Consider the following 72,089-nt stretch of genomic DNA (forward strand, 5'->3'; position numbering starts at 1 on the left):
GGTCATAGAGAGTTCAGAGTGGTTGTCACCTATTGTGGTAATCAACAAAGCAGGAGGAGGAGGGATATATTTATGTGTAGACCTCAGAAACTTCAATACTAGTATTTGGGTGGATCCCTTTCTTCTCCCCAGAATAAATTAAATGCTGAGTATGATTGGTAGTGCGTTTTGTTTCAGTGTGATCGACCTTTCCTCAGAATACCATCAGGTTCAGCTCCCCCAAGAATCGAGGTCATCCATGTCTTTTATTACATTAATCGCTGCCTTCAGGTACTGCAGAATGCCTTTTGGGCTGGCTACCACTGCTGTGGTTTTTCAGAGAATAATGCAGCAAGTTTTGAATGGTTTAGGTAGAGTTTTGTGTTACCAAGATGTACTTATTTATGGTAAATCAGAGGCAAAACACAGTGAAACCCTGAAGACAGTTTTATCAGCATTAAGGAAAGCAGGTTCAAACGTAAAGTTGGAAAAATTCCAGATAGGAGTAGGGTCTGTGGAGTACTTGGGGCACACTATTTTGAAAGATGGCATTAAACCCAAAGTAGATCTCGTAGAGGCAGTCCAGAAGCACCTCCACCATCCAAGAAAGACAAACTCAGATCATTCCTAGGGTTGATTAAATATATGTCCACGTTCATCAAAAACTTTGAAGATAATGTAGCACCCTCAAGAGAAATTATTAATAAGGGCTGTCAGTTTGGGTGAAACACTGAGGGCCTATTTATGACTTTGGCAGTCTTCCGATGAGACCGCCCCCGTGGCGGCCCCAGGAAGACTACCAAGGCCGTGGTGAGCCCCCGCCAGATTATGAGTGTAATCCAGGGCGAGTGGGTGGTGTTGCGGCGTTTTCACAGCAGTGGCTGTGTTAGGCTCATAGGAAAGCCTAACCAGCATACAGCTGCAGTAAGAGTGCCTTCCAGAAGTTTGACTCGTCGCTCCTGATTTACTCTTACCCGCAGTCCAATCTACCGACTGCCACGTCATTTCTTGGCACACAGCACTTCGTTATCCACTACAAACCGCTGCCGCTTGTTCCTCAGCAATTGCTAACGTCCAGGTCCAACGCGTCTCCTTCTCGGCACCCAACGCTTCGTTATTCACTAAGGAACTGCCGCTGCTTGTTCCTCTGCAATTGCTAATGCCCAGGTCCAATGCGCCCTGAAGTCGGAATTCGTTTATTTTTCCAGTACAATGCACAGCGACTGCTAATTTGATTTCTACTTGTCGCATCCCCGAACAGCGATTACTTCACTTTGCGTTATCAACACTACTTAAGAAATTTGTAACCAAAGTCCTGATGATGACCACATCTTAGACTGGTCGAAACGCCGTCGACTTAACAGCGTTCACCGTGGCCTCTACAGGGTCATTTGCAACTAATATTGAAATTGTATTTACATTTATCCCAACTGTATATATCTTTTGACCCCTATAATTATTTGTGTTTCATTGTTAATCGCCTTCCCACGCTGTCCATATCACTTGTGTCACTGCGCCGTTCACTGTCACTATCACGACCAGTGCACATTTGGTTATTTTCGGTTACCTCAATCCATTTATAATGTAGTGCAGTTTAACCTCCTGCAAATAACAAACCGCTTTTTCTAAATCTTTTAGTCTCCCTCCTTTTGTTCCCCCCTCCCCTGATAAGACTGAAGCACTTTCTTTAACGGTCTTTTTAAATGATTACCGGTTGAGGCATTGTTGTTTTGATATACTACTTACCCGGTCTCAACTTGGTTAATGGGTCCACTCCTGTATTTTGTTTCGTGACAGTGCCTGCAGCACATTCCTGCATGGTGTGGCATGCACCATGTCATGCACCATGTCATGCATGCCACACCCTGCCAGAACAAGGGTGCAATCCCTGCATGCACTCCCAGGCACATAATTGGCTAGGGACACTGTTAGGGCTCCCTTACTTGCATGTCCACCACCCTTTTTATGGCATCCGGTGCAGAATGCGTACCCGGCTTGGAATGAGACCAAGCGTACTCGCTTAAGATTTCTCATTGAACACGAACCACTATACTCTGTGGATTTTGCCTACTGGCCACTTAAACTTGGAATAACTACTGCTAGAGGATCTAAGATTCCTAACACTATTATGAAGAGCGACACTATTAATAGTCATTGACGTTTTTACCATTGACCAGCTGGGTTGGAATTATCACCGGCAGAGAGGCTTACAATTTTTACACAGAAAATCAAGCAGCCCTGAAGAAGTTGCGGGGTATTCCCCAATGATGAAACACATGTTGGCTTGCTGGACGTTCCTTTTGTCCAAATAAAAGACAAAGAAAGGACTTTCGGGAGACATTATTCATTGTGTGCATTTGGTTCTTTAGAGATAATATGATGTACATTTCATTGAATACCTAAGCTTGTGCATAGGATCTAGTTTAACTTACTGACAGGATCGTCCTGGTACCTTGATGGTCCAGGGTGTTTTCCCTCACCTTTGCATCGCGAGTTAACTTGAATCAGGAAACATTATGCTTATCAGACAGGCACCAATTCTCCTGTGTTAATAACACCCTGTCCTTCAATTACCTGGGCCTAATTATGACTTTGGCAGTCTTACGATGAGACCGCCCACGTGGCGGTCCCAAGAAGTCTACCAAGGCCGTCTGGATCTGGAGGCCTTCTTTCATTTTCTATTTATCTTGGGCTTTTTCACACACACTCTTATCCTTATGCTCATTAAGAATTTGTAGCCAACTACTTATTGATCTATACCTAGCTGTTTCTAAGAGGGCCTCCCTAAGTTCTAACTTTGCCCAGAGTTTAATCGGGTCTATATTCATTAAAAAACAACTTCTAATTGCAATAACTGGGTGGTTACCACTGATACAAATGTTGATTTCACCATTATTCAACTTTTTATTCTCAGCAATACCTTACCCATTACAAATGTCCTTTTTTAAAGAAATAGATGAGCTATTTTCATCTTTCACTTGGGCCAACAAATCACCAAGATTAGCACTAGTCACTTTAAGTAATCCAACTCAAGTCAAGTCAGAGGAATTTATTAAGCACACATATCACCAAAAGGTCTCATGGCGCTATCGAAGACTTCTGTGAGGACTGATGATCGGATCTAAAAACGTTATGGATGGCCAAATAACCAAGTTTTTAGTTCCTTATGGAAGAGCTTATGATCAGAGGTGGAAAGAAGATGAGGGGGAAGCTTGTTCCAGAAAGGTGGTGCAAGAAAGGAGAAGGATCGTCCGCTATTCCTTGTGGTGCAGATTCTTCGAGGGGTGAGGACACATTTAGTACTTGATCTGAGCGACCTACTCGGCTGCAACCAGCTAACTTTCTTGGCAAAATAGGTTGGCCCATACATGCTCTTGTGAGCAAGACAGAGGATTTTGAAGTGGCATCACTTTTTAACAGGAAGCCAGTGAAGAGTCCTCAAACTGAGTACTGATGGAGCTCTTGACGAAAGGTTTAATATCAGTCCAGCAGCGGTGTTCTGCAAAACCTGAAGCTTGGAGTAGAGCTCCTCATCTATGGAGGCCAATAGGACATTGCCATAGTCCATACGACTTATCATAAGCCCCTTAGGAAGGGGGATTGGCCATTCCCAATCTGAGGGAATATATCTATGCACATTTTGCACATAAAACACACAGATTTTTCAACTATCTTGACCCACTTTGCACAGAAAATGTCTTTACAATAAAAATCCCCCAAAAAGTGCGTTATAAGGTCCTCCAGTGATTTTTTTAAACAGAAAACTCAATTGTTTAAATATTATGATATACCTTTCATAAACGGATCTACACGCCCGACAGACCTATATATCGGGGAACAGGGGTTTATTCAACCAAGTATTTTAGGGAAATGGGAAGAAAATGGATATATACCCTTGAGAGATTTTATTAATACTGATACTTGGAAAAAATGGAGAGAGATCAAGTGAGGTCTAACTTGCTTTAAAAATATACTTAAGTGGTTTTTCCTTCAAATCAAACAAGTCTCAATCCATCTTTGAAGATATTAACAATGCTATTATCACTGCACCCACTTATGATGGGCAACATAGAATCATTTTGACCACTGAATCCAGCACCAGAGATATTGGAGCCAACTTAATTCAAATAGTTGATAATAAAGAGCACTTTGGGGCTTATGCTACACAGGCTTTTAAAAGTGCTGGATCTAATTAATCTACTGTGGAGAGGGAAGCACTAGCTTACTATTAGGCTACATTACATTTTAAATACTTTGTTTGGTGCCTACCATTTACACTACATACCGATCACAAATCTCTGACATTCATTTTTTCATCAATGGGTATTGATCGTACTACCTCACGTATTTCCAAATGGGTCTCGGCCCTGAAAAGATACAATTTCAAGATGGAATATGTTCCTGGAAATAAGAATTTAGAAGTGGACTGCCTTTCTGGGCTACCCATTGAAACAAGTAGTACTACACAGTGCCACAAATAAGAGCCTGTTCTATCAGTTGATATACCAGGTATCTCCAAAGAGGAATAGGAGGCAGGTCTGAGGATCTCCAAAGTTTTGGGGGCATTAGGCAAGAAGTGAATATTGATGGCAATCTTGTGGAAAAAGGGGATAAGTTAATTCCACCTTGAGATTTGTGGGACAGAGTTGCAGATTTAGCCCATGAGGGTTATCTGGGTAGGAATTTCACAAAGAGGAAAGCCAGAGCTCACTAATGGTGCCCAAGCATGGACACATTGTTAGAAAACAAAGTGAAGGACTGTATAAATTGTGCACTTAGTGACAAAAGCAAATCTACTAGGAAGACCCTATGATCGCCTTTAGAATTTCCCTGCAGACCCTGGGACAAACTGGCACTGGACATTGTGAGACCTTTGAAACACATGCCATTGGAAGGATGATATATGTTATTCCCTCATCACAAAAGTATTTTTAGATTTCCTTACCGATATGTTTTGTATTGAGGGTATTCCCAGCACGCTGGTTATTGACCACAATGTCCATTTTACATTGGAATAGATAAAAGATTGTTTGAATAAGTTATCCATCCAACATCCCAAGACAGTATTATATTTCCCAAGGGCTAATGGGTTAGTGGAGCATGTTAGCAGAATGATCAAAGAAAGTATGCAATTGACTGCAGTTATCTAAGGAACCTTTACAAACATCTCCATGCAATAAGCTATGTTTTATCACACTTCACCCCATGCAGTCACAGTAGTATCTCCCTTTATTTCACATAAAGCAAGGGTACCAGGAACCAAGTTATCACCCAATTGGCTGGGAAGATGTCAACCAGTATGGGTGTAGAGAAAAGATGTAAGTAATTGTATCACGCTACCCCAAGAGGATTCCAGTTAGATGTGGGTGATACTGTGACAATAAAACCTCCTATCCACCGTTGAGCTAAAACTAGTTGTTATTCCAATCCAAAGAGAATTAAATATGCGCTTACAAATGTGGTGGTGTTAATGATGGTAAGACATGGAGTATAAAGAGATTGTCTAAGTGTTTTGCAGCAGAAGGAGAAGCCTTTGAGTCTTTTGAGCTGCTTGAAACTAAAAAGGGCACATGTGGTAATAGAATTCTGGCTAGAGAAAGGAAAGTACCTCAATGGCACAATGATTATATTATTAAACAACTTAGAGAAACAATTCCACTTCAGTTTTTATCTAAGTGTTATGTTCTTTCCACATCAGACTCATGTATCCCTTAGAGTAGAATCTCTTCATCTATATTATGCATATATATATAATGCATTCACCAGTATATTGTGTTACCCCATAAGGGAGACGTGTTAAAATGTATTCACCCGCACATGCGCATTTCTCACAAGAATTGAGTGAGCGCGGGCACCCGCGCACGTGCAGTTGCAATCAAGAAGTCAAGATGGAGGAAGAGGGCAGCCCGGGGACGCCGCAGCTCAGGTAAGACGTTTTATTACTTTCTATTGTGTTTTTTAGGCTTGTAAATAGTTGTTAATAGGGCAGGTGGAAGGCGGGTGGGTGGCGGTTGGCACGTAGCGGAGCTACACGGAGTGTGAGTAGTTTGTTTTAAACTCCGTGTCGCTCCGCGTTGCCCCACTACACCCACTACGTGCAGGGTTAGTTGATATCATATTTGCTTGTTCAGAAGCTGGCTCCATTGCGTGGCACGATTCGGCTGTGAACGAGTCGCACTGACAGGATCGGGTTCAGAAATGACTCGGTTGATGCGGGCGAGATCTTCCCATCATACTTGGTTGTTTGGCATGGGGAACAATTCGGTAGGAAACATAGGCAACAAATCAGATTTGTTTGTTCGTTCCCGAACCCGTTTGGAGCCTTCCTAGTGAGATCGTACTCAGGCCCTTAATGTTTACTAAATATATATATACACACATACATACATATACTGACACAATTTTGGTCTCTGACTGTTGTTGTTTGGAAACGCGGTTCACCACCGCGATAGGAGACACCCAGGGTGTGTGGCCCTGCAAAAAGTCCTGCCTGGGATAAAATGTATTCCCCCTCAGCCCTTTGTTAAAGTGTCGACTGCGACACAATTATGTCTACAGTCACGGAGCGAGAGGAGGCTGCCTTAGACGTTTTCAAACAGGGAACAGTACGTGTTAACCCCTTGTGTGCCACGCCCTTTCCCCGCCCTGTGCCGGCCGTTGCATTAGCGGGCGGGGTTTATGACGAGCTGGACTCGTCATGGGCACAGCACAACCGCGGCCCATGACGAGTCCAGCTCGTCATGGGCACAGAAGGGGTTAAAGGCATTCTTAAAGAATCAAGCAATCCTACTAATCCCTCAAGTAACTTGAAAATTCTCTATCAGACCCTGAAAAATACGATAGAGAAAGCAATAGGAAAATGGTGGGAAGGAACATCCCTAGAAAGATATTTGGAGGTGGGACGTATCCCACGGGGTGTGCGTATTTTTACTGTGCCCTCCTATGAGAATCCCGACCCCCAGCTGCTGCAGGACTGGTATGAATTCACAACAGAGTCAGCAAGGGGGATGATGAGAATTCTTTTAAAATACGCATGGAGTGATCAGAAAAAACTATTGGAGGAAATAAAGAACTTGGAGGAATTGATAAGCAAAGACAAAGACACCAAACAAAGCGAGGAACTTAGACTGGCCATGAGGAGCAGCCTGAAGGAGTATGAAAACGGAATAAGACTTCGCAAATAGAATAAATTCCAGCGTGACGAACAAGACTACTTGTCAGCCCCACTACCCGACGCTTGCCTCCCGCCCGCCCTCCTTTTAAAATATTATAAAGTATGAAATGCATGCGCATTTGTGAAAAGAAGTTGTGAACGAGGAAGAGGGAGCCCCGGAGACGCCGCGCTGCAGGTAAGTCATTCTATTTAATTTGTTTATCATACTTTATATTATTTTAAAAGGAGGGCGGGCGGGAGGCGGGTGGCAGGCGGCAGGCAGCTCTGCTTCGCCCTGGCATGTGCGTAGCGGTGCCTGCTATGCCTACTTCGAAAACTCCGAAGCAGGCAGCGCTACGTACACTTCGTGGGCGAAGCGGAGTGCTACGCCCGAGGTTAATTTTAACCTTCGCCCATAAATATGATCTGCCAAGAAAGGAGATGCATAAAAAGAAAGCAGGTGGTTCCTTCAGCAAAGAGACTTCTGAATCTGAAGTGGAAACCTCTGGCAGCGAACAGACAACAGGTGAGGAGGTGAAAGATACTGATGTGGAACCTACATTGTTTCAAGAGTTCAAGCTAATCCGTGAGAATCGCCAAAGACCGGCACAAAGGACACATCCTCCGAATCAAAAAAGAAATGCAAAACAAGAGCTGGCAAGAGAGGGCGAAGACACTTCCACATCCAGGGTGACTCGCAGCAAGGACAACAGGGGCAAAAGATGATAGAAAAAAGTATTATCAATTTCTCGGACCGAATTTTGAATGAGGAGGAACTGAAAGTACTGCAATTGGGATTAACGTTCTGTCCAACCACAGATTTTAACTATGCCGAAACAAGGGTAGATCTGTTTAAATTTATTTGAAAGTTAAAACTTCAGAAGGCACACCTCATGCATCCCAGAAAAGCCGGAAACACTGAGACATGTAAAGCGATCTGTGACACTGACACCCTTGTTGGTAGGGAGCTGGACACTTTAATATTGCTACAAAATTTGGAGACATCTAAACACACGGACGATCCCTATGATCCAGGAGGGACAGAATCCGGTCTGCCATATGTGGGAATTAAACAAGCAAGCGGAAATAGTGGATTCAAAAGAAAATCAAGAACTTGTCCCCAGATGCCATATGATGCCATAGACATCTTTAAGGATGCCCTGATTCAGGATCGAAAGAATCTTCAACAGCAAACGAATCTTGAAAAGCATTTTAACATCTCTCAGAAACAATGGCAGGTGTTGGACCTGGCCCTTTTGGCCGGATGGTCCCTAGACTTTTCGCCTTCCACCTGTACTTTTTCTGACCTGTTGTTGGCTATTCTATGACTCTGGGCACTTTACCACTGCTGTTCAGTGCTAAAGTGCATATGCTCTCCCTACTTAAAATGTATATGTTGGTTGGATTCCATGATTGGCTTATTTGGTTTACTGTCAGACCCCAGTAAAGTGCACCAGGAGTGCCCAGGGCTTGTAAATACAAATGCTGCTGGTGGGCTTGCAGCACTGGTTGTGCCACCCACAGAAGCGGCCTGGTAAAATGTATCAAAGGTCTGCCATTGCAGAACCTGCGTGCAGTCTGGTACTGTCATGCTGACTAGGTAAGTGCACACACTTACCAGTCCCTAAACCTTCCCTTAACTTCATATTAGTCACCCCTATGGTAGGCCCAAGGGCAGGGTGCATTGTAAGCATAAGGTAGGACAAGCCCTGATGTGTGTGGCATGTCCTAATAGTGAATTACAGCCATTTTCGTTTTTCACTATTGTAAGGCTACCTGTTCTCCATAGACCAGAATGGGCTGCTAGAATTGTTACATTCTATGATCCTAACAGACCCAGGGAACATGGTAGAAATTTGAGTTTAGTATGCCTGAACTCAGAATATTAAAATACATCTTTTAGTAAAGTTTATTTTAATATTCTGTGTTTGCAAATACCAGTTTTAGAAAGTTGGTATTTGCTTGCCTGACCATTTCAGCCCGCCTCTGCTATGATGTGTATCTGCCTGTCTGGTTGTGTGAGTGACAGGGCTGGGGAAACCCAGAGGGGCAGGGCTAGGTAACCTGGTGGTGAATAGGAAGATTGGCAGTCAGATGGGTGGGAGGAGAACACCTGGGCTCGGAATAGGATTGTGCTCTGCTACCACAATGCTGGCTCCACCTCCTGCGGAGTGGCTGATGTCTCTGCCCTGCACCCTGAATAGAAAGGCAGAGTCATGTCAACAGAGTGCTCAAGAACAGTATTGGGACCCTGCTCCCAAGAAATTAGATCCTGCTGAAACAAGAAGAACCTCTGTCAAAGGAGAAGGAACTGGGAAAGCTGTAGGAGGAGAAACTGTCCCTGACCTGGGGGATTGGCCTGCAGTGGTTGCCTTGCTGCTGAAGGAGAGGAGAAAGACTGCTAAAGACTTTGCTTCAACTTGTGCTTTGAAAAGATCTCCAAGGGCTTGATCTGAGCTTGCCCCCTGAACGAAGTCCCAGGACCAGTGGATTTCACCCCCAGCTCCCCAGAGTCTTTTGGAAGTGCCTGCTGCTGTTGTTGGGCCTTCTGAGGGACTGCGTGTCGCAAAGAGCTGGAAGCGCGACGCAAGGAAGAAAAGCATGCCGCCATCGGAGCCGCTGTCGTCGCATCTCGCAAAGGGTGTCGCCACTGCAGCATCGCATCGAGCGGAAGCGTTTCGCATCATTCCGGAAGTGTCTCGCAACGCCGAAGAAGCGTGTCCCCATCGCAGCCATCGTAGCTGTCGCATTGCACCGCATCGAGAGAAGAGTCTCGCATCGAGGAGGAAGCGTGTCGCCATCGCAGCCATCGTAGTTGTCGCATTGCACCGCAACCAGAAAAGCGCCTCGCATCCACGGAGAAGCGTGCTGCTGTCGGAGCCGCTGTCGTCGCATCTCGCGGAAGGGGTGTCACCGCTGCAGCATCGCATCGAGTGGAAGCATCTCGCAACATCGGAGAAGAATGCCGCTGCCAAGGCCGCTGTCGTCGCATCTCGTCAAGGGTGATGCCGCTGTAGCTGACGCATCGAGTCGAGTCTTCTCGCAACATCGGAGAAGCGTAATGCATCTGGAAGATCCCGGCTTTATTTCTTTTGCACCAAGAACTTCAACGCATTTGCATCGCTGCAACACTTTCGTTGCCCTGCGTGTCGCATCTAAGGTACATTGACTTAAAGTGTCGCATTTAAGAACTTAAGAGAAACTAACCAATCTTCTACCAACTAAGCAACCGTATTGTGTATTTTTAATCGTTTAATGGTCTTGTGATAATCCTATATATAGAATCCTTATTTTTAATATAAATACCTGTGTGGTGTCCAATTGTAGTGTTGTCACTTGGTTACTGTATGTGTTTACAAATGCTTGACCTACAACGCTCTGAGATAAGCATTGTCTGCTCGCGCCAAGCTACTTAGAGGGTGAGCAAGGGGTTGTTTTAGTAGTGTAAACCCTTACCCTGACTAGAGGAAAGGTTCCCTGCTTGTCACAAGTACCTACCTGTGCCAACCAGAGAACCCGGATTCTAACAGCAGGCTATCCAAAGTCTCAAACAGGATGACTCAATAGAAGTAACACCTTCTGATAAAGGGAGCAACATTGTGTTTTTTCCAAAACAGCAATACATTAGAGAAGCCCTAAATCAACTAGAAGATCGAGAATGTTATTTGCCCACAACCAGAAGAGAATACTCTAACTGCATTGAGACTTTCCTTCAAAAGTTACGAGAATGGAGGGATGAGTGAATGTTGGACACTAATGAATTTAATTTTTTGTTATGTGAATATCCCATGTTGCCTACTTTCTTTCACCTTCTTAAGGTCCATAAAGATATACATTGGCCCCCTGGAAGACCGATAGTTGCCTGCATAAACAGCCTTCTTGAGAATTGTTCTATTTATTTGGATTTGTTTTTGGCACCGTGGGTTAAGAATCTTAGCTCCTATATTGGAGATACGCAAGACTTTTTTAGGTTAATTGAAGGTGTTGAGTGGGAACCTGATATTAGGCCTGGGCGAAGCACTACGCTACGCTCGCGTAGTTTGCGAAGTTCGCGCTACTTCGCACTACGCGAACTGCACGTAGCACAGTGCGAACACGCGTAGCGTAGTGTTGCGTAGTGCTGCGGTCATTTTTTGCTTGCTCGCGGTCCTCAACGTCAAGTTGGCGACCGCGAGCAAGCAAAATGACATCCTGGCGAGACTTTTTCCTTGTTCGCGATCGCGAGCATGGAAAATAAACCTCCCGGCGAGATTCCCAACGCGAGAAGGTCAGGTTTCTCATTGCGAGGGGTCGCGTATGCTCGCGACCGCTCGCGATGAGAAACTACCAGTTCGCGTTGAGAAAGCTGCAGCTCGAGTAAAAATCTACTCGAGCAGCAGAAAACTACAGCTCGCACTGTGCAAGATGCCATTTTCAATGATTGCACAGTGCCGGTTGCTTGTCCGCACTGTGCAATCATTGAAAACAACATCTTGCACAGTGCGAACATGTTACTTCGCAGTTCGCGAAGTGCTACGCGTAGCTCGCGTAGTGCGAACTTCACTTTGCGTAGCTTCGCGAAGTGCTACTTCGCGAACTACGCCCACCCTTACCTGATATGCTACTCATTACACTGGATATTACCAGCTTATACACCTGTATAAACCATGACCAAGGGATTGCTACGGTTAAGTGGTTCTTAGACAAGAGCCCTGTTAAGTTAAAAAAAAACATAAGGAGATGCTTTTAAAGATGATAGCATTTTGTCTAGAAAACAACATATTCATTTTTTGCAGGGCAGCTATACAGGCAACAACGCGGTACCGCGATGGACACGTGCTTCGCCCCTAGTTATGTGAATCTTTTTGTTGGCTTCTGTGAGGAGCACGTGGCCTGGAGGGAAGTACCAGAAAAATGGATGGACAAGGTCATATTTTGGACACGCGACATAGATGATCTTTTCATCGTATGCAGGGGTTCGCAGTCCTCGGCTGAGGAGTTCATAACATTTCTGAATTCCAGTGACCAAAACCTGGTATTTAGCAGACACATAAGTGACACACAGGTCTTCTATTTAGATCCAGAAGTCTATATTAACAACGCAGCGATCCTAACCCGATTGTACAGGAAACCTACGGCTGGTAACGCTTTGCTTCACATCAAAAGCTTCCATCCACCCAAAAAATATGATCATTAATATTCCTTATGGGGAGCTTTTGCGCATGAAGTGAAACTGTTCCACCGAAGAGGATTACATCATAGCAAAAAATTAAACATGCAGCCGTTTCAAAGCTAGGGGTTATTCAAACAATTCCCTCTGTACAGCGGCTAAAAAAGTTGAAATGATATCTAGAGAAGAGCTTTTAATTCCTAAAACTGCCAGCGAAAGCAACACCCACCAATCTACTGAACCTACATGCACGATCACGCATTTTAATACGCAGTCTCCTAAAATAGTCCACATGTTCCAAAAAAATTGGCATGTTATCAAAACTGACAATATTCTTAAGAACCAACTCCCCACTCAGCCTCTGATAAAATACAGAAGATTGAAATCCATCAAGGACCTCCTAGTTTCAAGCCATTTTAAATCCATCACTAGACTGAAGGAACCCATAACTGGGTTCTTTCCATGTATGAAATGCAAGACTTGCAAATATACCCACAAAAAGAACACCTATGAGACTCTAGGAAAAATCTCAAAGACTATCTAGTGTCTGTTGCTATCCTGTTTATACTGTTCTTACACATTATTTACATTATATTTTATTTTGGATGTCTTGTGTCTTTGACAATTTTGCATGCAGAATTGCTACATAATGTACAATCTTATTCATGATGAGGAAACACTTATATAACGTCCTTCCCTGTTCAAACAAGTTATGTGACCATTAGGTAGAATTGAATGCTTAACCATGAACTGAGGGTTACATAGCCTCCTCTCGCTTTTCCGTTTTCTTGCACTGGGGATTCTCTAGTTTTGGATCATAAATGCCAATTCAGGGCTTGATTGTCTGGTGTAATAGGTATAATTCCCATAAAAATCTCTAAAGCGTGAAAAGTATTTTTAAGTGGCTTTATATATAATATTGACATTCTTCTAAAAATTGAAATAAGAAACGTATTTGCCTTTTCTTTAAAAATTCAAAATTGTATTATATACAATGTTTTCTTTATACTCCACGCTCTCCTTATTTATGAAGGATACGAGTATTGCTAAATCTTTTTGGGATTATGACACCATGCTCCATAATCATTGAGACTGTGTAATTTGATTATTTCTGTTTAAAATAATGCCACATTGAATGTTAAGATGACCGACACAAAAACAAAGCATTATGTATGTACTGAGCTGTCTTTTATGTTTACCATTTTCTTTACACTTTTTTTCACTTTCAAATGGTGGTACTTTGTGAAACAAACTTACATTGACAAAGCCAGAGTGGCGAAACGCGTCTGTTAGCACGGAGGGGGGCTCTACACAAGTAAAAAGATAATTACTCACAGACTCGAGTGTGCTCCTGCTTTGTGTCGGCTGACACAATTCTGGTCTCTGACTGTTGTTGTTTGGAAACTTGGCTCACCACCGCGATAGGAGGCACCCAGGGCGTGTGGCTGCGATGATGGTGAACTCCAGTATAAACATATATATATATATATATATATATTATCTACTGGCGGTCGCCAGTAAATAGTTATAGTTAGGACCTATTATCCATAGGAAATCCGCAACATTCTATTCCCAATAAGTCTGGTTCCTCACGAAATTTTCCAAACTTTTGGCCAGCTCCGCTCCGCTCCTACCCTGAAAGTTTTGTGGTGATTCGTCAAGCGGGGGCCGAGAAAAAAGGGGGGTCCCAAAACGTGTTTTCCCCATGCAATTTCCCATAGGATCTGTTGTCGCAGCTACAGCCCGAACCGCTGAACGGAATGACACCAAATTTGGCAAAGAGGTAGTCCTCACTTCAGACTCGTGCCTTTTGCATAAATGGTGTCAATCCGTTGAGTAGTTCCTGAGAAAATTAGAGTTAAAAGAACATAAATATCTATGGCCGGGGAGGATCCGCGGACCCTACCCGCACCGTAAGCGCACCCTCCCCGAACCGAGCGCGCACCATCCCGATCGCGCGCTGATTGCTAATTGGCTGTCGAGTGTCTGTCTACATTCCAAACCAGGAACTGTTGGCGGCCATTTTCTGCGTCGGTAGAAGCGAGGCTGAAGAAGCAAGGGGAAAAAGTGTGTCAAACATGTAAAGGGGGCAGAGTAGAAATACTCTGATCCTCTAGAGGTGCTTAGGGGTCCCAGAAGGACCCCCTGGGGCCCCCTTTTTTTTAAGAAAAAAAAACATCAAAAAGCGCACACGGTGCACGCATCCTACCGCGTTGGGTGCACGGATCCACTGATTTTTTTTTTTTAAAAGACAAGAAATCATTGGTTGTATGACTACTTTGTACACTGAAAGGTAGGGTGTATTTTTCAGTTTTTTAACCCCTTCCCTGCTCATGACGGAACCACTCCGTCATGAGCCACGGGCGCCGTGTGCTCATGACGGAGTGGTTCCGTCATGCTGCGGCCGTTGGCGGCTGCTCCGCCCACGCGGCACTGATTCCCCGCCTGTGCGGGCGAACAATGCAAGTGGGCGGAGTCGTGATGGAACCACTCCGTCATGAGCACAGCTCGCCCGTGACTCATGACGGAGTGGTCCCGTCACGAGCATGGCGGCGCCGCGCTGACCCCAAACCCCCCCAGTGCCGCGGCGGAATTTGTGCCGCAGCGAAGGGGTTAAAGGTATGATTCTTATTGGTTAACAAAAACAGATTGTAGGGAACATTATATATGATAAGCTGATATGTTGAAAAGTGAAGCACACTTCCTCTCTTGTTTAGCAACATTGTGTGCTGAACTTCTGACCTGGGTGCTCAGTGAAGTGTTCCATGACCTGTTTCTATGGTAACAGGCAGAAAGCAGATTGGGGGAAGGGTTGAAATGTATTTCAGTTGGAAAGGGTTGAAATGTTTAACCAATAGAAATGTGTGTTTGCTTTTGAGTTTATGTGTGAAGGATTGTGATTTGATGTTTACATGTATATGTGTGGAAAATGAAAGGTACACTTTTCCATTCTTTGTTTTTGCTGAGAGGTGCACAGTGCAGAGATTCTGTAAAAGAAAATATGGTGAGTGACTGATATACTTTTTAATCTAGAAAACAACTTGAAAGATGAGTTATTTAATTGTGAGGGGATGTATGTAGACTATTTTGATTTTAATCAGACTAATGTTTTTCTCCTGCTAAAGTGTAGGGAGTACTTTTTTTTCTCTACAATTTTATTGACAGTGTGTGTGCATGTAGAAACCATTCTGTGATAAGCATTTGTGTTTTTCATGTGTTTGCAGACTGATAACTGTGCAGTTTTTATATTTTGGTAGAATTAGAAACTAGTCATTGTTTATGAATTTGTGAAATGAGTTATGTTATGTTTCTATACTAAAATGTAGTACTTCTTCTAGATGAAGAAATGTGTTTTGGTATAGTGCAAGGGATAGTGTTGTTTGTCTAGAATCACACAGTGAGTATGTGTGCATTTGGGAACCACTGTGAGAAAAGCATTTGGTAACATCGTGTATTTGCTGACAGATAACTGTTTTAACCTGTCATGTTGTGAAGTTTTAGTAGCATTAGAAAACAGTTATGGCTTATGCTTTGATTAAATGAGTCAGGCTTTGACAGAAAAGTGCAGTCCTAAAATATGTACATTGTGTGAAGTTCCCTTACCACTTCCATAGTAGTGAATGAGTTTTGGTAAACTGCTAGGGATAGTGGTGCTGGTCTAGAATCACACGTTGAGTTAGTGTGTATTTGGGATCACTGTGAGAGAAGCATTAGGTAACATCATGTATTTGCTAACAGATAACTGTTTTAAAACCTGTCATGTTGTCAAGTTTTAGTAGGATTAGAAGCCAGTCTTTGCTTATGCGTTGATTAAATGAGTTAGGCTTTGACACAAAAGTGCAGTCCTGAAATATGTAGATTGTGTGCAGTACCATTAACTCTTCTAGACTAGTGAATGAGTTTTGGTAAACTGCTAGGGATAGTGTTGCTTGTCTAAAATCACACTGTGAGTCTGTGTACATTTGGGTAAGGATTGTGAGAGAAGCATTTGGTAACATAGTGTATTTGATGACAGATAACTGTTTTAAAATCGGTCATGTTGTCAAGTTTTAGTAGCTTTAGAAGCTATTCTTTGCTTATGCATTGATAAAATGAGTCAGGGTTTGACACTAAAGTGCAGTACCATGTACTATTCTATTCACTGTGCCAGAAAAGTTTTACCCAGGCACTAACCTAGTAGTAGTCTGATGATGTAGTCAGTTTCCAAGTCCTCATGTTGTGAACCATACATTATCACATAGATTGTTTCAAATGTCTATGCAGTATGCATGCAGTCTTCTAACATACTATACACTTGTCTCTCACATTTTCAATTCGCTAGTCAGTATCCATAGACTTCCAGGAAACACCCTGTAACTCCCTTTGCAGTCCTCTAGTGACCCATTCAGCATCATGTACTAATCCATTCACTGTGCGAAAACTCAAACACTTATAAATTCACCAAGATACTATCTTTGCAGTACTCTAATCATTTAGTCAGTGCCTAAGTATTCATGCACTGAGCCAGGTGTTAGCACATGGACTGCTTCAAACCCCTATCCACTATGTATGCAGTCTTCTAACCACCTAGACACTTGTCTTTCACACTTTCAATTCCCTAGTCAGTATCTGTACAGTCCAGCAAACATCCTGTCACTGCCTTTGCACTCCTCTAGTGACCCATTCAGTACCAAGTACTAATCCATTCCCTGTGCGAAAAGCCTACCACTTATAAATTCACCTAGGCACTCTCCTTGCTGTACTCTAATTATTCAGTCAGTACCCAAGTAGTCATGCAGTGAGCCAGGCCTTACCACATGGACTGCTTTAAATGCCTATTCACTATGCATGCAGGCCTCTAGTCACCTACCCAGTTGTGTTTCACACCTTCAATTCCCTAGTTAGTATTCATACACTTCTAGCAAAAACCCTGTCACTCACCCAGTGTGTCTCCTTATAGTACTGTAATCATTTAGTCAGTTAGCATGTAGTGCTTCAGTGAGGTAGGCTTTAGGGCATGAACTGCTTCACACTTGTGGTTCAGGGCTATAGTTTCTTAGTCAGTATTTATATAAAATGTGTTGGTACAGTAATGAAATAGTATAAATTTGAAAGTTATTAATATACATCTATTTGTGATTCTTTTTTACGGGTACAGAACAGGAGTGTTTCTCATCTGTTTGCACTCTTCTTGTGCAAGATTGTTTGGATGAAGGGTCCTTAGGTGTTTCATCATACTTGCCGTGCCGCACGAGTATTTTGTTAGGATCCCCTCGTAACAGAACTCTTTTGCAAATCTTGTGCGCGACAAAGGTGGCATGGGTCTTTGTTTGCCCCTCGAGAAAAGTAGAAAATTTCCACATCACTGAAGGAAAACGTTGTGGGCGTGGTGCGTCCTCCAAAAATTCATCCTTAGATTCGGTGAATATTTTAAAGCAACAACATTTATAGTTTTTGTAAGTTAAACTTATAAAATGTTGTTAGCTGTAAGCATTTTATATATCTGTGATTTGTATCTTGTGGTATTTTGTTGAGAATAGCATGTTGGTTTTTTTTTAACAATCTTTGTGATTGTTTTTTTTTTGCCCGCTGTTAAGTGATGAGTACGATTGAAATAACTATTTTTAGTGAAATATAATATATTCTGAGAACAGCAAAAAAGGCAAAAAAATGCTGTGTTGTAAAAAAATTATTATTACATGTTATAAGTTTTTTTTCCTTTTCTTTCACAGATCCAAATTTTAAAATAAGCAATTTTTAAGAATTTAGATTGGAATGAAAATGTGAAAAAAATGTGTACCATTTTTTTTATTTCTATTACTGTGAAGGTAAGTTTAACTAAGTCTCAATATGCAGAATGAGGAGGTCTGCAAGAAGCTACAAAGTGGAAACATGTTTCTAAAATCACTATGTAGTTTTGAAATCTGACCATAATCAGATATCATGTGACCTGCAAAAAAAGAGATTTGAGGGGTTCATAATATTTCCTATTTTAGCTATTGAAGGACCGCAATTATTTCAATCATTCTTCTTTGAACATCTTTGCAGACAAAACTCTGTGCTTACCTTTTATCATTCACAAGGAATTTTAAAAACGGAAATATGTCACTTTTTGTAACATAGTTATTATGTAAGATACTCTTTCATATTTACAAAGAGAGGAAAAGGCACTCAGTGCACTTTTTATACTCCAGGTAAATACAACCTCATCATGCAGACCACTTTGTTTTGAAAGGGTGCTCTATAAATGTTGTTGTGCATGATTGCACTGAATACTCATAGAACAAGACACATGTCTAGATTTATCATGAATCATAAATCTCTATATGTGTGTGAATGGTGCACCATTCTAAAATTGGTGTAGGAAAGCACAACAAGGAGAATTGTTTTCATTTCTCCACATTTTTATATCTTCAATGCATGCTGAAATGTTCAGCATACATTGAAGGAGAAAAATGCATTTTCTCATTGTTTTTGTGCAGGAAGGTGTGTCTTCCTGCAGAAAAACAAACAGCAGATGGCACAGATATCCTTGCACTATGGTCAAGGGTGCCTGTGTCACCACATGGCTGCAGTTTAAGCAGCCGTGCAGACAGAAGCATAGATTTGCAACATATTTATGTACATATTTTGCATCCCTGTGCTTCGGAAGTACTACAGCACACTGCAGTTAAAGAGGTTACTGTGTGATGCTGCAGCACTTCCTCATACTTCTGCACTTATACATTCACCATATGCCACTAATGCATTCATTCAGTCAGTGATGTCATCAGTGATGTCATGTGAGATGTCATCAGTGATGTCATCAGTGATGTCACTGACCATGTCATGAGTGATGTAATATGTGACGTTATCAGCAGTGCATTGCGGGGGCGCGAGTTATAGTTAGCTGAACTAACTATAACGGAGGAATTTCTAGGGTTTTGGACGAGGGAAATGTCCAGCTAACTATAACACCCCTGAAACCTATGGTTTTTTCAGTGAATTTCTAAGGTTTTTTAAATGCCAATTCCTAACTATAACGCCCTGAAACCTTTGGTTTTTTCAGTGAATTTCAAAGGTTTTTTAAATGCCAATTCCTAACTATAACGTGCATGAAACCTATGTTTTTTTCAGTGAAAATATATATATATATATATATTCACAGAAAAAACCATAGGTTTCAGGCACGTTATAGTTAGGAATTAGCATTTAAAAAACCTCAGAAATTCACTGAAAAAACCATAGGTTTCAGGGGTGTTATAGTTAGCTGGACTTTTCACTTGTACAAAACCATTGAAATTCCCCCGTTATAGTTAGTTCAGCTAACTATAACTCGCGCGCCCGCAATGCACTGCTGATGACGTCACATATTACATCACTCATGACATGGTCAGTGACATCACTCATGACATCACTCATGACATCACTCATGACATCATCCAGTGAATGTCTGTTTTTCTGAAAATTAAATATGTTTTATATATGTATATCTCAAGGTCGATGGAAGAATAAATGGGTATATAAGTGTCTAAATGGATGATTTGTTTTTGAAAAATTGATTGTGTAACTGACTGATTAAGTGTATCATAGTGAATACATGGCTTAGTGAGTAATGTTTAAATATGTAAATATCTGTATCAGTCTCTCACTTTGTGTATAAGTGGCTGCATGGGTTGGTGAGTAGCTACATGGGTGTCTAAATAGGTTATTAGTTGTTTTTTTGAGTATCAGTCTGAGTGTCTGCATGGTTCGGTGGGGGGTATTACTTAGTGCATAGGTGCATGAATGAGTGACTCACTGTTTGTATGTGTTGAAGACAGCATGTATGCAGGACTGTATGGGTGGATGAGTGTGTGTATGGGTGTGTTAGTGAGTGAATGACTGTCTCAATATTGTCTTTATGAGTAACTACATATGTTTTAAACTAGTATATGTGACTATTGGTGTATATAAGTGAGTATATGTGAGAGTGAGAGATTGAAAGAGTTCCTGTATGAATAAGTATGTGTTTCTATAAGTGATTGTTTAAAAGACTAAGTATGTGTAAGTTTCCGTAGAAGTAAGTGTGGTGGTGTGTGTATAACTGTATTGGCCCTACTTGCTTCTTTTCTGGAGGACAGAGACCATAGCCTGTTATGGGATGGTCTTCAATCGGACCCTTTCCATCTACCATGTGGAGTGCCACAGGGCTCCTCCTTATCCCCCACGTTGTTTAACATTTACGTAGCCCCTTTAGCCGAGCTTATTAGGGCTCAGGGCTTTACTGTAATCTCCTATGCTGATGACTCCCAGCTTATAGTATCGGCTAGTAAAGAAGCTAATGACACGGCGAGGAAGTTTCATAACTGCATGTCAGAAATTATGAGATGGATGCGAGAAAACTTCCTTAAGATTAATACCGAGAAAACGGAGATAATGGAATTTGGCCCAGGTAGTCCAATTTGATATAGCGCCTGGTGGCCGGCTGCGGCGGGTGAATGTCCCTGTCCTGTGCCCAAGGTCAGAAATTTGGGAGTGGTCTTTGACAACCAACTTAATTTTTCGGCTCATGTCAGCAATCTTGCCTCTTCCTGCTTTTATGTAATCAGGATACTGCGGAAGATTTTCCCCTTTATCAACCCTGATCTCCGCAGGAATGTGGTGGTAGCTCTAGTTCTGTCCAAAATGGATTATTGTAATGCAGTACTGCTAGGATTGAATAAGACCTTGCTGAAGAGACTGCAGGTTCTGCAAAATGCGGCAGCTAGACTCCTGCTGGATGTACCTAGGGAACAATCTGTCGCCGAGGGAATGAGGACATTGCACTGGCTCTCAGTTCAGCAGCGAATAGAGTTCAAGGCGTTATGCCTAGTCCATAAGGCAGTATATGGGGGGGGAGCTAAGGAAGTCCAGAAGCTCTTCAGCCCTTACCTCCCGGGTCGGACACTAAGGTCATCTACCCAAAACCTGCTGAAACTGAACCGTGTTAAAAAAGCCAGATGGGGCGGCAGAGCTTTTTCGTTCCATGCGGCTAGTCGGTGGAATGAACTCCCGAGTTCTGTTAAACTTACCGAAAGTCACCAAGTTTTCAGGAAACTGATAAAAACACGGCTTTTTGATGTTACCCGGAGGTAGATGGAGTAGTTTCTTTCTTATGGACCAGCGCCAAGACGCCTCGGCATTTGTTCGCGCTTTATAAGTGATGATCCTATCCTATCCTATCCTATGCAAGTAAATGTATGTTTGATTCTTTATTAACATGAGTGACTGTGTGTGAGTAACTCTATGGATGAGTGGCATTGTGAAACAGGATGTATAGGTGTATGAGTACATATGATGAGTGAGTACATGTATGAGTGACTGTATAGGACTGTTGGTGAATGAGTGGATGTGTATGTGGATCTTAGAATTACTGAAGAGGTTGTTGTAACTGGTATTGGTATGTCCATTGTTTTGAAAATTTTAGTCTCTATTTTTGAATGTGTGTATCAAAGTTTATATTAGGGTGAGAGGAGGTCTGCCACTCTATCACAAGGATGATGTCATCAGTGATGTCGTCAGTGATGTAATTTGAGATGTCATCAGTGATGTCATGAGCGATGTCACTGACCATGTCATGAGTGATGTAATATGTGACGTCATCAGCAGTGCATTGCGGGCGCGCGAGTTATAGTTAGCTGAACTAACTATAACAGGGGAATTTCAATGGTTTTGTACAAGTGAAAAGTCCAGCTAACTATAACACCCCTGAAACCTATGGTTTTTTCAGTGAATTTCTGAGGTTGTTTAAATGCTAATTCCTAACTATAACGTGCCTGAAACCTACGGTTTTTTCTGTGAATTTCAAAGGTTTTTTAAATGCTAATTTCTAACTATGCCTACAGAGATAGGACATGTGAAGAAAGAAGAAAAAATGCACAGAAAGAAAAAAAATAAGTGCAGAAAGAAGCAACAGAAGTCCTCAAAGACGAAGAAAAGTGCAGGAAGAAGGATAACGTGCAGAAAGAACAAAAAGAAGAGCAGAAAGAATCCTTGTTGCAAAATCATCCTGTACCCTCAACTTTTTCAGACGGATACTGGTGGTAACTGAGTCTGACTAACCAGTCCTAGAGCCAGTGCTATGTTAAAAGACACTTAGAATACAGTGAAAACACCTACATACACTAGGGAACATTATGCGTTGGGGACCCCCTGTGATTAGCATGACCTCCTCTGTAAGCCCCTAGTCTATAATAGGGCAGGGGGATTAAAACTACCTCTTAAAACAGGCAACAGGGCGTTTTTGCACACGTTAACTCAGGCCCTGTCCCCTCACTTCAACACTGTGTAAACACGCCCTGTGTCCGTTTTTGGTTGGGAGATTAAGTTCATTTGAATCCTGGGGGTCCCTAGGGTCCAACTAGCCCACTAGGTACCTCCAGTAAGTGCCACAGAGCTGCGTTGCGGAGAGGTGTAAAAAGTGGCACAGCCTTGACCACCTCTCTGCAATGCAGCTCAGTGGCGCTTACTGGAAGCACTTGGTGGGCTAGTTAGCCCCCAGGGGCCCTCAGTATTGAAGGGAAATTATATCCCCAATTTAAAATGTGCCATAGTGCGTGTTTGGACACGTCACCTCAGGCCCCCTCCCCTCCCTTCACCACTGTGTAAACGTGCCCTGTGGCTGTTCTAAATTGAGAGATTAAGTCCCCTTGAATCCTAAGGGTCCCTAGGGTCAAACTAGACCACTAGGTACCTCCAGTAAGCCCCACAGAGCTGCGTTGCAGAGAGGTGTAAAAAGGGGCTTGGCCTCAGAACACCTGTCTGCAGCGCAGCTCCCTGGCGCATACTGGAGATGCCTGTTGGGCTAGTTGGCCCTCAGGGACCCTCAGTATTGAAGAGGAATTAATTCCCCAACTTACAACTCGCCAGGGGGCACGTTTGCAGAGTGCTGCAAGCAGGGGGCGGGGCCTCCGGCACGATGCCAGTCTTTTATTTATTTTAATTTTTTAAGAAGGGGGGCTGTGTGGTTCCCCTTCTCATTCTAATTTATTGGCCCGGATGACCCCATCCCCCAGGGTCTGTCTCCTAATTATATTTTTTGACCCCAATCCCCAGGGCCGGCCACTGTTTTTTATTATTTTTAAAAAAATATATATTTATAGACACACCTAGGACATGCTGGACAAACCGTACGTACCTATCACCATGACGATTTGAGTGATATTCATGAAAAGGCGACTATGCATACAATGAATCCACGTGGAATGTGTTTACGCCACTAGTGAAGCTCTGACATGTCTGATGCCCTACTGTGCCTAATCCCGGTAGACACCCTTGTCGTTTATTTATACAAACATGGGTAGCTATTGACGGGCACATTTAATACACATGCACACCAAGCCATTCAAAGGGGATTCGACAAAAATTCGACCAAAACTATGTAAGAAACCCCCCTCACGGTTAATAAAACACACATCCACTGCCGGATGTGTAATACTTTTTATTTTACTCTCTGGAAAGGGGACGAACATCACTTGAGAGTCACAGCACGCTCCTGGCAGAGCCCAATGCTGTGTTACATCCACCATTGCCTGCCGAGTGCCACACACCTCTGTGTTGTATTCCACCAGCTAGTGCATATGCTATGACACTCTCTAGCCCATGTGCACTGTAACACCACCCCGTGAATATGTCATGCCACACTTGTCTTCGCACGGGTTATATTGCCCCATCTAACGTGCCTTCCTCGATGCCTATGTTATAACGCACAGTGCTATGCCATACATATTACAATCTGGGATCCATATCTTTTTCACAGTGCATATGCAACGTTACACTCCTCAGCACATATTTTATATTACAACTTTAGAGACTAGTTAGGTTACACAACACTGCCCTGTGCATATTACACTCCAAGGCGCACATCGCATAGCACGCGCTGGTGCCTGTGCTATCTCGCGCTCCCCAATGAATCTGTCATTGCGCACAATGTATTGCATATTATATTTCACGCCCAGTTCATCTTATATCACACTTTTTGGTGCATAGTTTATACCACACACTATATCTAGTTTTCATTTTCAATCGTGCTCTCAGGACTATGTTCTATATAACACTGTGTTCACCTACCCTTTTCACGGGCATTACATTTTGCGATAGGGGGTGGAGGGTCAGGGGGTGTTTCTGCCAAGTGATCCCGGAGTCACAGTCACAAACATCCTCTTCTTCCTGAATAAAAGTGAGATTATGCTGCATACTTGTTCATATTTTAAGTAGTTCGCACAGACACACGTTTTAAAAACAATAAAGTTCCTAATACCCGCCTTCTCTGAACAGTTAGCTTGCTGCCCCATCCCCCTCCTCCCTATCCTCTGTTGTGTGAATCCATGGACTAGCCTCCTCCCTCCTGCCCTGCATGGTTTGATGTGCTGCCACTGCCCTCAATTTAGTATGATGTACCAGTCCCCTCCTCCTGCCCTCCATTGCCCAATTCTATGCCCCATCATTGACCTCCTGCTTAAACTCTGTGCTTAGCTTGCTGCCCCTATTCTCCTTCCCCCTGCCCTCCGATGTCTTTGTGCATGCCCCTGCTCCATCCTTTTTGCCCACCATGTTCCATGGACCTGCCACTCCTATCTACTCTGAGTGTTCTGTTGAGCTGCCACTCCCCTCCCACCTGCCTAGCATTGTCAGATGACTGTAACCTGTCCCTGCCACCTCCACCCTGCCTGTCCACATGCCACGCCCCTATCCTCTTCCTCCTGTCCTACATGGTCCATTGTACTGCCACACCCTTCTGCCCTCCCTGGTCTGTTGTGCTGCAACTGCTCCTCCTGCCTGCCCCGTGCGGTCTGTTGTGAGGCCCCTTCCCCTGAACTTTCTTGTCTGTGCACAGGTCCTGACCCTCCCTTCTATCCTCCATCGTCCTTTGTGCATGCCCCTGCACCCTCCTTCTTGCCCATCATAGCCATTGTGCTGCCACTAACCCTCCCACTTGCCATGCATGGTCTTCTGTGCTGCCATGGCCCCTCCCACCTTCCCTGTGTGGTCAGTTAGCTGCCCCTGACCCCCTCCCACCTTCCCTCCATGGTCTGTGTGTATGCCATCACAGTCTCACTGTTGCTCTTCATGGTGTGTCTTGCTTCTATTGCCCATCCTGCCTGACCTCCATGGCTATCTTGCTGCTCCTGCCCTGCCCCCTTGCCCCCAGCCCCCTGTTTACATGTGCAGACCCCTACTCCCTCCCTCCTGGCTTGTCTGTTCCATTGTAATGCCCCTGATCCGTCCCTCCTGCCCTTTATGGTCTGTTATGTTGCAGCGTTCTCTCCTGTCTGTCCATTATGGTCAGCTAGCTACCATTGCCTCTTGCCCCTCTGTTCTCTGTTGCCCATGTGCATGGTCCTGTCCCCTCCCTCTTGCTTTCTATGGATTGTTGTGCTGCACTCGCATCCGGCATGCCCTGTGTGGTGTATTGTGCTGCTGCAAACCCTGATGCCTGCCCTGCAGGGTCAGTTTGGTGCACCTCTCCATGTCCCTCCTGTCCTCTGTTATCCAAGTCCATGTCCCTACCCCATTTCCTTCCATGATCCAATGTACCATACTTGCGAACATTTTGAAATTGGTAAGAGGGAGATTTTGAAAAAAAACTGGGGTATTGATTTTCCCCTTTGAGTTACATTGAAAAAGAGGAGATTGTAGACAGGAGACAGATCAAATAAAGCCCATTTGAGCTTAAAAACATTGGACGTTTCCTGGCTGAATCGGGTCTGTTGGCATGTATGGTTTTACTACCATTGCCTCTTCCTTCTGCCCACAATGGTCTATTACATTGCCACAGCCTCTCTTGCAAGTCCTATATTGTTGGTTTGTTGCCCCTGCCCCCCTTTCCACTGCCCTCCATAGTCTGTTGTGCTGCCACGGCCCTTCCTGCCTGCTCAGTGTGGTTAAATTGTTGCCTTTGCACCCTCCTACCTGCCTTCAATTTTCAGAGTCCGTGCTCCTGGCCTTTGCCTCTCAACAGTATCCTAATGAACAACTAGATTGCTAACATTCTATATTTATTACAAAAGTGTGGAACGCCTCACGTCATCTTGATGTAATCAAAACTGTAATACCTAGAGCATTTCCTTTAGAAATTACATATATGAGAGGGTCTTATTGGCATCAAAATTATGGTTAGTGCTCTAAAAGACTAAAATAAGGACATATTTTCTGAGTTTTCAAATAGCGACAAAGCACTTTTAAATTATTTGTTATCTTTATGTTTTTTTTATCCAGTTGACCACTTGATTAAATGTTGCACTTAGGGGAGAGGATGTGGTGTTACTTCCAGAACTGCAGACTTTGCAACTGGGGATCCAGGTTGGAGTTTCTGCTTCAGCTCGACATTCTGTGATTCTGGTCAAATCACTTAGTCTCCCCATGTCTACAACCAAAATGAATTTGTTCTTGTGTGATGTAACCAATGCTCATGTAAAGCACTCCAATACCTGACAAGTCTGCACTATATAACACTGCAAAAACACAAAATAATAAGTGTTTTGTACTCTTCTGTCATTGGGCTATATTTGGGCTACATTTGGGTGATTTTGGGATACAATTGGGGTCTTTTGTCTCCGGTGGCCATCTTGGGAGATTTATTTGTTATGAAGTTTCCTAATTTCCTCATGTACTGCAGTCTCCTCAGTAGGAAATGCTTTCAGTTTTTTACTTTGATTCCATCATGAAGGTATTCAGATATGTCACACATTTGCCATAAATTCTGAAAGTTAGCACTCTAGTTGCTCATTAGATCACTGTAGTAAAACTACTGTTCACCATGGAAGTCTGCTCCTGGTATTAAAAGTGCATGTTTCAGTCTGCATGTCAGAATGTTTTAATGAAATAGAAGAGGATTTGAGAAGTCACTCAAAATGTGCCCTCATTTTCTTTCTTCAGCATTAATCATAATTTCTATGGCAAAATGAACCCCCTCATTGTGTTCCTTTTTAAATTAAATGTTTTAAGTGTTACCAGTTTATTCCAATCAAGATGGCTTCAGGTGTGCCATACTTTTGTCATAATGAAGACAGTAAGCGCTCTAGTTGTTTTTAAGAACACTCTGGGACATTCTGTCATTGGGCTATACTTGGGCTACATCTGGGTGATATTTGGGCTACATTTGGGCTCTTTTGTCTCTGGTGGCCATCTTGGGAGACTTATTTGTTATGAAGTTTCCTAATTTCCTCATTTACTGCAGTCTCCTCAGTAGGAAATACTTTCAGTTTTTTACTTTGATTCCATCAAGAAGGCATTCAGATGTGTCACACATTTGCCATAAATTCAGAATGTTAGCACTCTTTTTGCTCATTAGATCACTGTAGTAAAGCTACTGCTCACCAGGGAAAACTGCTGCTGGTATTGAAAGTGCATGTTTCAGTCTGCATGTCAGAATTTTTTAATGAAATAAAAGAGGATTTCAGAAGTCAAAATGTGCCCTAGTTTTTCTTTCTGCAGCACTAATCATACTTGTTATGGAAAAATGAACCCCCTCATTTTGTTCCCTTTTAAATTAAATGTTTTAAGAGTTACCACTTTAATCCAAGCAAGATGGCTTCAGGTGTGCCATACGTTTATCATAAGTAGGACTGTTAGCGCTCTAGTTGGTCTTTGGAACACTCTGGGAAGCTACAGTAGAACACAAAGGAATCAACTGACAGTCTCTGCCCTTGTTGGATGTACATGTTTTACTGAGAATGTCAGACTTCATTCTCACATGACTGAGAAAGATAATGTGAATTTACAGAAAATAAGCTCTCAGTTTAGCTTATAGATCACCTTCCAAACCTCTGTGGGAAAAGCATGAGAAAATATTTTTCTCTCAATCCTGATATCCCAGCAGAAGGCTTTTTCACATGGTGAAATCACCTTAGAACATACCACAATTCCTAAAATGAGTATGGTACCATCAACAAATGATTTATAATGTAACTAAAGTCTTAAAACCTTCTATTAACTGCAATGCTTTTTAATGAGGTGCTATCATGTATATTGGTCCCAAGATGGCTGCCAACACTTCTTGGATGAAGTGCTGACAGCCAATCAGATCTCAGGATGAGATGTGTGGTTAGGCTCCGCCCACATATATATATGATTTTACTTTTGATTTTCTCAGGAACTACTGAACAGATTGACACCAGACCTGCAAAAGGCACTTCCCTGAGCTGAGGACTACCTCTCTGCCAAATTTCAAGTAATTCTATTCAGCCGTTCGGGCTGTACCTTGGACTAAAGGTCCCTATGGAAAATTGCATGGGGAAAACGCGTTTTGGGACCCCCCTTTTTTCTTGATCACACGATCAAGACACTCTGTGTGTCGAAACGCGTAGCGATTGTTTGAAATAAATACCTGTGGATGCAATGGACTCCTGAGTGTGCATCGTTATTCGAAGGAACATTTTGAGATATATATATATATATATATATATATATATATATATATATATATATATATATATATATATATATATCCGAACGCTAAGATACGGAAGTCTGGAGCTTCTCAAGTGGCGGTCCGGAATGGGCTCCGTTTCCCTTATATTCCACACGCACACCTTCGCAGTTCCGAAAGAAATTCCAGGACTCTCAGGATTCGTTAGAAAAGGATTTATTGGGCTGTGTCACGCCTCACCAACGCGTTTCGCTTAATAGCTTTATCACGGTATGGCGGCAGTCTCGTTTTCCTTGTTTACATACTGCCTCAAAAGGCTGACATAAAGGTAGGACTGAATTAATACAATGTTATTTACAAGCGCCATCTTGGCATGTTGTTAACTAAAGCGAAATTAATGCGCAATCTCAGAGATACAACAGCATACCATGGGTCATAAATAAAATATTAAGACCTAGTTACAAAAGCAAAACAATATCATAACATTTTATGTTGGCAATGTAATATATTCATAATGCATTCGGAAAATTGAGTTCAATGTCAATCACTAATTGTCAATAAAGCATTATTGACATTTTGAATTTCATGCCCAAGTGGGCTTTAGTTACACTGAATCAAAATGCCAGAGAAGGAATTCAGTCTGATGCGAATCATCACGTTTTGAAATAAAGTTGTCTCAAACTTTTCAATTAATCACGTAATTAAGTTTTATACACGATTAAACAACCTATTTCGTGAGTGGTACTCATATTGAATCTTTTCACAATTGCCTGAAAAACGATATCCTTCTTATAATCAACACAGTAATATCTACTCAAGGAACTTTAAACCACAATAAGTATACGTTTCACTTGATCTTGGTGTTGACTTAAGGCACAAGTGTCATGTTCTTTCGGTGCTGTTGCTAACCTACATTATTCAGTCTCGCCCAAGTGGGCCAAAATAACATTGGGCTCGTTATCTATGCAAACCTATATCAATAATCAATTGCTGTTGAAATCTCTTAAACAATACATCTTTTACATTTTAACATTGTCCTACATTGCGGGAAATAGAGGCAACCACCTCAATAAAAATTCATTTTAACCTCACAGGCTAAGATCCCTTATCCTGAAATAGTTCTAAATATATCAAAAAAACACAATACAAAAATATATGTGTTAATAGCAAGATAACATCTAAATAAACAGAAAATAGATCAGCATATGATTCTTACAACAGTTCCAATTATCATAAGTGTACAGCCATTTCTTCACTCGAATTGAGTCCCTCAGGCATCATAGTATCAAGATCGATTATGTATCTTGATTCCAGGCGTCTTAAAAGGCGCTGTCTGTCACCTCCTCTGTCTTGCCGTACAATTGCATCTATTACGACATAGGATAATAGTTTTTCATTTTGCCCATGTACATTAAAGAAATGACGGGCTACAGGGTACTGCATATCATGTTTTTTGATCGCGCGTAGATGTTCTAGGACTCGTTTCTTGGCTGGATGTATTGAGCTACCTATATACAATTTGCCACATGGGCAAATTAAACAGTACACACAATAATCGGTTTTGCAACTGAAATTTCCTCTGATTTCAAAATCTCTCTTGTTGCCTGATACTCTGAGTTTTTTGCAATCTACACTTTGAGCACACGCCTTACATCGTTTACAAGTAACAAAACCACTTGATCTAGATTGAAAACCAGTATTAGTAGCACTGATCATATTATTGCACAATTCATCTTTCAAGGATTGACATCTGCGAAAAGTTATCTGTGGTGAATCATTTAAATATTCACTTAGAGTCAAATCACTTTTCAAAATATGCCAGCTTCTCTCAAAAAGTTTCCTGATTTGAAAAGCATTTTTTGAAAAAGTGGTAATAAATCTGACAGAATCTTTAGATTCAGGTAATACAGGTTTAGAATGTAAGAGATTAGATCTAATTAATGAATCTGCCTTGGTAATCGCTTGTTTGATTATCTTATCAGAGTATCCACGTTCTTTGAATCTTATGCTCATTACAATTTTCTCTTGTTCATATTCTTCAGTGGTACTACAATTGCGCTTAGCTCTGATTAGTTCCCCATAGGGGATACTTCGAATCAGGCTAGATGGATGAGCGCTCTGAGCATTGAGTAAAATGTTCCCGGTTGTTTGCTTTCTATGCAACTTTGTAACCAATGAGTTGTTAGAAACCAAAATCTCCACATCCAAAAATACAATCATAGACTCACTAATTTGGGAGGTAAATTGTAAGTTCTTGTCATTGTTATTGAGAGAGTCAATGAAGGTTGAAACTGACTCCTCATCACCTTTCCAAATTAAAAATATGTCGTCTATGAACCTTGCCCACATGACGATTTTATCTTCCTGAGCTTCCCAATTATGGGACACCTGCTCCTCCCACCAGCCCATGTACAGATTGGCATAGCTGGGGGCGAAGCAGGTGCCCATTGCGGTGCCTTGGATTTGTTTGTAAATGTTATTGTTAAATAGGAAGTAATTGTTTGTCAAACAATACCTCGTCATTTCCAACAACATTTCAGTGTGGGCTAGTAATGAAATCGGTCTGGCTCTTAAAAAATGTCTAATGGCCTGGATCCCCAGGTCATGTGGTATGCTTGTATACAGACTGGTAACATCCAAGGTCACCAGTAAAAAATCATCTTCCCATACCACCCCATCAATCAATGTCAGGAAATGTGTGGTATCCTTGAGGTATGCCGGTAAAGCACTGACAAAGGGTCGTAAATAATGGTCAATGAACTTAGATGTTGCTTCAAGTTGAGAGCCCATAGAAGACACTATGGGTTTTTATGCAACTTGGGGAGCAAGTACAATACTGGAAGTTTAGGGTGTTTACAATAGAGACTACGGAATTCATCCCATTCAATTAAACCTGCATCATTCCAATTAACCAACATTTCATTATATTTGGAATATGAAGCTGACACTTCCGAATGATTACTGACCATATAACAGGTATTATCATCAAGTTCTCTTTGCCCTTCCTTCAAGTAATCAACTTTGCTCCACACCACCACATTGCTCCCCTTATCAGAATTCCTGATAACAATAGAATTGTCTTTACGTAATTCCTCAATAGCTTTGTAGTGTTTAGGGCTCAAATTACCTTTAGAATTATTTCCTAACTTGAATCTCATTTTTTTGAGTTCCTTAGTGATGGTTCTATCAAACACCTCGATTGCATCACAATATATATATGATAGTAGGGACAATATTTTTTCCCCAATATTTTGTCATTTACATCATAAGTATAGGAAAGCAATATTTTCGGGTTCAATTTTTTTAACACAATATTTTTGTATCACAATATTGTTGTTGTCAATATATAATGTCAGTGAATCTTGCAAAATACCCTAGTTGGCCTCATTTTCAAACTTTTCCTTGGTCAGAAATCTTCTTCATACCTTATAGAAGAGGTGTGGCTGAGTGTGACCAGTGGAGTTTTCTGCGCGAGGGCAGGGGAGAGTCCTCCCCGCCTGCTGCCAGCCCTGCAGAAAAAATAAAATGGCAATGAAAATACTTCATTGCCATTTTATTTTTCCAACGTGCGCACTGCAACAGGGGCATGTCCTCTGCTGCTGATTGGCAGCAGAGGGCATAAGCAGTGGCTGGCAGAATGCTTCAAAGTGCGCTTGTCACTATAGCCAGCTGTCTTGCGCCAGCCAAAGTGCCATGCGCACTTTGAAGCTCTCCACTCAGCTGTCTTAGACAGCTGGTTGTAGACCAAGCCCAGGCCTACGAGGTGTGAAGGATAATCCAACCAGCCTGCTCCATCAAATCCAGGTGCTTCTCTCATGCTGGTGAAGAGCATGCGGTGCAGAGCCTGGACTGGTTAGTGGAACTCGACTGCACATTCAGAAGTGAAACACCGAGGAGGACAAGGACAGGCCGCCGTGGGTAAGTGCGATTCATTTTATTTATTTAAAATGTTATTCTAGTGTTTTGTGTTTTTTACTTCTGGAGGGAGAGGTGTTTTATCTTTGGCTTTTGGAGGGAGGTGTTGCTTTATTTAGTTTTTTTGCAAAGTGGTAGGGCACTTCAATCACCACACCACTTTCAAATGGTACCAGCCACCCCTGAGCATGACTCGGGACAAAAACTTGGAAAATCCAGCACCCTGAATGTCATAGATTTGAATGTAAATAAAATGAGGTCACCCTCCAGCCTTGCATTCTCCTTGGTGAGTCAATACAATAAGGCCCAGCGAGGTTCGTAATGAAAGGCATGTAACAAAAACAAACGTTTTTGTATCGCCCTACATTTGCAAAAATTGTATTGTATTGTATTGTATCGGGGATTTATAGAGCGCACTGTGACCCTACGGGCATCCTGGCGCTTGAGCACGTGAGATCAGTAATACTAAAGTGTAATACCAACTGCCGAAGAGAAGAAGCCCAACCTACACCCTGGGAAAAAGCCAGGTCTTCAGCCGCTTTGTAAATAGCAATGGATCTTATATCTGTCTGAGTTCAGCTGGGAGTTTGTTCCACATCGGGGCTTCTGCGATGCTGAAGGCTCTCTTGCCAGACCTAACTCTTCTGAACTTAGGTACTCTCGCCACTTTAGCTGAGGAAGAGTGAAGATTACGCGAGGGGGTATACCATTCAAATCTACTCTGCAGAGGCCTGGGTCCCATGCCATGTAGAGCTTTAAAAACTAGACACATTGATTTAAATTGCACCCTCTGCGCTACTGGGAGCCAATGGAGCTCAGCCAATGTCAGAGATGATGAAGACTGGTGGGATCTCCTAAGTGCCAGTTTGGCTGCCATAGACTGAATTCTCTGGAGTTTCCCCATCAAGTATTTAGGGGATTCCAGTAACAGAATGTTACAATAATACAGTCGGCTGAGAATGATACTCCATACTATCAGCGGCCTGGTCTGTTTAGGGAGCATTGGGAGAATTCTGTGAAGCACTCTCATCAGAGCAAAACAATTCCCAACTGTCTGATTTATTTGGGACTCCAGGCTCAATTTGTAATCAAAACTGATTCCTAGGTTACGGACTACCTTTGCCGGAATCAGGGGGGCTGTCACCGGTAATGGCCAAAACCCAGTTGGTAGTGGATATGGAACCTTCCCCACTGAACAGCACAGGATCTTAGTTTTTCCCCATTAAATTGCAAATAGTTGTTTTTGAGCCAGAGCGCCGTGTCTTGCATACAGTTGTGAAATTTTTCCAGTGATAGTGCTTGATGGCCTTCCAGAGATAAAATCAGCTGGTTTTCATCAGCATAGTTTACTAAACTAATATTATGTGACTTGATGACGGTCACCAGGGGCCTCATGTAAATATTAAAAATAATGGGACTGATTGTAGACCCCTGTGGTACCCCATGGTGGACCTCCCTAAACTTAGACTGATATAGGGGAAGAGCAAACGCCTGTGCCCTATCTGAAAGATTGGATTGGAACCACTTTAGTGCTAGCCTACTCACACCTACTCCGGCAAGCCTGGCTAGGAGTACCGCATGGTTAACCGTATCAAATGCGGCGGACAGGTCTAACAGAATCAGAATAGTAGCTTGCCCCCTGTCCGCTCGCATTCGAAGGTCATCCATTACGGTCACCAGAGCAGCCTCTGTCCCATGTCCTGGGCGAAAACCAAACTGCAAATCCTCCAGTTTGCTGTTAGTTTCTAAAAACTGAGAAAGTTCTCTATTAACCAGTTTTTCTAAGATCTTCACCGGGTAGGGTAGCAATGAAATAGGCCTGTAGTTCTTAGGGCAGGTTGGGTCCAATGATTCTTTTTTCAGCAGAGGTGTAATCAACGCTCTTTTCCAACACACTGGTACCAGTCCACTCTCCAAAGATTGCATACATATCAACCTAAGTGCCGGAATACGTTTTACTCCTAGAGTTTTCCATAATTTGTGAGGTAACGGGTCCAACAAGGAACCTGAAGACACACTAAGGGCTAATTTAATAAACTCCTCCACTTGTGGTGTATCAAAATGGCCAAGACTATCTAAGGTCTCTGACGCTTCCCACTCTAGTTTCTTGGAAGTACGATGATTCTCAGGTTTCCCCATCTGAACCTCCTGAGTGGGAACATTGCTGGATTGTAGCCCTTTAATAATTGTACTTATCTTCTCCTCAAAAAACACGGCTAACTCATCGCAGAGAGCCTGTGTTGGGGAGATTTCCTTTTTTGTACAGGTAGGATTGGTGATGTCATTTACTATTCTGAAAATACTCTTAGCTCTATTAGAGGACTTCAAAATAACATCAGCGAAATATCCAGCCTTTGCTATGGTTATTTCCTTTTTATAGGTGGATATAGTTTCTCTACAGATTTTTTTGTCCACATCTGTATATGTTTTCCTCATCTTCGTTCAGCTAACTTGCATTCCTTTTTCAGGTGTTTTAAATTATCATTATACCAGTGTGCACATGGTCTGCTCCTTTTTGTAATAAGTTTTAGGGGTGCTACCTGGTGAAGTTGTGTAGTAAATTTGGTTGCAAAAAGTCAGATAATTTTCATGTACCTGTTTGCCTGCATCAAACATATAATGCATGCAGGACTCAGGTGGTGGCATTGTCATACCAGCGAGTCTTTCCCAGTCCCTTTCTCTGAAAGTCTTTTTTTCCATCGGGATAGCTCTGTTCAGTTTCGGGCAAACAAATCTGAATTGTATTAAATAATGGCCAGTCCAGTCCACTGGCAAAATCGTACCCATCTCAATAAGGTCTTATTAGCGAAAATTAGATCCAGTGTATGTCTCCCTCTGTGTGTGAGCTCTCTGACCCACTGTGCCATGTTCATATTTTTACATGTCTGGAGGAGGTTCTGGTATCCAGAGTCTAAACTTCCATTGAGCCATAAATTAAAATCTCCTAAAAAGAGAGGTCTTGAGTGGGTTAGTGCCAAATTACTGAGCACATCTGCCAAAGTAGCTTGCTGTAGGGGACTGGTTACTCCAGGCGGTCTATAACAAATTATGCCCGTTACAACATGCCCCTTAGGATCCCGGAGGGCAAATCCCAAAAGTTCAGAGCCACTTACTTCATCAATATCGACTGAGATAAAATCCCATTCATCTGCCTAGGTTTATGTATTGCCTTAAAGCCTGGGGGACAGCTTAGCCCCAACTCCAAGTCTGACCCAGGTTGTGTCCAAGTTTCAGTCATAAAAAGAACCTCGAGTTTGTGAGTCTCTATGAGAAGTTGGACCTCCACCCCATGTTTATGCAGAGATCTAACACTGAGTAGGCCACACGCCAGCGTGACCACTTCACTCAGCTTTACTTGCCTCCTAAGCAAGGCTACCTCCTTTGCCATTTTTCCTGACTCCCCTATTGCTCGCAGTTCCCTACTTGTGTAAGAATAGCCCTTTTATTTTTTATTTAAGAGATCAAATTGGGCATCATGGCTGGCGCCGTGCGCTAACGGTGCATGGACGGGCGCAGATGGGCTTGCCTTTGGCGCACCGTCGGCACACACGCTGCACGTACACGTCTCGCGGTAACTGACCCCAAATCTCACGCTGCGCGGTCACGTCAGCATGAGCTTAAGTACCTGGAGCAGAAAAAAGACTAGAGCGCTGACCCAAATCACCGCGGGCTCACTCTAACAGACGAGCACCGCAGGGTCCAAGAGCTATAAAAATGTATAAGAATGCAGAGGTGACACAAATAAACAATTTTACGATTAATGTTTTTAATACCAGGTGCAAAAAAGATTAGCAGCAGTGTGGTCTATCGCCCCCCACACTTGCAGTAACTGCCCCAAATCTCACGCTGCGCGGTCGCGTCAGCATGAGCTTAAGTACCCGGAGCAGCAAAAAGACTAGAGCGCTGACCCAAATCACCGCAGGCTCGCTCTAACAGGCGAGTACCGCAGGGTCCAAGCACTATAAAAATGTATAAAAATGCAGAGGTGACACAAATAAACAATTTTACGATGAATGCTTTTAAAATCAGGTGCAAAAAAGATTAGCAGCAGTGTGGTCTATGGCCCCCCCCACACTCGCGGTAACTGACCCCAAATCTGACCCCAAACATAAAGGTGCTTCAAATATGAGCGCTGACTTGCTTAACCTCTAGATTTTGCTTCAAGCTAAGATGGCAACAATAACTGAGGCCCCTCATGCATCGCTTAGCGATTGGTGGACTGACCTTACAGACACAATTTGTACAGTATGGGAATATTTTTCAGTCTACTCTGTGCTAGACAGTTTTCATGTTATTGTTCTCACCAGAAGTCCATTGCTGCCTAAACCCTTTTAAAGTATATTTAAAACACTTATGGTATGTAACTAAGCTTTAATGCGTGAAACGCAAATGGGGGGTACACGCAGCATGCGTGATATCTGAAGCTTTAAACTAGAAGGACATGCATTTTCACTGTATATATATCCAGAGAGCAATATCATATTTCAAAAAGAGTTTCGTTCTTATCATTTGCATATTTTAATAAATAATGTAATAAAAGTATGGGGATAATTTTAGAGACATTCCGATTAAACCGAAAGAGTATAGTACTTATAGCTGATGAATAATGAATGAGGTGATTTGATGTCTTCTGGGATATACGAGCGGGCAGGAAGTGGGGTGGATGAGCTGTATTGCTGTAACTTATCACTTCGGGTGTTTAATGATAGTCATCTATTTTATTGATTTGATTTCCGGAAACATTCAGATTTGTATTTTATTCCATCTAGGCATTAGCGACAGACAATTGTGGCTTTGCCAAGATATAATCGTTCTCAAAGTGAAGTTGGAGAGCCTTTAGTCACAGGCGAAATGATGATATTGGAAATTATTGCTGGAACGGTCCTGCCCTGGTGCATTTAAATCCTATTGGGATGTGGAAATAAAGAGAAATGGTGCTGTTAAGCCTTTGCTTATATGCAAAGGTTTAAGTCTTTATCGCCTGACAGGAGTTGCTTTCCTGAATTTACATTAAGAATATAATGTCACAACGTCTATTAGAAATATTTGATACATTTCTATCAATTCACAATTAGACAATTATTGTCCCCTCATGACTCGATCTCTATCAACTAACATAAAATATTTAGGAGTTGGATTAATAAGAATATACATGATTGTAAAGGATGTATGAATACACAGGGGCCTAACGCAGGCCTCTGTCGCACAGGAAATGGGGAGTGGGAAGCACCTTTTAGGGCCCCCACAGCCTAAGGCTTCTAAATATCTGGGAGATGCAGGGGCCCCTTCCCACATTCTGCAACAGTACTCATCTTTTTGTGTAAGGCGACAGGAATAAGAGAGAACAGAAGATAGCACAGAGAGGATTGAGGGGGTGATTAACCTCCATACACTGAAAAGGCTATACAGGGGTCGATCAATCAACTCAAACATTCTGTCATTATATATAAACTGTCGCACATTAAGGGTCTGTTTGGTGGTCCCAAGACCGTCGTGCCCACGGTTGCGGTCCAACCACCACATTAGGAGACATGCTGCTAAATTGGCAAAAGATCACCTCAGTCCTGCTGCATCCACCAGGCAAATCTAACCACGGAGATGTCAGAATAGGCCAATAAATCTGTCGGTAGCTCGGACCTAACACTGTAACCACCGGCCCAAATATGAGTTGCCTTACAAACAGCGTGACTAGGATGGTTCAATCATCACATCTGAGCAGATGGAAAGGGAGGAATATAAGGGTGAACCTCACCTCTACACATCCTGTGCCACCATGGAGCCAATCATACAGGTCCTGCTGCTGCTGTACCTACTTGATCACGTCCAAAACCCACACCGTCATGGATACAACCAGCGGTAAGTCATACTACTACCGGTTTCCTTAGTCTCCTCAGCAAAATGATGATCCGCTATGGACCAGACAAGGGTGTTGGGGTGGCTTGGTCAAACATATTTACTGGGTCCCTGTATGTGATTATTTTAAATGTCTAACCCAAATAAATCTGTATGATGCCCTCCAAACCCAAATCAGTGATAGTAATGTGTGCATTAAATTGTGTCACACAACGGCACTCCCTCATCAATATCACACATATTAATGTCTGTGACACACTCACATTGCACATATCCCAGTTCCTGTTTTGATTTTAAAAAAAAATACATCTGTATGGATGTGTCATTAAAGTGAAACACAACTTCTACACTACAGCTCTGTATTGGACTCTCACACATCACCCACATGAAAAGGCAATTTCAGCAAATGGAAGTCCAGAGAATCAGTGTGAGAAGCATTCAAAGGGGACAATGGAAACACTCTCTCCAGAACTGGTATGCCTCTATCGTGGGAACCCTGAAAGGCTAGGGCCCTTGGGCACCGTACATTTTGCATAGGGCTATAAAGTTCAATGTGCACAGGACCTGTACATTGAAGTACATTAGGGACAACCAATATCATAACCAATTGCCACACATGTGTAGGTAATGTGCAAATCATGAAAGCAAGCACAGCACTAACAACATTTGTCACACATCTATATAAAGTAGGTGTAAGGTACACACGGGAAAATTGACACATTTCCATTCAAAACTCCACAAAGGTATGACAATGTAACATCCTCAATGTGTGGATAAACAAATATTTAACTTGAACATTTCAAACACATATCCAACCTACATCATAGGGAGAAGTGCAACCTAAATGATGTTGACATTGGCCTAGCCAAGCTGAAATACTTACCACAAAATATGTTACCCAATGCAATGTCTGCCCCATTTGTTTTTTTCGCACATAGACATCCATCCAACATTTCCCCTTGGCTTGTGTAACTCCAGCACCGGGTGCAAGGTCACATCATACTACTCACATCGACTGGATCAGAAATCAGGGATGAAACACAACTATGGTCACACATCACTAACTATACAATAACAACAAATCATTAGAAAAGTAATGGCAGGACCAATGTCTTCAGAAACAGGAAAAGGTTTAATGAATGTAATTTTGTAAACTATAATGTCCAACAACGACCAACGGCCAGCAGTCCATGTATGATTCATGTTGTGCTACAGCACAATGCTGTGCCAACAAACGTGCACTTTCTGACACTGCCGTGGGGCATCCATTGGGCATAGCAGGCACCTCAAAGATGGTACTTAGGAGGGAGGGACTGTGGTTTATGGAGGGGTGGGTTTCGTTTGGGAGGGGAATTCTTGGGGTTTTGGGTTGCGTTGAGTGGGGTGGGGTCCAGTTTCTCAGGGGTGGAGTGGGATGTGGAATGCATAGGTTGGGCTTTGGAAGTTTTTTTTTTTGTTTTCTTTGTTTTTGGGCTGGGTTCAGTTGAATGGGGATCTGGTTTCTTTGGGGTGGAGTGGAATGTGGAATGGATGGGTTGGGCTTTTTTAGGGGTTTTTGTCTTTTGTTTTTGGACTACATTCACTGGAGTGTGGATCCAGTGTCTCAGGGGTGGAGTGGGATATAGAATGGATGGGTTGGGGTTTTTGGGAGGGGTTTTTGAGACTTTGGGAGTGGTAGGCTCAGGTGTCACAGGGTTAAGGGCAATGGCAAACAACACATTTTCATGAGGAAAATGGGTGAGATGGAGCTGGGTTTGGGAAGTAGAGGGAGTGGAAGTGTGAGATGTGTGTGCTGTCTGAACTGTGTGTTGTGTGGGTGTCTGTTGTGTGGGTGACTGTAAGTTTTTGCGATTTTTGCATGTGTGTGCAAACTGGATCTTGTGGAGGGGTCTTTGTCTGTCCCCCAGGTGCTTGTGTCTGTTGAAGTGTGAGCTTGTTTAGGTGTGTGTGCTTGAGACAGGAATGGAAATAGGGCATTTGGATGGGGAAGAGACAGGAGGGGGGGTGGAAGGATGGGATGGATGGAAGGGTGCCATGATGGAGGAGGCCAGAACCTGATAATAACTGCAGGCCAGACATTGCAGTGTGAATGCCTTCCAAGTAGGACACCATCTTTGTCTGCTGGTTTCCTTGCCCCTGGATGGCATTTAGGACTGCATTTTGACCCACCGAGATGGTCCTCAGGAGGTCAATAGCCTTCTCACTCAGGGCAGCGGGGCTAACAGGGGCAGAGGTGGAGGAGTTTGAAGCGAAGACGACTGCTCCCCTCTTGGGGGAGCAGGGCTGGTCAACTTATCGGAGGACAACAGAGAGAGTGGGAATGGAACTTGGGGTGGCAGGCAAGAATGAAGGTGGTAATATTCATGTGGGGTCTGCCACCACTTGGGAGGATGACTCAGAAGATGGCTAGCTTGAGTTGCTGTCCTCCGTGGTACTCCTCACACCCTCCTGGTCACTGGGTCCCCCGTGTCTGATGTCTCACATCCAGAACCACTGTGCCCAGCTGTGTCCACACCAACGTTGACCCCTTCTCCTTCACTTTCCCTGGATGTATCTCAAATTACATGTAACGTGGCTTTATTGCAACAGCGTTTCTACACTTGACCATCACAAATAAAAAGAAAACATTGATGAAGTGCACATATCACACCAGCTTCATGGTGTACTCTATAGGCTTCAAATTTAGCATGAACATATGCATGCATGGTACATAACCTGCAAACTGTTGGGTCCACTTATGTCATAACCACAGGCAGGCTCAAATGCATTGATGGAGTTGGATATACTCCATACCAAGATAGTCGATCATCATGCTTACTTTGGCACTTGTATCATACCATTGTAAAACAGATGCAACCAAACAGGATGGATACAATTTGGAGAATTACACAATGCTCACACAAGGTCCAGAGTCCAACAGATCTTCATATCTCTCATAACACTCCATTATGTCTGGAAGGTCATGTTAAACACCAATTTACCATCAGTTAGTGTTGTGCCAGATATCATGTCACATGCAAATGCTCATTGTACACTGATGAAACTTTGGACTCCAAATTACATCCTATATCCACTCCCTGAAAAGTCTAATGAAAGTAGTAAAGAAGTAGTTTAGCTATGTATCACATGTAGTATATAAAGCTTTCTGAAAACATTGAGGTCCAAACTTTTGGGATTGTTACTCAGATTTTGCACAGCATAAGCCTTCATACAGCTATATGAACATCCCCAATCCTGCTTGGTGCAGGTGATAATGCCATCCATAGATTGTATACCTACAAGGCAATACAGCTTTGAAGGTTTTTGTTGTCCTTGAATATATATGACATGAAGACGTGGGATTACTAGAGTTCCAATGGGTTGGCACATCATAGCACTCTTTGGTACTGCAAACTCAGAATGCACTGTAAGGATCAGTATAGACACTCACATATTATCACTACAGTTCTATATCTCACACCATTATACATATCACCAGTCAGTTAATGAGTGCTGTGAAACACAATTACAGATGAATCATCAACTTGCAAATGCACATTGGTCAACATGTAGGCACTAATACAGATGGCAAGAGTGATATTTGCACACTCATTTCACTGTATTACCAGTACATATTTGGGGCAACAGTTGTTCAGCCACTGCAGGTACTCTGCATTTCATGTCATGTCACATTTAATAGGGCCACCAACACATGAGAGACAGTAATAAGGTAACATCACTCCTCACACAAGGAATACAAGGTGCCTGTGTGATAAAATTGCCAGAACTACTACTAGACCTACACAAAAAAATTGACTCATCCTGTGTGTGGCACATCGACCGCCAGCAACGTTGTTTGGAAAATACCATTACTGTACCACACAAAGTTGGCAAAGTCCATGTATTACTCTGTCCATTACCCATCTCCTTGTAGCTGCTGTTGGGCCTTCAACTGCCCATCAATCTCCAGGCAGGCCACCACCAGTATGCGGGCCAATAGGGGGGTCATGGTCTGGTGCACACAACTTCCACATTGGGAGGACTTCCCCAAGTAGACCTCAACGATCTTCTGGGTCCGGGGCCTCATGTCCTCCCATCTCTTCCTGCAGTGGCACTATGCCAATTGAAGGCCCTCACGGTCTGCAACTCCTTGGTAATGGCTCTCCAAATGGCTTTTTCTGATGAACGTTGACCTGTATGGATGCAATAGATGTATAAATAGATTGTAACCGGAAGTTTTAGGATATCAGTATGGTTGATACGCATATTGCTGACATCTAGCACACACACTCATAAAGAGTCAACACAACACATGTGTAAATGTAACATGCTAAGCACTACTAATGCAATAATACAAACTATTCAGGTCGTCTTCTGACTCAACTCAACCCCAGTCATGTCCTACACTGACTGAGCATGCCCACTAACAACATGTAGCCCAGGGCCATCCTACATGGAATGCGATGTGAGGTACCATGGCACACAACACACAATTTGTACCTTCTGAAGGGTAAGCGACTTGTGCATGACTGTACATACACCTATACTGCAGACTTGAAGCAGATGGTCCATAGAGCTGAGTACCATAGTGTACACAACATCCTAAGAATAAGGTCACAATGAAAGGGCTGGTATGTGTCAGCACTTTCTCTCTGGGGAATGTGTGGATGTTTGGGTTACTTATTGGGATATCACACTACATTAGAAAATCTTTTATGTGGTATGTACTGCCATAACAGGACACAACTTTGGCCTTATGTGGCACTGTAACAGGGATGACATTCAACATACCATTGTATGTTTTCTTTGAGTGGATTTTATGTGACAAAGCAGAGGAGTGACATTTCAAAATATATTCAGAAGTTACCAACTATCTACACTGTTCATGTATGAGATGTCCTGCAGTAGGCCTGTACAGTGCAAGTATGACTTATGGATAAGTTACAACAGAACTGTGCGTGTATGGGGAGTGTCCTAAGGGAACCCTCCACATTGACAATGTGGGTCAATGGAAAGTCTTAACAGGTTAGAGGGTTATCTCAATCATCATTCCAAATATGGTCAATGTAACAGCTATCAGGGCTACTAGTGGTAAGGAAAATATATTTTGGGAACATCCATGGATCTGCAGGTCTACAGTGGGATTACTCTGTGCATCAGTTGTTTTGCCACAGTAAGTCTGCCCCAGCCTGGCCCATGAGCCAGACTGGGTATGGGCTCATCGTCAGACCTTGCTCTCTGCAAGCTGACTATACTGATCCCACATGAACATCACATTTCCATCAATTTAATACATAAAAGTGAATCTTCTGCCCATCTAATATGTGACCATATGGTTGTACTCAAAAGTGAGCTATAGCTACCTCCCAGACAACAGTTCTGCCATGCCTGATGTGGACTGAGGGAACTATGGGACTGTTCACATGGCTAACACCATCCTCAAATGCTCCTACCAGTATACAGGCAGAGATCATGGTGTAAAGTCTATACATATTTTTACACATATACCATGATGTATGATATGGGAAATTATGATGGATACAATGAAAAGTCGACATGGATATATCTATGCATGTAACACAAGTACAATTTAGGGATTATCAGACATCATGCTAATGTTCACTCCACAAAGGACAGTGCTTCATAATCCATTACATGATTGGCCTATGTAGGTAGTAGTCCATTTCACTAAACACCACAATATGGTTACACTCTGAAACTCAGAGCCACATCGTAGCCTAGGAGAACACAAAGGAAGAAGTTGAAGAGAGTAAAAAGCTTTATTTGAGATAGTTGCCTGTTCCTCTGGTGAGCCATAGAGTTGGCCATATAGGGGAAGGACCTCTTCAGACAGGGTCTCCAGCTCCTCTGGAGAGAAGGGATGGGTCCCCTCACCTGCTTGGCCTGGCATGATTTCTCCCAGCGGTGGCAAACAGCAGCTAAAGTGGAGGAGGTGTTGATAGAAGCAGTGTCAGGAGCAAGTGAGTTTTCTTTCAAATTGTGACGTACATGTTCGCCAGGTATGCAGTCATCAGCATTGGTGCACACAGCCATTGGGCCGCTACTGTCACCAATATCAGCCAATTGCTGTGTTTGCCATGGTGGCAACTGCAATAACGCTGTCGACTTCCACCAGCAGCAGTCGTCCCAAATGTCCTGTATGCGAGGTCAGGCATCTGCCATTTTAGCAGTAGGAAAGATTATTAATTGTAACTGTTAAGTGCATCACCACTACTATAAAAGATGCTTAACATGGTTACATTTGAAAAACTCCCTTCACGTTATGTCCAGTGCAAAACATCACTTTTGTAGTGCATTACCATACACAAAATAGCAAAAAAACATTACGGATCATTGGTGGATGTTTAACAGTAGCCAATGATGATGTGAAATATGTGAAATGTTTCATGAAGGTGCTACGTTTTGTCACATGACTTTAGCCTTACTCTTCCTATATGTTACTCTGGACACTGTGACCAATGTATAATATTTTGTTTTAACTCCTCAAATAGGTGCCTGGGATGGGGAGGAAAAGCCAGCTTCCAGTGTACAGGCCATTTCCAGACCCTCAGACTATGGAAGAAAGACATGTGATGGAGCGGGTAGTACAACATTTTGTATACCTCTCCCATTCTGCATGAAAATACTAATTGAATAATCGATTAATTATAATATTATTAAATGAGTTTGCATGAATATTAAACCAATTTACTAATATCCAAAATTACACGTGGGATTGCATATTGCATGGCTAAATAACCTTATTACTAAAATCCGTACGCATACTAACAGTAGTACATGTAATAAATAGAATATTGCATGATATATGTTGCTTTTGCAATGTCTGTAATGTTGCCCGAGAGGAGGACCAAAAGGGTGAATATAAATACTTTAAATGTTGCTATACGCTAGATAAATACAAGCACATAGAGGGATTAGTAAGGGGTTAACATTAGATTTATTATTTCTATGCATTAATTACTCTTTTGTGTTTGTTTCGCTTAAGTTGGCGTTTGGGCCTAAATCCCAAAATGGGCGCCGATGCGACACGACGAAGTGGCCACTGTCCCACGAGGTATGGAGTGAAGTGCGCAGAAGCGACAAAGTCTTCCAGACCTCATCATGAACCCTGATCTTCGTGTTCTCAAACAAGGTCACTGTGGGATGACGGCCAAGACGAAAGACAATGGACTTCCACAGTAAACCAGAACGGACCGACATTAAATGAACGTGTGACATCACCCCTTGAACTGTACCAATATCCCAAAAAGTTTCTGCCGAACGATCCCAACCAACCAATCACGACTGTTTTAAAATAACTAAATGTATCTTCTTGCTTTGATTTTATTATAAAAATATGCGGTAGAATAGAGAGGGTCTCAATGCGATCGCTCTTTCCGATGACGACGACGGTGACGCTACGCAAACTCTACTACTTAGGGTGACTGCTGTGTTCCCTGAATCCTAGATGGTCCGGACGGTGCCCAATTACCTGATGACTGCAAACTTTTCCTAAATTCTATGGGCACTGACAGATGCTTGCATGTCTCTGATCTTTACCGATCCTTTGAGACAGTAGCGTGCTAATGAAAGAACTTTGAACTTTTAGACGAATGACGACAGATCTGAGTATGCAGACTTAATGACTTTGAGGACTTCGGATAGCCAGATTAGGTAAATATGATCTTCTGCGATTTGCTTAAAATTTGAGATAAACTTTCCAAGTGCAAAGCTAAATTTTCTAGAGATTTTAGATAAACAGATAATGATTAACAAGAATTGAGTTTGTGGTTTATTAAGAAGGATAAGATCTAAATCTTGAAATGTGTTTTAGCTGGTTCTAGATCACCATCAACTAATCCAATGATTTGGTCCAATGACCACGTGGAGGGAGTGCCTTGATGTTCAGGATTGAGATCTGTAGGTGGAAGGGGTATTGATGTATATTTTGTAAATTAACTTTTCTTTTCCTACAGGTTATAAGGTGTTCCCCTACATGTCGAGCCCTTGAACCGCTCATCCCTCCAACTGCGTGCAGACTGGGGAATGGTTAGTGTGAGTGTTGGTGTTATGGGCCCCACCAATGAATATATGTGTGAATGAGTTAGTGTGACGTCAAGTCTGTGACGCTGTGACGTAGGGGGGTTTTGCTTTCCCCATTGCCAGGAGTTTCACGCTCTAACAGTTTTTCTGGTAGCAAGATGATGGTTATATTGTTTTGGTTTGGTGATTATTGCTTGTAAATTGCTTATTGAGTATTGATTGTGGGAAAGTATTAGTTTATGTATTAACACCCTATGTTGAGTCGCGTCAAGTTCTGTGTTGTTTGATGGCTTCTGGGATGTAGGAAGTTGGAAGTTTGTAACGGTTCCGTAGTAGAGCAGAGGTAAGCGCTGTTCTCAGGAAAGACGGAGTTGTTGTTGCACTGTAGGTACACGGGGAAAACGTGTGATGATTGGAGTCGCATTGTCTGGGTTTGATTCGGTAACATCGCCGTGTGTTGCCATTAGGGAAAATTTCTGTATGAGAGAAGTGTATGGTAGCGAAGGTCACCTATGAAATTTTGGTCTTAAGTACCAGGAGTCCAAAAGGAGCTCTGATAACGCTTATCACTGGAAAGGTAATAGGTGTTCCCTAAGCTTGCTAGAAGGATAAAGTAGAGGGAAGTGCTACTTTATTAATGTATGTCATAATTTTGTAGTAGGACAGACTGTTCGCTGTTCTCGGGAAAGACAGAATTCTGCGTGAATGAACTACATTTTCCGTATGAAAGTGCGTGAATGAAATAGCATTCAGGTTAATTGGGAAACTCTGGTTTTATTTCTCAGGAGCATTACGTCTCCAACTAGGTGTCTTAATTCTGGAGAAACGGTTAGCTGATGCTTGCTAGATGGGTGAAGTAGAGGGATGTGCTACTTTATCAATGGAAGTAACGATTCCGTAGTAGGACAGAGGTAAGCGCTGCTCTTGGGAAAGACGGAATTCTTGTAAGAAAGGTCATTAACTATACTTTGGTTAGTGAAACAGATAATGGTGGTGTTTTTATGTTGTTATTAACAGATTTGTAAGTCAGAAGAACATAAAGAAAAAGTTACCGATAAATCTTGTAAAGGAGGGGTCAGCAGGAGCAGGAGCTGCGAGAGCGAGAAAAGCTGACGTCAGAAAGACCGCGCTGGGATTGGCTAGTCAGTAAGAAACGTAGACGCTCCAGATTGGTGCGTTAGTGTGAGTCGCGCTGAGATTGGAGAATTACAGGGTGACGCGGACGCTGCTGATTGGTGTGTTAGTGTGAGTCGCGCTGGGATTGGAGAATTGCAGAAGTGACATAGACGCCTCTGATTGGTGCGTTAGTGTGAGTCGCGCTACGATTAGCTGAGACAACAGAATAGTCGTAGGGAAAAGAACTAGCGATACACGGAAGACAAGAATGATGTATTACGATCCACCAGAAGAGGAGAAAAAGTCCTGGTTGGAAAAATTAAGAGTTTCTTTAAAAAGGACAAGCCGATTAAGACTAGAAAGGGACAGTTGCTTCCTCCACCGAAATCGCCCGCATCCTTTATGGTTGCAAAATACGGATATCATACATGCATTTGGTTGGACAATTGGGCGAAATATACGAAAGACGATGGAGTTTTGGCATTTCCAGAGCATGGTTCATTTAATTTAGCGGCTTTGAGAAATTTAAGAGAGAGAATGATGAATCTAGAACCGAGACCTAGACCAACACAATTTGAAGCATTGACGGAATGGGAAGATGAGATGCATTAATGGGAAGATGAGACGCATTGTGGTACATTTAAATTACCTAGACTTAATTTATGCGGTAAAATACAATACGAATAACTCAGTAAAAATAAGAGGCAGAATCCGTGGTATTCGAGGGTATAATAGGGAATGTATTCCTTACAAAGGAATGATGGTTCGAACCAGGCAATCGAGTTCCGTCACCACGAAGGTTCAGGAAGGGATCCGCAATACATTATTGACAGGTTATAGTATATATAGTAATGTATTACAGTAAAGACAGATGCAGGAGGCGTAACAGCTGATAAGAATACACATATGTAATAAAAAGGCGTTACAATAGGCATGCATAGAGGCGTATACTAAAAACGTCATTATGATGATGACACAAGTGGGTGGATCCATAAGAGAATCCTGCAAAGTCAGCAAAAATACATGGCAAAGATGCGCGCGCAGCCGCATGACGTGTGATTGACGTGTAACTAAAGGGTGAAGGGAACTTGACATTTAGCCCTACAGGAGGAGACAGAAGTCTGGGGTGTCAGGACAACCTAGTCCTAAATCATATCTAATATCTTGTGTTTAGGGAACTATATTATCTGGAAGGAAAGGTCTTCTCGGACAGATCCTATTCTATACTGACTGTTAGTGCGTGTACAAGCGTCTAAGTGTCTACATGAGATGCGAGGGGGCATGGGCCTACCATGGTAACGAAAGTCATGAATTACTTGCACGGAGACAGTAAGGCCGGGCCCTTTGCTCTGCAGCTGGAGGGATGTTTACCTAAGCTATTTAGACAAGAATGCATTTCTTGAGGAGCGGAACAGATAACTTGAAGGCTGAATACAGTTTTGGCAGGCAACAGGCCGGGCTAGGCACCGTTAGCCGCGCAAGAAGTAAGACAAAGTTCATGGATACAGATGCAGGTCCAGGCTGGAGCATTCAGAGGCAGAAGCAGGAAAAAGTTCGATGGCAGAATTCAGGGCCTACCTTGCCAGAGCTGGAAAACGTGAAAAGTATACCATATAAAGACGATGGCAAGGCATACTTTGGAACGGAAAATCTGGCCCATTCATGGCAGATATGAAAGAGTACATATTAACGTTGGACACAATTGTATTTGCGTCTTCATAGCTTAAAGTGGAGGGAACATACATGTACTTGTAGCATGTACAGGGAGCCGTTGGGGTCTAGATAGGGGACACAATTGACCATAAAAATTCATATTTCCTCATTCCCTCCTTGTCCCCTACGACCCTTCATGAAATATCGATCTTCAGGAATCCATCAATCTGTTCATGTAACATCATTTGCTCTTCTTTCTTCTTCCGGGATCTTGAATGAAAACTTGAACGTGGAATACACGATGTGGCACACAGGCCGCAAATCGCTGGTCCACATTGTAGACATAGGCAGCAACTGAATACTATGAGAAGGCCAATACCTAGGAAGGATAGGACTTTCCATCCCCAGGCTGACAACACGCTCCAGAACCAACCGGACCATGTCCAGGTGCCTGCATTCTGATGTATCTGGTTTGCAATCTTGTGAAGACGAGTTATGGCTTTATATACGGATGGCGCGTTTTCTGGGATGAAAACACAGCAACTTGATCCGATGACCCTACAAGCTCCGCCCCTATCTGCTAGGATGACGTCAAGGACAAGACGATTTTGGAGAACAACAACCCGCATCGCAGACTGCTCCTCTGTTAAGTTGCCTAGGGCAGAGGTAGTTTCATTCACTACTGCTTCAAGGGTTCTGGTTAATCTACGTATCAGTTTACTGTTTGAGACAACACCTATGTAAGGAAAGAGACCTTTATTGAAGTCTGTATATTGTTCCCATGCTGTTTCGGTGTAGTCAACAATCGGGATATCTCTCTGGGGTCTATGGTGTACTAGATTGGTATTTCTATGATAATCGGGAGGGGCTAGGAAAACAGGTGGCAGAAGGAATGCAATGTAACAGGTACCATCCCAATCTAGGGGTAGGCGTATATATGCGGTGTGACCACAGATGAAGTAGGAGTGACGGGAAGCTCTAAATGTAGACTTGCCTTTATCACTGAATTCGATCACAGTAGTACATTTACTATGACCCAGGTGTACTGAACCATTCTTTCTTACACATAATTCACCTTTGACTGGTAATACGGACATAGCAGGCAAGACTAGTGTAGCTTCAGATTCAACATTTAGAATCATGAGGTTAAGTGTAAAATTACCTAATCCATATACTTCATTTTCTAGGTCAGTTCCTATTCTTTTGGGAAGTCCCTCCTTGTTAGGATAACAGGCTTTAAGCAAAACTAAGTTCAGGTTTCCCCATACCCAGTTGCTCTGGTAAACTACAGTGTTTGAATCTAAAGAGTTAATCAAACGAAACCATGCTCCACAGGAACCATTGTGCGTAAATGGGTACGGAAAGAGAGGCAGAACTCCTTTGTATTTCTGATAGGGAGGGAGTCGGCCACATATCCAACAATTTGTAGCATTGCTGGTCTGATGGGAATGGTGTAACATACTAATGAATGTGTTGTTGCGCAGCGCAAATCTATAGGACAACTCATGTGGAGGTAGTTCACTAAAAGAATGTTCGGCTGTAACATTGTAAGCACGCTTGAAAATAGGATAGTACATGTGTAACAGTATACTTGCAGCAATAATAAAAAGACTTAGAAAAAACATAATCAACAACGTCACTATACAGTGACTATGAAGTGATTTACAGTATGCATGTTTCTTGAGCTGTTTCTGTCTATTTCTCTCTCTTATTCGGTCTAGAGGATACATGTCAAAGACTTAATTCAACCGATTCACCTTGGACAGGACTTAAACAATCGAATTGTCTGACTTGCTAGACCTTAGTTTCAGTTTGTATTCCTGTGACTCGGTCTTTTCAACCAGGGGGAGTTTTGAATCAGTCTCTGGAAGGGGGCAGGGCTGAGAGTTCAGATCGGATGGTAGTCCATGAAATTTCTTGATATGACTCGAGTGTAACCAACCCTTGCGACCCTCGACCTTCACTGCTGTCCTCGTCGTTAGGAGAACCAGCCTTGGCCGTTGCCAGCGAGGCTCCAACGGGCTCCTCCTGTCGAAGTTTCTGGTGAGAACTAGATCTCCAGGAACCACTTCATGGGGCTTTACCTCGGTGTTGTCGGGAAAGGCTGCAGCTACCTGTAAACGGCAAGATTCTAGTGTAGACATCAAGGAAGCAAGGTAATCTGTCAGCATATTACAATCAACATCAGTTATTTTACGAGGTATAGGCGTCCCCCACATATTTGGTGGCCTACCGAAGACCACCTCGTACGGGGATAGCCCTGTGCGAGAATGTGCTACCATTCTCATGTAAAATAGTGCAACCGGTAAGGCTACTATCCAGTCGACACCTTTCTCTCTACAGATTTTAGAAAGTCGTATTTTCAGGGTCTGATTATGACGTTCCACAAGACCTGCTGCCTCGGGATGTCGGACACAGTGGAATTTCCATTGATAGCCTAACAAGAGTGAAATGTGTTTCATTAGCTCGGATGAGAACGGCTGGCCATTATCTGAGTACACGATACGGGGCAAACCATACCGTGGGAAAAATTCACGAACTAATTGTTTGGCAGTAGTCAGGGCAGTGTAATCTGATACGGGATACGCCTCTGTCCAACGGGAAAGAGCGCATACAACTACGAGGACATATTTGAATCCTCGACATCGTTCCATCTGGATATAATCCATCTGGAGGACTTCAAAAGGGTGATCGGGAGGTTGAAATCCACCCTGCTCTACAGGTACGCCTTTACCTGGATTGAACTGACAACAAATCATACAAGTTCGGACTTTCTGTTTGGCTGCAGCTCGTAAGTGTTTGTTGAACCAAATGTGTTGAATACTGTCTAACATAGCTTTTTCTCCTAGATGTGCTGGACTATGTATTGTGGCAATGATAACTTGAACCATTGAGTCGGGGAGAAACCATATAGATTTTCCCTTCGTCATCCATCCCTGATCTGTTTGGATCCCTCCTAATTCAGTCCATTTCTTTATTTCCTCTGGTGTAGCATGTGTCTGTATGTCAATTACATCAAGGGCGGGATCTTTAACTGTCATGCAGTGTGTCGGCGTCGGAACTATTGTCTTTGTTAAGTCAGTTGCATGAGTCTGATTCTGTGCTGTTTGCTTAGCTGTTCGGTCTGCTAGGTCGTTACCCTGGGAAATAATATCGGTGACTTTTGTATGAGCTTTACACTTCATGATAGATATTGAAGTAGGTAGATGTATTGCATCTAACAGGACTTGAATGAGGGAACCGTGTTGAATGTTGGCACCGTGAGAAGTCAAATAACCTCTCTCTCGCCAAAGGACTCCGAAGTCGTGTACAACTCCGAAAGCATAACGTGAATCTGTGTATATGTTAACTTTTCTATTCTTGGCTTGAATACAGGCTTGTGTCAGAGCAATAAGCTCTGCTGCTTGAGCTGATAATGTGTTGATACAATTTGTTTCAATGACTTCGGTGTCTGTCGTGACTGCATAAGCGGCCACTAACTTTCCTGTACTTGTTCTCATACATGAACCATCTACATAAAGTGTCAGGTCTGGGTCTGATAGTGGGACATCTGTCAAGTCTTTTCTGGGTTTCGTCGTAATAGTAATGACTTCAATACAATCATGTGCCAGTGGGTCTGTTCCACTTAATGGCAAGAGTGTGGCAGGATTTAATGTATTACAACGTCTGATTTCTATGTGTGGCTGAAACAATGTGAGTTCGTAACCTGTCAGTCGTGCTTTAGTCAAGTGTTGTGTTTGTGTCCGGTTCAAGAGAACCTCTACTGCGTGTGGTACTTCAATTACCTGATGACTGCAAACTTTTCCTAAATTCTATGGGCACTGACAGATGCTTGCATGTCTCTGATCTTTACCGATCCTTTGAGACAGTAGCGTGCTAATGAAAGAACTTTGAACTTTTAGACGAATGACGACAGATCTGAGTATGCAGACTTAATGACTTTGAGGACTTCGGATAGCCAGATTAGGTAAATATGATGTTCTGCGATTTGCTTAAAATTTGAGATAAACTTTCCAAGTGCAAACCTAAATTTTCTAGAGATTTTAGATAAACAGATAATGATTAACAAGAATTGAGTTTGTGGTTTATTAAGAAGGTTAAGATCTAAATCTTGAAATGTGTTTTAGCTGGTTCTAGATCACCATCAACTAATCCAATGATTTGGTCCAATGACCACGTGGAGGGAGTGCCTTGATGTTCAGGATTGAGATCTGTAGGTGGAAGGGGTATTGATGTATATTTTGTAAATTAACTTTTCTTTTCCTACAGGTTATAAGGTGTTCCCCCACATGTCGAGCCCTTGAACCGCTCATCCCTCCAACTGCGTGCAGACTGGGGAATGGTTAGTGTGAGTGTTGGTGTTATGGGCCCCACCAATGAATATATGTGTGAATGAGTTAGTGTGACGTCAAGTCTGTGACGCTGTGACGTAGGGGGGTTTTGCTTTCCCCATTGCCAGGGGTTTCGCGCTCTAACAGTTTTTCTGGTAGCAAGATGATGGTTATATTGTTTTGGTTTGGTGATTATTGCTTGTAAATTGCTTATTGAGTATTGATTGTGGGAAAGTATTAGTTTATATATTAACACCCTATGTTGAGTCGCGTCAAGTTCTGTGTTGTTTGATGGCTTCTGGGATGTAGGAAGTCGGAAGTTTGTAACGGTTCCGTAGTAGAGCAGAGGTAAGCGCTGTTCTCAGGAAAGACGGAGTTGTTGTTGCCCTGTAGGTACACGGGGAAAACGTGTGATGATTGGAGTCGCATTGTCTGGGTTTGATTCGGTAACATCGCCGTGTGTTGCCATTAGGGAAAATTTCTGTATGAGAGAAGTGTATGGTAGCGAAGGTCACCTATGAAATTTTGGTCTTAAGTACCAGGAGTCCAAAAGGAGCTCTGATAACGCTTATCACTGGAAAGGTAATAGGTGTTCCCTAAGCTTGCTAGAAGGATAAAGTAGAGGGAAGTGCTACTTTATTAATGTATGTCATAATTTTGTAGTAGGACAGACTGTTCGCTGTTCTCGGGAAAGACAGAATTCTGCGTGAATGAACTACATTTTCCGTATGAAAGTGCGTGAATGAAATAGCATTCAGGTTAATTGGGAAACTCTGGTTTTATTTCTCAGGAGCATTACGTCTCCAACTAGGTGTCTTAATTCTGGAGAAACGGTTAGCTGATGCTTGCTAGATGGGTGAAGTAGAGGGATGTGCTACTTTATCAATGGAAGTAACGATTCCGTAGTAGGACAGAGGTAAGCGCTGCTCTTGGGAAAGACGGAATTCTTGTAAGAAAGGTCATTAACTATACTTTGGTTAGTGAAACAGATAATGGTGGTGTTTTTATGTTGTTATTAACAGATTTGTAAGTCAGAAGAACATAAAGAAAAAGTTACCGATAAATCTTGTAAAGGAGGGGTCAGCAGGAGCAGGAGCTGCGAGAGCGAGAAAAGCTGACGTCAGAAAGACCGCGCTGGGATTGGCTAGTCAGTAAGAAACGTAGACGCTCCAGATTGGTGCGTTAGTGTGAGTCGCGCTGAGATTGGAGAATTACAGGGTGACGCGGACGCTGCTGATTGGTGTGTTAGTGTGAGTCGCGCTGGGATTGGAGAATTGCAGAAGTGACATAGACGCCTCTGATTGGTGCGTTAGTGTGAGTCGCGCTACGATTAGCTGAGACAACAGAATAGTCGTAGGGAAAAGAACTAGCGATACACGGAAGACAAGAATGATGTATTACGATCCACCAGAAAAGGAGAAAAAGTCCTGGTTGGAAAAATTAAGAGTTTGTTTAAAAAGGACAAGCCGATTAAGACTAGAAAGGGACAGTTGCTTCCTCCACCGAAATCGCCCGCATCCTTTATGGTTGCAAAATACGGATATCATACATGCATTTGGTTGGACAATTGGGCGAAATATACGAAAGACGATGGAGTTTTGGCATTTCCAGAGCATGGTTCATTTAATTTAGCGGCTTTGAGAAATTTAAGAGAGAGAATGATGAATCTAGAACCGAGACCTAGACCAACACAATTTGAAGCATTGACGGAATGGGAAGATGAGATGCATTGTGGTAAATTTAAATTACCTAGACTTAATTTATGCGGTAAAATACAATACGAATAACTCAGTAAAAATAAGAGGCAGAATCCGTGGTATTCGAGGGTATAATAGGGAATGTATTCCTTACAAAGGAATGATGGTTCGAACCAGGCAATCGAGTTCCGTCACCACGAAGGTTCAGGAAGGGATCCGCAATACATTATTGACAGGTTATAGTATATATAGTAATGTATTACAGTAAAGACAGATGCAGGAGGCGTAACAGCTGATAAGAATACACATATGTAATAAAAAGGCGTTACAATAGGCGTGCATAGAGGCGTATACTAAAAACATCATTATGATGATGACACAAGTGGGTGGATCCATAAGAGAATCCTGCAAAGTCAGCAAAAATACATGGCAAAGATGCGCGCGCAGCCGCATGACGTGTGATTGACGTGTAACTAAAGGGTGAAGGGAACTTGACATTTAGCCCTACAGGAGGAGACAGAAGTCTGGGGTGTCAGGACAACCTAGTCCTAAATCATATCTAATATCTTGTGTTTAGGGAACTATATTATCTGGAAGGAAAGGTCTTCTCGGACAGATCCTATTCTATACTGACTGTTAGTGCGTGTACAAGCGTCTAAGTGTCTACATGAGATGCGAGGGGGCATGGGCCTACCATGGAAACGAAATTCATGAATTACTTGCACAGAGACAGTAAGGCCGGGCCCTTTGCTCTGCAGCTGGAGGGATGTTTACCTAAGCTATTTAGACAAGAATGCATTTCTTGAGGAGCGGAACAGATAACTTGAAGGCTGAATACAGTTTTGGCAGGCAACAGGCCGGGCTAGGCACCGTTAGCCGCGCAAGAAGTAAGACAAAGTTCATGGATACAGATGCAGGTCCAGGCTGGAGCATTCAGAGGCAGAAGCAGGAAAAAGTTCGATGGCAGAATTCAGGGCCTACCTTGCCAGAGCTGGAAAACGTGAAAAGTATACCATATAAAGACGATGGCAAGGCATACTTTGGAACGGAATATCTGGCCCATTCATGGCAGATATGAAAGAGTACATATTAACGTTGGACACAATTGTATTTGCGTCTTCATAGCTTAAAGTGGAGGGAACATACATGTACTTGTAGCATGTACAGGGAGCCGTTGGGGTCTAGATAGGGGACACAATTGACCATAAAAATTCATATTTCCTCATTCCCTCCTTGTCCCCTACGACCCTTCATGAAATATCGATCTTCAGGAATCCATCAATCTGTTCATGTAACATCATTTGCTCTTCTTTCTTCTTCCGGGATCTTGAATGAAAACTTGAACGTGGAATACGCGATGTGGCACACAGGCCGCAAATCGCTGGTCCACATTGTAGACATAGGCAGCAACTGAATACTATGAGAAGGCCAATACCTAGGAAGGATAGGACTTTCCATCCCCAGGCTGACAACACGCTCCAGAACCAACCGGACCATGTCCAGGTGCCTGCATTCTGATGTATCTGGTTTGCAATCTTGTGAAGACGAGTTATGGCTTTATATACGGATGGCGCGTTTTCTGGGATGAAAACACAGCAACTTGATCCGATGACCCTACAAGCTCCGCCCCTATCTGCTAGGATGACGTCAAGGACAAGACGATTTTGGAGAACAACAATCCGCATCGCAGACTGCTCCTCTGTTAAGTTGCCTAGGGCAGAGGTAGTTTCATTCACTACTGCTTCAAGGGTTCTGGTTAATCTACGTATCAGTTTACTGTTTGAGACAACACCTATGTAAGGAAAGAGACCTTTATTGAAGTCTGTATATTGTTCCCATGCTGTTTCGGTGTAGTCAACAATCGGGATATCTCTCTGGGGTCTATGGTGTACTAGATTGGTATTTCTATGATAATCAGGAGGGGCTAGGAAAACAGGTGGCAGAAGGAATGCAATGTAACAGGTACCATCCCAATCTAGGGGTAGGCGTATATATGCGGTGTGACCACAGATGAAGTAGGAGTGACGGGAAGCTCTAAATGTAGACTTGCCTTTATCACTGAATTTGATCACAGTAGTACATTTACTATGACCCAGGTGTACTGAACCATTCTTTCTTACACATAATTCACCTTTGACTGGTAATACGGACATAGCAGGCAAGACTAGTGTAGCTTCAGATTCAACATTTAGAATCATGAGGTTAAGTGTAAAATTACCTAATCCATATACTTCATTTTCTAGGTCAGTTCCTGTTCTTTTGGGAAGTCCCTCCTTGTTAGGATAACAGGCTTTAAGCAAAACTAAGTTCAGGTTTCCCCATACCCAGTTGCTCTGGTAAACTACAGTGTTTGAATCTAAAGAGTTAATCAAACGAAACCATGCTCCACAGGAACCATTGTGCGTAAATGGGTACGGAAAGAGAGGCAGAACTCCTTTGTATTTCTGATAGGGAGGGAGTCGGCCACATATCCAACAATTTGTAGCATTGCTGGTCTGATGGGAATGGTGTAACATACTAATGAATGTGTTGTTGCGCAGCGCAAATCTATAGGACAACTCATGTGGAGGTAGTTCACTAAAAGAATGTTCGGCTGTAACATTGTAAGCACGCTTGAAAATAGGATAGTACATGTGTAACAGTATACTTGTAGCAATAATAAAAAGACTTAGAAAAAACATAATCAACAACGTCACTATACAGTGACTATGAAGTGATTTACAGTATGCATGTTTCTTGAGCTGTTTCTGTCTATTTCTCTCTCTTATTCGGTCTAGAGGATACATGTCAAAGACTTAATTCAACCGATTCACCTTGGAGAGGACTTAAACAATCGAATTGTCTGACTTGCTCGACCTTAGTTTCAGTTTGTATTCCTGTGACTCGGTCTTTTCAACCAGGGGGAGTTTTGAATCAGTCTCTGGAAGGGGGCAGGGCTGAGAGTTCAGATCGGATGGTAGTCCATGAAATTTCTTGATATGACTCGAGTGTAACCAACCCTTGCGACCCTCGACCTTCACTGCTGTCCTCGTCGTTAGGAGAACCAGCCTTGGCCGTTGCCAGCGAGGCTCCAACGGGCTCCTCCTGTCGAAGTTTCTGGTGAGAACTAGATCTGCAGGAACCACTTCATGGGGCTTTACCTCGGTGTTGTCGGGAAAGGCTGCAGCTACCTGTGAACGGCAAGATTGTAGTGTAGACATCAAGGAAGCAAGGTAATCTGTCAGCATATTACAATCAACATCAGTTATTTTACGAGGTATAGGCGTCCCCCACATATTTGGTGGCCTACCGAAGACCACCTCGTACGGGGATAGCCCTGTGCGAGAATGTGCTACCATTCTCATGTAAAATAGTGCAACCGGTAAGGCTACTATCCAGTCGACACCTTTCTCTCTACAGATTTTAGAAAGTCGTATTTTCAGGGTCTGATTATGACGTTCCACAAGACCTGCTGCCTCGGGATGTCGGACACAGTGGAATTTCCATTGATAGCCTAACAAGAGTGAAATGTGTTTCATTAGCTCGGATGAGAACGGCTGGCCATTATCTGAGTACACGATACGGGGCAAACCATACCGTGGGAAAAATTCACGAACTAATTGTTTGGCAGTAGTCAGGGCAGTGTAATCTGATACGGGATACGCCTCTGTCCAATGGGAAAGAGCGCATACAACTACGAGGACATATTTGAATCCTCGACATCGTTCCATCTGGATATAATCCATCTGGAGGACTTCAAAAGGGTGATCGGGAGGTTGAAATCCACCCTGCTCTACAGGTACGCCTTTACCTGGATTGAACTGACAACAAATCATACAAGTTCGGACTTTCTGTTTGGCTGCAGCTCGTAAGTGTTTGTTGAACCAAATGTGTTGAATACTGTCTAACATAGCTTTTTCTCCTAGATGTGCTGGACTATGTATTGTGTTAATGATAACTTGAACCATTGAATCGGGGAGAAACCATATAGATTTTCCCTTCGTCATCCATCCCTGATCTGTTTGGATCCCTCCTAATTCAGTCCATTTCTTTATTTCCTCTGGTGTAGCATGTGTCTGTATGTCAATTACATCAAGGGCGGGATCTTTAACTGTCATGCAGTGTGTCGGCGTCGGAACTATTGTCTTTGTTAAGTCAGTTGCATGAGTCTGATTCTGTGCTGTTTGCTTAGCTGTTCGGTCTGCTAGGTCGTTACCCTGGGAAATAATATCGGTGACTTTTGTATGAGCTTTACACTTCATGATAGATATTGAAGTAGGTAGATGTATTGCATCTAACAGGACTTGAATGAGGGAACCGTGTTGAATGTTGGCACCGTGAGAAGTCAAATAACCTCTCTCTCGCCAAAGGACTCCGAAGTCGTGTACAACTCCGAAAGCATAACGTGAATCTGTGTATATGTTAACTTTTCTATTCTTGGCTTGAATACAGGCTTGTGTCAGAGCAATAAGCTCTGCTGCTTGAGCTGATAATGTGTCGATACAATTTGTTTCAATGACTTCGGTGTCTGTCGTGACTGCATAAGCGGCCACTAACTTTCCTGTACTTGTTCTCATACATGAACCATCTACATAAAGTGTCAGGTCTGGGTCTGATAGTGGGACATCTGTCAAGTCTTTTCTGGGTTTCGTCGTAATAGTAATGACTTCAATACAATCATGTGCCAGTGGGTCTGTTCCACTTAATGGCAAGAGTGTGGCAGGATTTAATGTATTACAACGTCTGATTTCTATGTGTGGCTGAAACAATGTGAGTTCGTAACCTGTCAGTCGTGCTTTAGTCAAGTGTTGTGTTTGTGTCCGGTTCAAGAGAACCTCTACTGCGTGTGGTACTTCAATTACCTGATGACTGCAAACTTTTCCTAAATTCTATGGGCACTGACAGATGCTTGCATGTCTCTGATCTTTACCGATCCTTTGAGACAGTAGCGTGCTAATGAAAGAACTTTGAACTTTTAGACGAATGACGACAGATCTGAGTATGCAGACTTAATGACTTTGAGGACTTCGGATAGCCAGATTAGGTAAATATGATGTTCTGCGATTTGCTTAAAATTTGAGATAAACTTTCCAAGTGCAAACCTAAATTTTCTAGAGATTTTAGATAAACAGATAATGATTAACAAGAATTGAGTTTGTGGTTTATTAAGAAGGTTAAGATCTAAATCTTGAAATGTGTTTTAGCTGGTTCTAGATCACCATCAACTAATCCAATGATTTGGTCCAATGACCACGTGGAGGGAGTGCCTTGATGTTCAGGATTGAGATCTGTAGGTGGAAGGGGTATTGATGTATATTTTGTAAATTAACTTTTCTTTTCCTACAGGTTATAAGGTGTTCCCCCACATGTCGAGCCCTTGAACCGCTCATCCCTCCAACTGCGTGCAGACTGGGGAATGGTTAGTGTGAGTGTTGGTGTTATGGGCCCCACCAATGAATATATGTGTGAATGAGTTAGTGTGACGTCAAGTCTGTGACGCTGTGACGTAGGGGGGTTTTGCTTTCCCCATTGCCAGGGGTTTCGCGCTCTAACAGTTTTTCTGGTAGCAAGATGATGGTTATATTGTTTTGGTTTGGTGATTATTGCTTGTAAATTGCTTATTGAGTATTGATTGTGGGAAAGTATTAGTATGTTGAGTCGCGTCAAGTTCTGTGTTGTTTGATGGCTTCTGGGATGTAGGAAGTCGGAAGTTTGTAACGGTTCCGTAGTAGAGCAGAGGTAAGCGCTGTTCTCAGGAAAGACGGAGTTGTTGTTGCCCTGTAGGTACACGGGGAAAACGTGTGATGATTGGAGTCGCATTGTCTGGGTTTGATTCGGTAACATCGCCGTGTGTTGCCATTAGGGAAAATTTATGTATGAGAGAAGTGTATGGTAGCGAAGGTCACCTATGAAATTTTGGTCTTAAGTACCAGGAGTCCAAAAGGAGCTCTGATAACGCTTATCACTGGAAAGGTAATAGGTGTTCCCTAAGCTTGCTAGAAGGATAAAGTAGAGGGAAGTGCTACTTTATTAATGTATGTCATAATTTTGTAGTAGGACAGACTGTTCGCTGTTCTCGGGAAAGACAGAATTCTGCGTGAATGAACTACATTTTCCGTATGAAAGTGCGTGAATGAAATAGCATTCAGGTTAATTGGGAAACTCTGGTTTTATTTCTCAGGAGCATTACGTCTCCAACTAGGTGTCTTAATTCTGGAGAAACGGTTAGCTGATGCTTGCTAGATGGGTGAAGTAGAGGGATGTGCTACTTTATCAATGGAAGTAACGATTCCGTAGTAGGACAGAGGTAAGCGCTGCTCTTGGGAAAGACGGAATTCTTGTAAGAAAGGTCATTAACTATACTTTGGTTAGTGAAACAGATAATGGTGGTGTTTTTATGTTGTTATTAACAGATTTGTAAGTCAGAAGAACATAAAGAAAAAGTTACCGATAAATCTTGTAAAGGAGGGGTCAGCAGGAGCAGGAGCTGCGAGAGCGAGAAAAGCTGACGTCAGAAAGACCGCGCTGGGATTGGCTAGTCAGTAAGAAACGTAGACGCTCCAGATTGGTGCGTTAGTGTGAGTCGCGCTGAGATTGGAGAATTACAGGGTGACGCGGACGCTGCTGATTGGTGTGTTAGTGTGAGTCGCGCTGGGATTGGAGAATTGCAGAAGTGACATAGACGCCTCTGATTGGTGCGTTAGTGTGAGTCGCGCTACGATTAGCTGAGACAACAGAATAGTCGTAGGGAAAAGAACTAGCAATACACGGAAGACAAGAATGATGTATTACGATCCACCAGAAAAGGAGAAAAAGTCCTGGTTGGAAAAATTAAGAGTTTGTTTAAAAAGGACAAGCCGATTAAGACTAGAAAGGGACAGTTGCTTCCTCCACCGAAATCGCCCGCATCCTTTATGGTTGCAAAATACGGATATCATACATGCATTTGGTTGGACAATTGGGCGAAATATACGAAAGACGATGGAGTTTTGGCATTTCCAGAGCATGGTTCATTTAATTTAGCGGCTTTGAGAAATTTAAGAGAGAGAATGATGAATCTAGAACCGAGACCTAGACCAACACAATTTGAAGCATTGACGGAATGGGAAGATGAGATGCATTGTGGTAAATTTAAATTACCTAGACTTAATTTATGCGGTAAAATACAATACGAATAACTCAGTAAAAATAAGAGGCAGAATCCGTGGTATTCGAGGGTATAATAGGGAATGTATTCCTTACAAAGGAATGATGGTTCGAACCAGGCAATCGAGTTCCGTCACCACGAAGGTTCAGGAAGGGATCCGCAATACATTATTGACAGGTTATAGTATATATAGTAATGTATTACAGTAAAGACAGATGCAGGAGGCGTAACAGCTGATAAGAATACACATATGTAATAAAAAGGCGTTACAATAGGCGTGCATAGAGGCGTATACTAAAAACGTCATTATGATGATGACACAAGTGGGTGGATCCATAAGAGAATCCTGCAAAGTCAGCAAAAATACATGGCAAAGATGCGCGCGCAGCCGCATGACGTGTGATTGACGTGTAACTAAAGGGTGAAGGGAACTTGACATTTAGCCCTACAGGAGGAGACAGAAGTCTGGGGTGTCAGGACAACCTAGTCCTAAATCATATCTAATATCTTGTGTTTAGGGAACTATATTATCTGGAAGGAAAGGTCTTCTCGGACAGATCCTATTCTATACTGACTGTTAGTGCGTGTACAAGCGTCTAAGTGTCTACATGAGATGCGAGGGGGCATGGGCCTACCATGGTAACGAAAGTCATGAATTACTTGCACGGAGACAGTAAGGCCGGGCCCTTTGCTCTGCAGCTGGAGGGATGTTTACCTAAGCTATTTAGACAAGAATGCATTTCTTGAGGAGCGGAACAGATAACTTGAAGGCTGAATACAGTTTTGGCAGGCAACAGGCCGGGCTAGGCACCGTTAGCCGCGCAAGAAGTAAGACAAAGTTCATGGATACAGATGCAGGTCCAGGCTGGAGCATTCAGAGGCAGAAGCAGGAAAAAGCTCGATGGCAGAATTCAGGGCCTACCTTGCCAGAGCTGGAAAACGTGAAAAGTATACCATATAAAGACGATGGCAAGGCATACTTTGGAACGGAATATCTGGCCCATTCATGGCAGATATGAAAGAGTACATATTAACGTTGGACACAATTGTATTTGCGTCTTCATAGCTTAAAGTGGAGGGAACATACATGTACTTGTAGCATGTACAGGGAGCCGTTGGGGTCTAGATAGGGGACACAATTGACCATAAAAATTCATATTTCCTCATTCCCTCCTTGTCCCCTACGACCCTTCATGAAATATCGATCTTCAGGAATCCATCAATCTGTTCATGTAACATCATTTGCTCTTCTTTCTTCTTCCGGGATCTTGAATGAAAACTTGAACGTGGAATACACGATGTGGCACACAGGCCGCAAATCGCTGGTCCACATTGTAGACATAGGCAGCAACTGAATACTATGAGAAGGCCAATACCTAGGAAGGATAGGACTTTCCATCCCCAGGCTGACAACACGCTCCAGAACCAACCGGACCATGTCCAGGTGCCTGCATTCTGATGTATCTGGTTTGCAATCTTGTGAAGACGAGTTATGGCTTTATATACGGATGGCGCGTTTTCTGGGATGAAAACACAGCAACTTGATCCGATGACCCTACAAGCTCCGCCCCTATCTGCTAGGATGACGTCAAGGACAAGACGATTTTGGAGAACAACAATCCGCATCGCAGACTGCTCCTCTGTTAAGTTGCCTAGGGCAGAGGTAGTTTCATTCACTACTGCTTCAAGGGTTCTGGTTAATCTACGTATCAGTTTACTGTTTGAGACAACACCTATGTAAGGAAAGAGACCTTTATTGAAGTCTGTATATTGTTCCCATGCTGTTTCGGTGTAGTCAACAATCGGGATATCTCTCTGGGGTCTATGGTGTACTAGATTGGTATTTCTATGATAATCAGGAGGGGCTAGGAAAACAGGTGGCAGAAGGAATGCAATGTAACAGGTACCATCCCAATCTAGGGGTAGGCGTATATATGCGGTGTGACCACAGATGAAGTAGGAGTGACGGGAAGCTCTAAATGTAGATTTGCCTTTATCACTGAATTCGATCACAGTAGTACATTTACTATGACCCAGGTGTACTGAACCATTCTTTCTTACACATAATTCACCTTTGACTGGTAATACGGACATAGCAGGCAAGACTAGTGTAGCTTCAGATTCAACATTTAGAATCATGAGGTTAAGTGTAAAATTACCTAATCCATATACTTCATTTTCTAGGTCAGTTCCTGTTCTTTTGGGAAGTCCCTCCTTGTTAGGATAACAGGCTTTAAGCAAAACTAAGTTCAGGTTTCCCCATACCCAGTTGCTCTGGTAAACTACAGTGTTTGAATCTAAAGAGTTAATCAAACGAAACCATGCTCCACAGGAACCATTGTGCGTAAATGGGTACGGAAAGAGAGGCAGAACTCCTTTGTATTTCTGATAGGGAGGGAGTCGGCCACATATCCAACAATTTGTAGCATTGCTGGTCTGATGGGAATGGTGTAACATACTAATGAATGTGTTGTTGCGCAGCGCAAATCTATAGGACAACTCATGTGGAGGTAGTTCACTAAAAGAATGTTCGGCTGTAACATTGTAAGCACGCTTGAAAATAGGATAGTACATGTGTAACAATATACTTGCAGCAATAATAAAAAGACTTAGAAAAAACATAATCAACAACGTCACTATACAGTGACTATGAAGTGATTTACAGTATGCATGTTTCTTGAGCTGTTTCTGTCTATTTCTCTCTCTTATTCGGTCTAGAGGATACATGTCAAAGACTTAATTCAACCGATTCACCTTGGAGAGGACTTAAACAATCGAATTGTCTGACTTGCTAGACCTTAGTTTCAGTTTGTATTCCTGTGACTCGGTCTTTTCAACCAGGGGGAGTTTTGAATCAGTCTCTGGAAGGGGGCAGGGCTGAGAGTTCAGATCGGATGGTAGTCCATGAAATTTCTTGATATGACTCGAGTGTAACCAACCCTTGCGACCCTCGACCTTCACTGCTGTCCTCGTCGTTAGGAGAACCAGCCTTGGCCGTTGCCAGCGAGGCTCCAACGGGCTCCTCCTGTCGAAGTTTCTGGTGAGAACTAGATCTCCAGGAACCACTTCATGGGGGTTTACCTCGGTGTTGTCGGGAAAGGCTGCAGCTACCTGTGAACGGCAAGATTGTAGTGTAGACATCAAGGAAGCAAGGTAATCTGTCAGCATATTACAATCAACATCAGTTATTTTACGAAGTATAGGCGTCCCCCACATATTTGGTGGCCTACCGAAGACCACCTCGTACGGGGATAGCCCTGTGCGAGAATGTGCTACCATTCTCATGTAAAATAGTGCAACCGGTAAGGCTACTATCCAGTCGACACCTTTCTCTCTACAGATTTTAGAAAGTCGTATTTTCAGGGTCTGATTATGACGTTCCACAAGACCTGCTGCCTCGGGATGTCGGACACAGTGGAATTTCCATTGATAGCCTAACAAGAGTGAAATGTGTTTCATTAGCTCGGATGAGAACGGCTGGCCATTATCTGAGTACACGATACGGGGCAAACCATACCGTGGGAAAAATTCACGAACTAATTGTTTGGCAGTAGTCGGGGCAGTGTAATCTGATACGGGATACGCCTCTGTCCAACGGGAAAGAGCGCATACAACTACGAGGACATATTTGAATCCTCGACATCGTTCCATCTGGATATAATCCATCTGGAGGACTTCAAAAGGGTGATCGGGAGGTTGAAATCCACCCTGCTCTACAGGTACGCCTTTACCTGGATTGAACTGACAACAAATCATACAAGTTCGGACTTTCTGTTTGGCTGCAGCTCGTAAGTGTTTGTTGAACCAAATGTGTTGAATACTGTCTAACATAGCTTTTTCTCCTAGATGTGCTGGACTATGTATTGTGTTAATGATAACTTGAACCATTGAGTCGGGGAGAAACCATATAGATTTTCCCTTCGTCATCCATCCCTGATCTGTTTGGATCCCTCCTAATTCAGTCCATTTCTTTATTTCCTCTGGTGTAGCATGTGTCTGTATGTCAATTACATCAAGGGCGGGATCTTTAACTGTCATGCAGTGTGTCGGCGTCGGAACTATTGTCTTTGTTAAGTCAGTTGCATGAGTCTGATTCTGTGCTGTTTGCTTAGCTGTTCGGTCTGCTAGGTCGTTACCCTGGGAAATAATATCGGCGACTTTTGTATGAGCTTTACACTTCATGATAGATATTGAAGTAGGTAGATGTATTGCATCTAACAGGACTTGAATGAGGGAACCGTGTTGAATGTTGGCACCGTGAGAAGTCAAATAACCTCTCTCTCGCCAAAGGACTCCGAAGTCGTGTACAACTCCGAAAGCATAACGTGAATCTGTGTATATGTTAACTTTTCTATTCTTGGCTTGAATAAAGGCTTGTGTCAGAGCAATAAGCTCTGCTGCTTGAGCTGATAATGTGTCGATACAATTTGTTTCAATGACTTCGGTGTCTGTCGTGACTGCATAAGCGGCCACTAACTTTCCTGTACTTGTTCTCATACATGAACCATCTACATAAAGTGTCAGGTCTGGGTCTGATAGTGGGACATCTGTCAAGTCTTGTCTGGGTTTCGTCGTAATAGTAATGACTTCAATACAATCATGTGCCAGTGGGTCTGTTCCACTTAATGGCAAGAGTGTGGCAGGATTTAATGTATTACAACGTCTGATTTCTATGTGTGGCTGAAACAATGTGAGTTCGTAACCTGTCAGTCGTGCTATAGTCAAGTGTTGTGTTTGTGTCCGGTTCAAGGGAACTTCTACTGCGTGTGGTACTTGTACTGTCAATTGATGTCCTAATACTATGGAATCGCTTTGTCTGATCGCTAAAGCTGTCGCTGCGACTGATTTCAGACACGCAGGAAGAGCTTGAGCTACGGGATCTAACGTGCTAGAAAAGTAAGCACATGGTTTGTGTGATCCTGCTTGTTCCTGCGTGAGTACTGACAAGGCAGTACCGTCACGTTCTGTAACAAAGAGTGTAAAAGGCTTACTGTAACATGGTGTCGCTAAAACAGGTGCTTGGCATAAAGCTTTTTTCAAGTCTTCAAAAGCTTGTGTATGTTCTGGAGTCCAAGGGAGGACAGTCGATGTCGCTGCCTCCTGGGTTGTCAACTGAATGAGTGGTTTTGCTAAAAATGCATATTGGGGAATCCACTGCCTGCAGTACGAAGTGAGGCCTATGAAGGCCCGTACCTCCTTTTGTGTCTTGGGTGGTGGCATGTTTACAATTAACTGGATGCGGTCAGGTGTGAGCTGTCTCCCCCATTTGGACAGCAAGTGCCCTAGGTACACAACTTGCTGGGCACAAAATTGCAGCTTTGAAGGGGACACCTTGTGCCCCTTGTCGGCTAGGAAATGTAAAACCGTCAGTGATGCTTTTTCACATTCGGGTTCGCTTCGGGCGGTGATCAGCAGATCATCGACATACTGAAGCAGTGCAGTGTTAACAGGCATGTGGATACTGTCAAGTTGTCTTTTCAGTGCTTGGCTGTAGATGCTAGGACTTTCTGTAAATCCTTGAGGCGCGCGTGCGAATTTAAAACTTCGTCCATTTAAACTGAATCCGAACAAATATTGGCTTTCCGGATCGATTGGGACGCTGAAGAAGGCGTTCTTGAGGTCAATTACAGTAAAGAACGTTGCCTCTGAATCAATAGCTGTCAGTAATGAAGAGATATCTGGGACCACGGGATATTGTGGTATAATACATTTATTCAATTCTCGCAGGTCAATAACTAATCGATATACTGGGGGTGCTTTTGGATCTGTTCGTTTAAGAATCGGAAGGATCGGAGAATTACATACATTGGAGTCGGTTTCTACAACCACTCCTTGTGCAATGAGCTCATCAATGATTTGCAGTAAAGCCACTACAGCATCTGGCGGTAGTTTGTATTGTCGCATTCGTGGTAATACCACTCCTGATTTGAGTGTAACTCGATATGGTGTAATGTGCATACAACCTACATCAGTGGGGCCTTGTGCCCATAAATGTGCAGGTAGATTCTGTAACCGGTGATCCATGTCTCTAGACACGTAGTGACCTTTAAAGTCACGCAAAAATAGTCGTACTCCGTCCGGAGAACAACATATTATGGCTCCTAGAGCTTTCAAGGTTTTTATACCTAACAAGTTTTCTGGGCATGATTTCGTAAGCAATAGATCTGTAGTCCGTGTCAATGGACCGACTGTAAATGCAAGTGGTTGCGATACTTCGTTAATAGTAGGTTATCCTGAAAAACCAAGGGAAATATTTTGTGAGCCTAAGAGGGGTGCCCCTGGGACTTCGTCGTGACTTATAGTTGTTCTGCTTGCCCCTGTATCAAGTAGAAACTTTCTGTCTTTCCCTAATACTTGACTCTGTACATAAGGACCCTCTTGATCTACAGGAACCTCAATAAGGGGTAAGCCAACTTCCCTCTCTAGGCTATTTCATGTGTAGCGCTGATATTCTGGATAGTCATTTTGTGCATACTGGTACATCTGTTGTGTCGTGTTTTGTGTTGCAGCAATAGGCTGTGGCTGTTGTTGTGGAACCACTACGGTCTGTTGTGGAACCGGCATAGGCTGTGCATGTTGAGGTGCTTGTTGTTGGATCTGATCCTGTCTAGGCGGACGTGGTCTCTCCTTAGTTTTACCCGTGGAGATATTATGTTTCAGAACTGCACAATCGTTTATATAATGACCTGGCTGTTTACAATAGTAGCATGTCCCTTTAATGGGAACCGCTGAATTACTGGACTGTGTCGCACCCTTTTTATGACCGTCAGCTGGAACTTACTGAGCGACAAGCATTTTCATTTTCGTGTCTTTCATACGTCTTTGTTCGTGTTCTTGTTCTTCTCTAATTCTATTCTGGTGATACTGTAACATTTGTAACATTTGTGAAGGAGTGTTAGCTTGCCAAGTGCTCTCAACTTTCAATACTCTGTTTTTAACCTGTGGCAGGGAATTCTCGACTAGTTTTGTTACAAAAAGATGTGGATATGACTCGCTATTTGCTTTCAGGCCGCTATTAATACCAAAACATTTTTCAAATCGGGAATAAAAATCACTAGTGTCTTCCTCGGGTTTCTGTTTTATCTGCTTCAGCTCTTCTTTCATGTATTCGTTCTACTTCTTTTCTGATCCTTCGGCACATGACTTCTATACACTTCTGTTTATCATGTCTCCCGTCTGTTATATTCTGACCCCATTTGGTAAGTACTTGCATTTCCTCCGGATCTACCTCAGGCCTGTCTCTGTTTCTGATCAAGCAGTTTATGAAAAAGCGTAACAATAATTTTTGCATGTCTACTTTCTGGTATTCCATGGCTTCGGCAATACTTTCAGGACCTTGCCCTGTTTGGATAAAGCGATATATTTTGTCTAGATGTTCAACCATTCCTGGTAACGTCATTAAATAGTTTGAAGCTCGTCGCAAACGTACTGAAGATAGCAACATTCTGTCGTGTTTTCCTGGCACTGGATCATATCTACAATCTGAAAGAGGCTCGTTTAATATATTGTCTGATATTCTTTGGGCTGTACGTTGGTATGCTAAATCCCTATAAGTCAATCTAGTTGTTGGCGGTGGTGTGGAAAAACCTCCTGTCGCACCTCCTGAGGTGCCAAGTCCAAAAGGATTTGTTGGGTGTAGGGTAGAGAGTGTGGGTGCAGGAAGGACTGTAGAAACAGATGGAATGGTTAGAACTTGAGTAGGAGTTTGTTGCTGCGGAGGTGGGTGCAGCTGATTTTGGGTTTAAGCGTCGTTAACGGGTGGTGTGCGTGGCAGCACACCATTAGCATATTCGGGGGCTGCATCGTCTAAATAGGAAGAAAGGAAAATGTCTTTTGCGGTCTTGGGATGTACTTTAATCGGGAGTAACGGAGGTGGCAGATCTTTTGGTACCTCCAAGGTGGCTTTAGGCAAACCCTCGGCCAGAAGAGGATACATACCATTCATAAGAGTGTTTCGTTGTCTGTCTACTTGTTCTGTTTTTACTCGGGTACCTTCGTCAATTAAAATGTTTTCTCTGACTTTTTCTGAATCTTCTCTACTTTTCTCTTCCTTTCTGAGCGCTTTCTCTGTGCGTCTATGCGATTCTTTACGCCATAGTTCAATGGCATCCTTCTGTGACTGTCTGGCTTTCTTTTTCCATAATGCTTCTTCTATTCTCATGATGCAATCTGCATCCCATGTTCCAGCAGCGGGCCATCTCTGACTCTCTGCTAAATCCTTGGTGTAGTCCACCCATAGATCAAGATATAATACGGCATCTAGGCCATGTTTATGGTACATAAAGTACCCTGGGGTGTCCCTAGGTGGGATGGGAACAGCTTCCTCGAGTATCCCTTTTCTAGTTTTTATCTGTCTTAATTTTGAAAATAACGGCATCTTGAACCTTGTTACTTAATTCTTACTCTACTCGGACTTGAACACAATTTATACAATAAACACAATAATGAAGATCGAACAGTCACTCATACCACGACATTTAAAACATATCAAAACATTTTAGAACGAACAATAATAATTAGAATGAAACTAGTTAACTGCATAATACTAAATATACTGTATGTACTGCTAAACAGTACAGATACACTGCTAACACAGTGCAGACCAGGTCTGTGTACCCAGACCCGTCTTGACCGGCACAAACCAATGTGCACGTCTAGATGCGTCCCCAGCAACGGTACTCACCGGGAAGCACGGAACGGAAGGCCTCGGGAGTCTGGACTGGACTAGACCAAACTGGACTGGACTCGACTCGTGACTTAGATACTTCGGAACTTCGGAATCTGGTGGGCCTCTATATACCTCGGATCTTGCTCTCTCAGCTAGGCTCTGGTCGGGATTCTCCGCACTCCTCACCGCCTCGTCTGGGTGTTGATCGCAGCCTCAGTCGCCCCCGTTGGCCTGAGGGAGATACAGGAAATCCTGCGGGTACGCGTAATTGTCCGTCCGGCTGTGGCAGGAGACCGGGTCTGCAACGCACCTCCGGCGCGTGGGGTGTGAGAGGAGTCCCTGTTCGGGCGCCAATTATGTGGTAAATTTAAATTACCTAGACTTAATTTATGCGGTAAAATACAATACGAATAACTCAGTAAAAATAAGAGGCAGAATCCGTGGTATTCGAGGGTATAATAGGGAATTTATTCCTTACAAAGGAATGATGGTTCGAACCAGGCAATCGAGTTCCGTCACCACGAAGGTTCAGGAAGGGATCCGCAATACATTATTGACAGGTTATAGTATATATAGTAATGTATTACAGTAAAGACAGATGCAGGAGGCGTAACAGCTGATAAGAATATACATATGTAATAAAAAGGCGTTACAATAGGCGTGCATAGAGGCGTATACTAAAAACGTCATTATGATGATGACACAAGTGGGTGGATCCATAAGAGAATCCTGCAAAGTCAGCAAAAATACATGGCAAAGATGCGCACGCAGCCGCATGACGTGTGATTGACGTGTAACTAAAGGGTGAAGGGAACTTGACATTTAGCCCTACAGGAGGAGACAGAAGTCTGGGGTGTCAGGACAACCTAGTCCTAAATCATATCTAATATCTTGTGTTTAGGGAACTATATTATCTGGAAGGAAAGGTCTTCTCGGACAGATCCTATTCTATACTGACTGTTAGTGCGTGTACAAGCGTCTAAGTGTCTACATGAGATGCGAGGGGGCATGGGCCTACCATGGTAACGAAAGTCATGAATTACTTGCACGGAGACAGTAAGGCCGGGCCCTTTGCTCTG

The sequence above is a fragment of the Triturus cristatus genome, chromosome 12, assembly GCF_964204655.1.
Source record: "Triturus cristatus chromosome 12, aTriCri1.1, whole genome shotgun sequence".
Taxonomy (NCBI): Eukaryota; Metazoa; Chordata; class Amphibia; order Caudata; family Salamandridae; genus Triturus; species Triturus cristatus.